Below are 72,089 nucleotides of genomic sequence, written 5' to 3' on the forward strand. Positions count from 1 at the left end.
TCGTTTACAAGTGTATGGCCCAACAACTCGGGCCCGGTGAACTGTTATGACCCGGCAGGCCTAAGGCCCAAATCACATGTACAGTAAAGTCCGGAACATGTATTCATAACAGTAACCTCATTTATTCGTATACATCAATTCCAGTTTCCCATTATTTATTGCACCCTCCATATTTACCCAAGCCGAGCCCTAATGTGACGCCGACATCTCATGCAACTTAACACATAATTACATTCGACAGTTGAGTGGTTATTCATATTTCTACATGCAACTTTCCTCATTACTACATAAGGTTGTATTCAAAACGACTCATGTAACCAAGGCATCTACATCATACACATTATTCACATGCACTGCTATCATACTAATAATTCACGAATGAACAGTCCTTACGTATCACACCTTAAATATCAGATAACTCAGCCACTAATTAAATGTTGATTGGGCCGTTTATTAAGTTGCCACATGGGCTTCTGTTTGCTTCATGTGAATGATATGATAACAATTAATGAATTTAAGTACAACTAACAACATCAACATCGAACAGTGCTAAAATAATAAGTTCATGTTGTTCCACTTAAGTTAACCCAGCCGCCCCATTGGGCCTTTGTTCGGTCCATTTATTGCGTGACAACACAGCCCCTATACAACCTTTATTAAATAAAATAATCTTATCTAGCTAGAGTGGCCGACATATATACACACATATCCCCTGCAAGAGTTTAATGATTACTGAAGAAATCACATGCAAAAGGGCTCACATCATTCAACCATTATGAGTTATTCTAAGATGCTATTGGACCACTTTATATAAAAATATATCACAAGTCTTGTTGCATATTTCAGCCGCCACTTTGTATAAGATCATGTTGATAAAACAAAACACATACAGCACTATCAAATACATCATCAAATATATTATCAAATATCAATCAAGCAAGAATTACTAACCAATATTGTATGGAGAATGTAATGAAGGTGATCAGATCACGAAGGGGGGGGGGGTATCTACTGTCTTCGCAAATCAAGAGAGGGAAGGTAGGGTTTGTTTCAACTAGCCAAGATGTATATATATATCATGTGCAAGGAATGATTTCCTAAACGTAATCAGAATCAAATAGGCCGAGCCCACTTGAACCATATTTTGTTTCATTGTCAATTGGGCTTTTAAGTTATTGGGCCCAGTTTAACAAATCAGACCATAACATGGTAGTGGGCCGAAGAAGTCACTTAATACATGAGGTGGGTTGGGCTTCAAGTGGTTCAGGTTTGTTAGTAGTGGGCCGAATCAAGCTATAAGGTGACCAAAGTGTATGTGCGGCCCAGCCTAACCATTGACGCCTAGGATAGCCATCATCTATATATCAAATAATTAATTGAAAGATAGAGTTTGTTGTGGTTTATGTTTTAAATTTACTTTAATCAGGAGCATATTACAAGTTACAAGTTCATAAATAACAAGGATTGATCTTTGATTGAACTATTACAATGAAAGGCAATTGGTTAACATAGTGGGCCGATCTTTAAACTAATTGAATTCTAATGGTGTGGCCCAATACAACTACAACCCAAAAACATAATTATACGGTTTCACATGAGCACGGAAAGGAAAATAAAACGCTCGAAAGAGGAATAACGGGGAGTTAAGATCACGAGGTTTAAGGTTCACACATTTTGAAAGTTCAGGTTGTCACATCATCCCCAACTTGAAAGAAATTTCGTCCCGAAATTTGACAAGTAAGCACAAATGAGTGAAGTGAGAAATCAGGATTGTTGCAGGTTTTCCTCAGGTGTCACAAAAAGTTTCCGTGTTTCAAGTCTGTGTTTAATCTAATAAGTATCAAGTATCAAAGTCTCTCGTTCCATAAAGAATCAAAGTTTCTCGTTCAATAAGTATCAAGTTTCTCGTTCAATACGTATCAAGTTTCTCGTTCAATAAGTATCAAGTTTCTCGTTCAATAAGTATCAAGTTTAACAAGTGTCAAGTTTCGAGAGTCGAGTTTCAAAGTATCACAAGAGTCTAGTATCATAAGAGTCAAGATTCATACTCGTTCATACATAAAGTATCACAAAAGCATCATAGAATAAAAGTTTCACATAGTTTAACATAATTAAGACTCGAATAAGTATCATTAAGTATTACAGGGACGAGACTTGCCAAAAGGTAAAAGTTTCGAAACGCATGGCGTTACATGATTGTTCGATATGAATTCCATTTACTTTACGTTTGATCCAATCACAATGCTTATACTAGTTACACTGAGTTCAACTGGATACGTCGAAATGTGTGTTTTCATATGGTTAATGCATCATATAACGTTTGGACGAATCCATTCAATATTTACGCACTGTGCGTCGTGTTAACTTGCAAATTTAGTATGAAACATAAAACGAAAATTTGCGAAAGATGAAAAATATAGGGGATCAAAGTTGAAAGTAAAAAAGTTGTGTGGTTAAACAACAAAATTTATTGACTGAATACTCACAACATGCTTCTTTGGTTTAACATTTTTACGTTTCGTTCTAAATTTTGCGAGTTAACACGACACAAGGTGCGTGTGTGGGTGAACGTTTTTACATCGTCTATTTTTTTCCTGTTTGACAGGTTTAACATAACGTGCGGGTTCTAGATCGACTTAGTTATAACTAAAGAATATCCGCCACATTGCGGCGGGTCTCAATTCTAGTTATTTTAATTATGGAAGATTTAATATCCTAAACAAATTAACGAGTTCTTTTAAGGAAACTGTATATCTTATTTAATTACAAAATCGACAGTTATCTTTTATATCATGATGATCGCTAATTCATATTCACATTCCATTATTTCTTGACGATGTGTTTTATCAGTTTTTGATTCTTCGCACTTTGTTATCTCAATTTTCAAAATTACACACCCTCACACGTTCTGAAACATAAAACAAATTCATGCTCGAGTTCTCTATTCTAAAATGAGCCTCACTTGAACCAATCAAGCTTGAACCTAACTCCTCTCATTCACATCCTTTAGCTCTACTGTACTCAAAAGTTGCCCTTAATTAAAAGTTGATTGTGCCCTTGATTATGGTGCATGTACATTATATTAAGATTGTTTTATTGTAAATCTGAGCAAATTACGATGAAAAGATGTTGAATAAGAAAATATAATGAAACCATGTACCATGCACTTTGTTTGATTAAAAGGCCTAAATCATATAAAAACAATATATGTTTTTTACCCTAATAAAAAGGGTTGCAACTTTCCGGCTTCTTGTTGTTATTCTAATATATCAATTATCATATACTAACATGCTATGCACGTTCTTATGCCAATTGTAATTCGTGATCATATTATTAATATAATAAGGGCTATTCTAACATCACTTAATTAATAATGATAAAATGGAATAATCCCGATTTTCGATAAAATATATTTTTATCAATATATGCTGTTTAAACCAGAAAATGATTTAATAGTTTTACTATTTTGGGTGGAGATACAATAGAAAGTTTATTTGGTTAGGAAGGCTAGGAAGTGATCTTGACCATCCATTAAGTTAATCAAGGGCTAAGATTAAATCAGGGAAATTGAAAGGAATAAAAGAGGCGTGTGAGTTTGTTCAAGGGCATTCTAGTCAATCCAAGCCAACAGTTTCTCTCTCCTCCAATTCCCCCCATTTTTTAAACGTTAATAACTCTTTCATACGACATTATTTTTTTATAAAAATTGCACCAAAAAAACGAGCGTTTTTTTTTATCTTTAAAACGAGTATACTATTGCTATATTTAAAAAAAAAAATTAAAACCCAGTTGCGTAAAACGCAATAGAAAAACCACCAGTTACGTAAAACGCAATGAAAAAAAAACCTAAATAATGACATTTTTCTAAAACGCAATGCACCAAAAACACAAAGAAATGACTTATTTGTAAAACGCAATGGCCAGAAAACACACATAAATGTCTTATTTGTAAAACGCAATGGCCAGAAAACACATAAAAATGTGTTTTACCTAAAACGTAATGCACAAAAAACACAAAGAAATGTCTTATTTGTAAAACGCAATGGCCAGAAAACACTTAAAATGTTTGTTTTCTAAAACGCAATGGACTGAAAACACATAAAAAAGTGTTTTACCTAAAACACAATGCGCCAAAAACACAAAGAAATGTCTTATATGTAAAACGCAATGGCCAGAAAACACTTAAAAATGACTCATTCTAAAACGCAATTGACTGAAAACACCTAAAAATGTGTTTTACCTAAAACGTAATGACTAAAAACACTTAAAAATGTGTTTTTTTCTAAAACGCAGTAGTCAGAAACCACATAAAACTCTCTTATTTCTAAAACGCAATGGACACATAAAACTGTCTGTCACTGTGAACTGTATGAATTGTCTATGAATTACTATCTTCGAAATGAGCCAATTTCTGGAAAATTAATTTTTCTGATGCGTTTTTAGCTCAACCCCAGCCAGGGGCTCTGCCCCTTGGACCCCGCCAGGGGCTGCCGCCCCTGGGACCCCGCTACCAGGGGCTGTCGCCCCCGGACCCCCACAAAGATCGTAAAACGCAATGACTGAATCAAAAACCCAGATCGTGAAAATGAAATTAAAGAATTTCTTACATGGATCGAAGCCGATTTCTTCATCAATTGACGAAATTTGAATGACAGAAACACTTATCAACGCTCGAATCGAACGAATTGAGTGATTATCTCCAAAATCACCGGAAAAAACGAGATTTTTTTATGAAATTAAACTGGGTTTTCTTCAAAAAAAGCTGAAGAACACGTTGATCGGGTTTTGAATCATTAATTGGTGATGAAAATCACACTATAATGTAGTAATTATTGAGATAGAAAGTGAAGAAATAGTTGAAGATGGTGGGTTTTGAAAATGGTGGGTTTTGAAGTTACTGGGTTTTGAAAAAGGAAGAAGAAACAGTTGGATTGACTAAAATATCCTTTCTCTTTATTTTAAAATTTGCCACATGTCATAATCCTATGGCTTCCTATCTTTCCTAGCGAAAATTAACTTCCTATTTGATCTTTTCCTTTACTATTTTTACGAATCAGTTTTTTATATATTTTATTTTAACATCAATGAAATCAGGAGGTCAAGTGGGTTGTTGACCGTAGTAACTCCCCATTCGGTTCAAAATCAAAATTGAACTGTTAATCTTATTAAGTTTTTTGAACTCATAACCATGTTAGGGGTAGGATCAAATACAAATTACATTTTTTATACAAACGGTAAGATCTATTTAAAAAGTGTTATGTGAAATCCAACCAATTATAGAGAATTGGTAAAATAATAACCTAAATAATATCATTGAATTTTATATATTTATGCTAACAAACAATTAACTCTTTATTTAGATCTTCATTGTATTTTCAATGTGCTGATAAAAAAAGTGCTGATAGCATTCAGTCATTCACATATGTGCTAAAATAAATTATCTTGATTAATTTTCATGAGCTAATATAATTCTAAAGTGATAGTTTTATGTATGTATTGTTTTAGTATGTGCTAATTTGACTTTTTTTAAGTGCTGAAATCTGTTCTCACGATTTGTGAAATAAATATGGTGTACCGTAACCAACCTCACCATGTTATATTAAATTTGTCAATTTAAAGAATAACATCTCAACAACACACTTTGACACACGTATAATCATTAACTCCTAGAGTTCTTGGTTTCGTAAGTTCCTTTTTCTAGTTATATCTCATTCTATACGGCAAAGAGAAACTCACACATTTTATGGAAGAGTGATTCTATTCACACCCAACCTTTTGTTATTTACATCATTTTTAATAAATCCAAATTAGTGTTTTTCTTTTATAACTTCGGATATATATTGTTTTTTTATTTAAAACAAATATGGTTTGTGATTTGCTTATTTTTATCTACGTTTTGACATAAAATTTATAAAAAACGGAATATAAAATTTTATAACGATTTATAAAACGTTATATTTGATACAACTCCGTTTTTATATTAATTTATATCAAAACGTTGATAAAAATAAGCACATCGCAAAATCATATTCGTTTTAAAAAACATTATGTATCAGAAGTTATAAAGGAAAAACATAAATTTGAATTTGTTAATCTCACATAAAAGTTATAAAGGAAAAACATTATGCAAATAGTAAAAAGTTAAGGTTTAAATATAAAAATTGAATACCCTTTTTTCTCATTCTAATTTCTAACCTCTCCGGCCTCTTTCTTTTTTAAGCGTTACACATCCTCACTCACATTCTTTCTCTAAATGGCCCAACTTCATTTTATTTTAAATCTATACTATAATACTATAAATTGCATGACATTACAACCAACACCATGTTAGCATACACTTTACGTCTTTCTGACCAAACCCTCCAAGTACAAAAGATCATACATTATCTTATATTGATCCAACTTTAAATATGTGTTTATGAAATGTATGAATAAATAAATTAAACAATGTATAGTAGTTTGATTCATGTGTTATTAGTTAAATTAAAACTGACTAAAATTAAAACTTAATTAACTAACTACAATGTCACAAAAATAATCTAATTTTGCTAATATCATAGCTGTTTTGTATTAGTATATAATAAAAAAAAGTTGGTTTGAATCGCTAAATTGCAAGTTTACTAACATAATTTTATGGGCGAAGCAAATATGAAGCCCAAATCAGAAACATGAGAAGATAAACAAAATAAGGGGGTGTTAGGTGTAAGAAACCGAAAAAACAAGGGCCATGAAATTCCATGCCCAGGCTCAGTTTCATGGGTCGGTGGGTCCCAACCTACTGAGCAGGCGTGCGATACCCAGGGTTTATATGTGGGGTCCATCTTTGTTTGTTTTATTTTTTATAATTATTTAATATTATGAAATTTTTAATTAACAATAACCGAGTTTAATGCGTATGCAAATTAGCTATTATAAAAAGTACATTTGTTTTCTTTAGAGTTAAAAATGATGATAAACGAATATCATTATCAGTCTCATGACGATCTGAACTGATCGATACCATTTAGACAACAACGTTGTCGGTACCGGTGTTCGTTTTTTCCGTTTTCAATTTATGTAAATCATGTGTTGATTTCTATACAGAGTGCCATACTATAACGAACCTAACCAATACCGATCGAATACCTGCGATAACATACCGCTAGAACGTGTGGGGAAACATCCTAGTTATAATTAAATTAACAATGAGCTAGTCATAAAAATTATTATAAATACAGTATAACTAAATAAACAATTTGCTAGTTATAAATACAGTATAATAAAATTAACAATATGCTTGTCATTGAAAGTGATTATAATGAATTTGGTAAACGCTAATTGAACTCATGGCCCAATTCGTTGTTTTGATCCAATAATCTATTTAATTGTAGCCCACTAGTTAGAACTAGCCCATGACCCAGGATAAAGGAGTTGTCATTCCGGAGCGTTAATAATCGCGCTAAGATTGAGGGTAGTGGTTGTGAGTTGTGACCCACCCCCTCTTCATTTGGAGGCTTCTCATTGGATGATCAATGGGGTCCACACGTAGATTTTCGTACTCAACCCTCGCGCCTTTTACTCACATGCGATCCCTTGGCGCCCATGCGTGGTGTTTAACTCTCCAAATCAGTGGCGAATCTTGAGATTTTCGACCAGAGGGTCGAAAACGTATATACCTAAAAAAATTATAAAACCCGGGGGTCGAAAACTACATACCAAACACTACTGAGCGAAAAGTTCGGGGGTCGGGCGCCCCCCTGACCCTTCTATCCTGCGCCCCTGCCCCAAATGCTGATTTGGCTGGTGGCTTGGCGCTCATTACACATAGTCTAAATAACCTGTGATCATAACTGGGCACAGGGTTTGATCTCTATACATATATTCTATATTACAATTGCAACTGGTGAACTTTCGCTAGACATAAAAGTGTTGACATGTTTTACTAGTGAATTGTCGCTAGAAATAAATGTGCTGATATTTTTTACTAGTGAATTGTTTGAATGTGTTCATGTGTTTTTTGATCACATATTTATATCATTTCCAGCACCAGTTAATTCGGTTAAGGAACAAGGTGTACTCGATTGTAGTATCATATGGTTGTCCGTCATTTACATATTGTTAAACAATACCATGTCTATGTAGTTGATTAGGTTGGTTATTCAACATGGATTATACGTAATATTATCAATACACAACTGTTAATCAATAGTCAGGATTCGATAATGAAAATACACTAGTGTATTTTACGATTTGATGATGTAAATCAATAGCAAGCATTTTTAACTCAGTTTACAAATACAACGGTGTTTATTGTAGAACTCTTAATGGTGAAAAACAATAAACAATACATATGAGTGGGTTGACATATAATGTAATGGATTAAAAAACAATAAACATTCATATTTATTCCGCTATCGAGCCGAGGGTCTCACTGGAAGCAACCTCTTTATTTCTACAGTGTAGAGGTAAGACTGTCTACATCTTACTATCCTCATACACTACCTCTACTTTGCTATTGATGAGATTTACTGAGCATGATGATGATGATTTATTTCACTTTCGAAGAATGGTAAGAATCACAAAGTGGAGCATTTGGGTGCGCGTTAGCTATTGGATTAAAACAAAGGGTTCATGTAACCATATGTGAAAATTTAATGTTTGTATTTCTAACACCTACAAAGAAGGATAGAAAAAACATCAAAACGTAGGGTTGTACAAACGCCAAGTCAGGCAGAGCACAAGCTCGACTTGAATTATATATCAAGCCAGTTTGGCTCAGCTTAGCTTTTAACTCAGCTAATTTAGTTTAGGTGGTTAAATTGTAGAAAGTTAGAAGAAGAAAATGTCTTAATGTTTAATGTAGACTGGCCAAGTAATGATGATGAGTTCCACTTCTAAAAGTGACTAAAAAAACACTATATAATTTTCAATAGCGAAATGTATAATTGCTTTCATATGGTTTCGCTTCAAAGATTTTACAAAATCATTTTATTTAATCGTTAAAATAGGCATCTTAAAGCCTTCACATCCTATTTTTTTCTCTCATTAAAATCATAAAATTAAAAACAAAACTATCTAAAAACACCATTCCATCCCATTTCTTATTCTTATGTCTTATCTATGTATTTTTAGGGACTAAAATGAATTCTTATATTTAAGAAAAACGAGTATAATCCATTTCTTATCCTTATGTATTATCCATATATTTTTAGGGAAACTAAATAAATTATTATATGTTTAAGAAAAACGATTACAATGCTTAAATCGTCCCTGAGATTTGATCATATTTGCTTGTTTCATAAAAAAAATGTAAGAGTAAAATGCCAAAAGCGTTCCTGAGGTTTGGTCATATTTACTTGTTTCATCTGAAAGAACAAAAATGCCCTTCACCTTAACAGAAAAAATAAATTACGTTAATGATTTGGATGTAAATGACAATAAACGCAAACATGAGGGACTCAAATACACCAAAAAAAATCATTTTGGATGGAACGAATAAATATAATCAAACCTCATGGACAATTTTGACATTTTATTCTAAGAAAAAACTAAAAGCAAAACCTTATATTTTTTATGGATAAGGAATTGGGGGGTTATAAAAAATGAGGGATAAAGTTATAAAATGTTGATTTTTAGTTATTATATGGATGACATAAAAAATGGATTGTGGATCCTCTTGACTCTTAGAAAGGACAGCATTGGTTATATCTTGCTTTTCACTTAAACAATGTTTAAAGTATGAATTTTACAGACAGATTTAGAATTAAAATATTGAATACCTTACATTTTCAATAGACTTTAATTTATGAGTAAATTGCCATTTTAGTTTCTGAGGTTTGTTCAAATTTATCATTTTAGTTCAATTTTTTTTTCTTTTTTGGGTCCCTGACTTTTCTCTTTTGTTGCCATTTTGATCACATACTCTAACTCCATCCAAAAACCCAATTTTAACCAGAGGTATTTTGGGGATTAACTTTGTAAATCTTTTCAGTTGCCTAATACTTTTGCATATATTTGGGAAGGATAAAGCTATCAAATGTAATTATTTTTTCTTTTCAGCCAAACAAGTAGCCAAGTAGGTCAATAAATAAAACTTCAAGAAAGTATATTAAATAATAAATTAAAAGCACTATAATGTGATCCTATTTATAAACACGGTAAATCAGGAATGAATTGTGTTTCCATTTCCACTTCCGTTCTAAATGGCGGGGTTAAAGTTGTCTTTTAATTTCGTGGTGGTGTTGTATCATGTGTTCATGGCTACATGTTTCTGTTACAGTGAGAATAACATGTTCCCAAGTTCTGATGAAATTCAGAAGCTTTTAAATAGCTTAAATAAACCTCCAGTTAAATCCATTAAGGTATCATGCTATCATTCTTTTCTTTCTTAATTTTATCATTCTTCTTGCTATACTATGTTAGTTCAATGATTTTGTGTATGCATTGCATTGCGTTGCATTGTGAATAGAGCCCTGATGGTGATATAATAGACTGTGTTCATATCTCTCATCAACCCGCTTTTGATCATCCCTTACTCAAAAATCACACTATTAAGGTTTGCTTCTTTATTTTTTTAACATAAGCATTTATGTGTATGTTGATTTAAAGAATTATAATTATAAACGATTATAGGTGAGACCAAATTATCATCCAACCTGGATAAACATGATGAATGCTTCAAAAGATAGGCGTTCATCGTCATCAGTCACTCAATTGTGGCACTCAAATGGAAAATGCCCTAAAAGAACTATCCCCATTAGAAGAACAAAGAAAGAGGACGTACTCAGAGCGGATTCTTTTAGAAGTTACGGGAAGAAGAAGAGTACTTCTGTTGCTCAACCAAGCTCCATTGATGTTGAGCTCGATGTGAGCAGGCGTTATGAGGTAAGCCTCTTTTGACATATGTAATTATTTAGCGTTTTCTCTAATTGGTTGACTTTTGAGTTTTGATATATGTCTGTTTTAAACGGTTAAAAGTCAATGCCTATTTTGTAAATTTCTTAGGTCCATGTGCCAATTTTGGTGATTTTATTTATTTATTTACCATGTTTGGTAATTACATTATGTTAATTTGAGTTTTTTTTTTAGTTTGCATATGCATATACTAGAGGGGAATTCTATGCAACTATAGCAACATTAAATCTTTGGAATCCAAGGATTCAAGAATCTAATGAATATAGTTTGGCTCAAATCTGGATAGTAGGAGGTGATTTAGATACCATTGAAGCTGGTTGGCAAGTGAGTTTCTTCTTCATTTAAGTACTTGTATCAGATAAACAAAACCCATAACAAATACTAAAAGAAAAAAAAAAGAAATTAAATGATTAAAAAGCCTTTGAAACAGGTTGATCCAGAATTGTATGGAGATACAAACACTAGGCTCTTTATCTACTGGACTGTAAGTTTATGTTAATATGCGTATACTATGTCTTAATTCAACTATAATAATAAGAACTTATATATCATGTGAACATGCATTGAAAGTTATTTTAAGATATTATCATATTTTGTAGAGTGATGGATTTCAAAGAAAAGGGTGTTTCAATCTGGAGTGTTCTGGTTTTATTCAAATCAGCAATAAGATTGCACTTGGGGCAACCATGTCTCCTACTTCAGTAATTTATGGTTCTCAACATGATATCACCATAATTATCCTAAAGGTATTTCTAAAGAAATCTAATCATAAATCATTTATCTCAAATAATTTTAAGTTACATCCTATACCGCAATGGCGGAATATGCATTCAAACAAAAGCTACTCGTAAAATAACAACTTAAAGATGTGCACACTTATTAGGCAGGCTACATAAACAACAAGTGTGATGTTTTTTATAGGACGTAGAAAGTGGGGATTGGCTGATGGTACTTAATGACGAAATAATAGGATATTGGCCATCCGAACTGTTTTCACAGTTAAGTGGTGATCAGAGTGCTTCATTGATAGAGTGGGGTGGAGCAGTGGCGAACTCAGAGGCACACGGGCATCATACAACTACCCAAATGGGCAGCGGTCGACTCCCTAACCAAGGGTATAAAAACGCCAGTTATATAAAAGATATTGAAATAGTGGACACCTCTTACACTTTAGGGACCCCAGATGTCAATCTTGTCATGGAGCGCGGTTGCTATGAAATTTTGACGGGCATCAATGATGATTGGGGTAGATACATTTACTTTGGTGGACCTGGTCTAAACTCAAACTGCCCGTGAATGAGATCTGGATTTTCGGTGTAATGTATTTGGAATTCTATATTCCATGTAATATGAATAAATTTAAAAACTACAAGTCCTAGTGTAATAGATTTGGAATGTTGTATTATAAGTAATTTAAAGGCCAATTGGATTTTAACACCTCTAACTTTGAAGAGTTGGCCGATAACACCCGCAACTAACACTTTGATCCGTGACACCCCAAACTTTTAATTTTGTTTGTCATTTCACCACTCAGTTAAAAAATGACTAACTGAGTTAGTCTTCCATCCTACATGGCATCATTAATCATACGTGGCACCGATGACGTGGCTAAGACATGTTATAAGAAGCAAAATGTGAGGGTAGCTGGCATTGTTCATCTGTTCGTTTTGAAGGGAACGATCAAGGGTGACAGTGACCTAGCTTCTCAAAATCAACAATCCATCAAGTTTAAACACCGATCAAGGTAAGATTTCACATGAACTAGTAGATTATGCAATGGGGGAAAACGATTGATGTTATGCTTTGGTATGGTGGTTACATTGAGTTAGGTTTTGGTGTACCGCAGTATGTTGGGGGTGAATCTAGGTTAATTAAAGTTGATGTAGACCACATTTCATACTTTGAGCTAGCAGATTATGCATTGGAAACGAAATGCTATAAATCAAGGAACTTTCATATGTATGGGTTGGATGCGGATGATGGTGAAATTAGGCATTTTCGTGATGATAGAAATGTGTTGGAGTTGGTTAAGAAGGTTTTTAATTGGAGTGAAACATTTATGGAAGTATTTGTTCAAGAACGTCAATTGAGTGCACCTGAAGCCCACTCCAGTTCTACGCCAACTAAACCTGATACCCAGTCCAACCCTGTTACCCAACCCAACCCTGTTACCCAGCCCAGTAAACCTGAAGCCCAATCCAGTAAACTAAAAGCCCAATCTTCTAGGGTTTCCCATGGATGCAGCTCTAACTCAATAGGTAAGCAAGCAGACAAGGACAATGAAGATAGTGAGTTCATCGTGCAAGATGAAGAGTCAAATTCTGATGATGAAGATTATGATGAACTAGTTGAGACCAGTGATGAAGAGGAAGCTGCAGATGATGTACTTGGATTAGAGTCAGACAAAGAGGATGTTGAGTGGATACAGTCACAACATGCAGTTAGAGAGGCAACCAAGATACATTTGGAAGCCAAAAAGAAAGTGCTTGATGAGGTAGTACATGAAAGACAAACAGAGGGTAATTTGCATGAAACAGAGGGTAATTTGCATGAAACTGAGGGTAATTTGCATGAAATTGAAGAGGCAAGGGTAGATGGAAACAGTAGTTACGAGGAATCTAACGGGGACATTTTAACACCTGGTGATAGTGAGGATGATGATATCAGGGGCAAGAAGTACAAGGAAGCAGTCCCATCTGTAGGTGAACATACAAATTGGAAGAAATTTATTTGGAAGGTGGGAATAAGGTTTGCATCAAGGGAGGCTTTTAAAGAGGCAGTGAGGCAGTACTCAGTAGCTAATGGTAGGAACTTGTACCTTGCAAAGAGCGAAAAGACTGCATGTGGCCATATTGTTGTCAATTGTGTTAAAAGGTGTTCATTCTTTATACATTGTTCACTTCATAAAGGGAAAGAGTGTTACTTGGTAAAGAGGCAATCTTAAAGCAGGATGAAATGAGGGCCATAAACCAGGATGCAGTAGAGGCAATCTTAAAGCAGGATCCCAAAGCATTTAACAGGTGCTACTTGAAAACTCACACTAAATGTGATGTCATAGTAAACAACATGGCAGAAACATTTAATGGTTATATCATAACTGCAAGGTCAAAGCATATTATATACATGCTAGAGAACATTAGGGTTCAAATCATGAGTAGGTTAGTCATAAAAAGAACTAAAATGGAAGCCAAAGATGTGCTCATTTGCCCCAATATCTAGGAGAAACTTGATTTCTCAAAAGATGCAGCCTTTAGGTGTGAGGTATACCCCTCATCTTATCAGGTTTTTCAAGTTAGAGATGTTGATGATGTTACAATTGACTTGGAAAATAAGACCTGCACATGTAGAAAGTGGCAATTAAGGGGGTATCCTTGTAAGCATGTGTGTGCTGTGGCTGGATGTTTGCATAAGAATGCTGAGGATTATGTTGACCCATGTTACCACAAAGAAACATACATGAGAACTTATGAGTACTCAATCCCACCATTGCCTAGTGAAAAGTTTTGGCCGAAGGTTGACTATCCAATGGATCCACCTCCAATAAAAAAGGCACCTGGTAGGCCTAAGAAAAACAGAAAGAGGGACCCTCATGAGGATCCCAAGAAACCAAGCAAACTGACTAAGCATGGGGTCGTAATGACATGTGGGATTTGTGGAGAAAGAGGTCACAACAAGAGAAAATGCACAGTTAAAGGTGAACTCAATATATTCAGTTGGTTTATTGATTATATGATTGTTTCCTAAATTTGTTTAATGTTAACAGATTCTCAAAATGCGGCAGAAATCGGAAGGAAAAAAGCAAGTAAAAGGGGAAGGACAACTAAAATAGGAAGGCCAAGTAAAAGGGGAAGACCAACGGAGAAGGCTGCAGTTAGTTAATATGTTATGAATGGTTAATCTTTTGTTGGTTGTGTAATAACTATGTAAACTTATGACTATGTAAACTTATGACTGCTGTGCTGAATCTTTTGAACGGTTAAACTAGTTAAACTCATTCTGCAGTTAACTTATGTCTGCACATGTATGGTCACAGGGCTAGAATGGTCACTTGTTTTGGTCTGCAGTGCTGAATCTTATGTCTGCAGTTAACTTAAACTCATTCTGCAGTTAACTTAAACTCATTCTGCAGTTAACTTATGTCTGCACACTTGTTTTGGTCTGCATATATGGTCACAGGGGTATAATGGTCATTCTGCATACTCTGCACAATTGTTTTGGTCTGCATATATGGTCACAGGGGTATAATGGTCATTCTGCATACTCTGCACAATTGTTTTGGTCTGCATATATGGTCACAGGGGTATATGGTCATTCTGCATATTCTGCATACTTGTTTTGGTTTGCACATGTGGTTTCAAATGGTCAAATGGTCTGCACACTTGTTTTAGTCTGCATATATAGTAGTTGTTTCAAACTGTGCTGTATTGTTTTGGTCTGCACATGTGGTTTCAAATGGTCAAATGGTCTGCACACTTGTTTTGGTAGTTGTTTACTTGTTTCAAAGTCGAAGTCTCTTGTGGTCTGCAAATGGTCTAATGGTCTGCACATATGGTACAAATAAAGACATCAAAGCCCAACTTCACTACATTCATTCATGTGTTCAAAGAACGTACAATCAAAAACAAGTTAAATTCGATACACTACGTAAAACAACATGGCAATGATAACAAACAAACTAAACACAAACTGTTGCTTCAACATGAATTCTTTCGCACAAATTTGTCGTTTCAACATATTGTTCTCTTGAGATAGCAAGTTGTTCCGCAATTGCAAATTATATTCATTCCCGGTCATAGCATCACTTCTTGTAACTGCACTTGAGCTGCAAGTTGAATGAACTTCGAATAATTTGTCGAAATCTTTTTTCCACATAAAGAACTTCTCGCTACAAACCAACATCATGTCGTCAGTTCAAAAACAAGTTAAATTCAATACATGGATACACAGGACTTACCGGCCATTGTGAGCAACCGTAAAATTCAGCACCACATCGAACACTTCTCCTTCCTGCTACGCGAATAACAGCTCTGATCTCGTGATGACAATACAACTTCCCATCCATGTCCACCTTGAATATTTTAGGGATTCGGTTGGTATTACATGAAGAGTTGGAAGAAGTAGACATGTCGATCAGCCAATAAGTTGAAGGTTTGCTCTGATCTCGTGATGAGCAAATTAGGGAGCAAATTAGGGTTTGGATTTGGGTCGATTCATGCGTATGAGCAATTTAGGGGTTCCCTTGTTTGTGCATGGTTAAAATCGAAGAAGAAGATGGGTTTTATACCATGAATGTGCCACATCTGCAATTATAGTCCACGTAGGATGCCATGTAGGATGGAATACTAATTCAGTTAGTCATTTTTAACTGAGTGGTGAAATGACAAACAAAATTAAAAGTTTGGGGTGTCACAGATCAAAGTGTTAGTTGCGGGTGTTATCGGCCAACTCTTCAAAGTTAGAGGTGTTAAAATCCAATTGGCCTAATTTAAATAAGTTCTTCGTTTGTGGCTTTCTGAAATTCGGAGACGTTTTAAGAAAGAAGTATTAAAGATACGAAAAAAAAAGAAAGTAGTGGGACTCGAACCCGCACAATTTTGATGGGATGAACACATGAGGTAAAATGTTCAATGTGTTTAGATCTTTGCAAAAAATGATTTTGATTAAAGACATTGTTTAAAGTAGAAGTTGAGTATTTGAGCTGATTTGATTAACTGTGATTTGACTCTTAAAAACTTCCGAAAAAAGCGAGTGCGATATCATAGGTGCTAGTTGTCACATGACCATTGATATCAGCTACACACATGATTATTTACGTAGCTATAAGTACAAGCACATTTTTGCTTGAAATTAACATCGAAAGAAAATAAGTAAGTTCGACTAAAGAAATGTTGAGCCGTAGCTGCAGCTGGACTCATGATGAGTCGAGTCTGGAAGGACCCTGAGCAGTGACTAAGGAGAAGGCGAAGGGAGGAAGCAGTCTGGATCCAAAATCGGAGTTGGGAAGACTGACAAAGTATGTGTCGCGACAATAAGCTTTGAGCCGTGGCTTGAGGTGTGGGGTCGCAGCTCGAGGATAGGACTAGAGTTGAGTAAACGCTAGGATGCGTCTGGAACAGGGGCGTAGTTTTCAAGGGCCCGGGGGGGGTGCCCGACCCCTAGAACTTTTCGCTCAGTAGTGTTATATATGTATGTTTCGTATAGAATTTTTTAGGTATATACTTTTTCGACCCCCGGTTTTATAAAAAATAAAATTTACTTATATAGAATTTTTAGTTTCGGTGACTTCCGACCCCCCCAGTGGAAATTTTCAAGCTTCACCACTGGTCTGGAAGTTATTGAGTCGAAGCTTGCACGCCAAGTTTCTTTAATTGACTAAGTATTCGAATCACAATCAATTTAGATTAGGATAAAATTTAATTATTGTTTATCTCCAAATCTTTAAGTGTTTGAGTCGGTTTTGGTTTACTTGTTTAGTATGATAGGAAAGTTGTACAAATACCCATGTTTGGGTTTAGGTGTTATGTATCCTTGTAATCGTTTGTTCGAGTTACTCGTTAATAAAAAGAGTCGCATGAAGGTATGCAACGACTTGAGTTCAGGATCTGAGTTTGTGGTTGGATTCCGGCGTCTCTGATTCAACAACTATATCTAATGGTTTTAAATAATAAAATACGTGAACGGTGGTCAGATAAATTTGTTAGCGTTTTCAAGTTATGGAAGCATGAATTCCTTATGCAAGTTCTCGTAACAATTTTATAAGATTATATGCTTGGAACAATGTGTGTATTTTTCGACGAGTCACAGTAGAGATTTAGGGCTGTTTGATAACTTCTGAATAGTTAAGTGTTGAACCAGTAAGAGGTCTGGATTATTAAGTGCTGAACCAGTAAGAGGTCTGAACCATTAAGATCCAGTATAATGTTTAACCGTTTAGAGACAAATGTCTGACCAACTTAGATTAGAGGTCTTAACCATTCAGACTCAATATAATACTTAACTATTCAGAGGCAAATGTCTGAACCATTCAGATATCTGCTCGCGAAATAAACAATCTGAACCATTAAATGCTGAACCAATAAGATGAACCATTAAGAGACTCATTAAGAACTAAACAATCAGTCCCTTAAACTAGAATATGCTCATATTTTGATCCAATTCCAATGAAAGGTAAAACACTAAAAATTTATAAACAAATATTTATTAGTGCTTTTATATCCGTTCCACCATAAAAAAATTCTTTTCGTATGTGTTCAATTTCCGGGTAAGCTAATGGATTGCTTCATAAAGTTCACATAACCAAGTATGCAAATAATATTTTATGTCAATATTTGTCCACTTCAAACGAAGGATAAAAACAATTAATGAGGAATTTGGGTGGGTGAGCTAATAATGGGTTAATTTTAATATTTTACAATATCTTCAAATGAATACATTCGTATTTGTTCCACTTCCTACAAAGACTTCCTACAAAGAAAATCAACGGATGATGGAACTGGGTGGGGTGAGTTAATGGGTTAATTGGAAGATTTTACATGATCATATATTCAAATTCAAATGAATATATTAGTAACATTTCCACTTTCAACTAATCGCAAATTAGGAACAAGGTAGGATGAGGTAATGGATTAATTTGACGATTTCACATAATTATATTTTCAAATGAATGCATTCCTATTTATTCCACTTCCAACGAATGGTAAGAATCACAAAGTGGAGGATTTGGGTGGGGGTGAGCTATTGGATTATTTCACAGAGTTCACGTAACCTTGTAACCAACAAAATATTTGTGTATTTATTACACTTACAAAGAAGGATTAAAAATATTAAAGACTTAGGTTGTCCACAAGCCGACTCAAGGAGAGCATGAGCCCGACTTAAATTTTAAACCAAGCCCGCTCGACTCAGCTAGAATTTATTACTTAGCTAAACGTTTGAATTTTGGGCTCAGCTTGGCTTTTAATAGAGCCAATTTGGCTAAGCTCGGTTAAATTGTTGAAACTTAGAAGAAGAAAAAGGTCTTGATGTACATTGGACCAAATATTGATCGAGATCGATTATGCTTAAGATATTAAAATTCTTTTACTTGCTCTATAAAATGTTAAATGTTACGCTTGATTTAAACAAGCAAATTAACAAGCTAGCCAACCTGATTAATTCAAAGACGCTATATAAATTTGTTTAAATTACAAAATATTGGTTAAAATGATGTTTAATTCACAACAAGTTTTTTTTACGTCGCGTGTTGTGGCGAAACCCAACAAATGATAATGTAAAAAAAACTTGATTTGAAAATAAAACATGTTGTTTAGAAAGCCAAACCGTTAGAGCGGTCAGTTTATCATCGAATTGTTTTATGATACCAAATAAATACTTTATTTTAAGTACAATTTTATTTTTAACAAAACTTATAACGGGATGTCAGGAAAAAAATCAAGCACAACTACGTTCTTTAGTTTTTAGAAAAAAAGTTATAAACGTAAATTATTAAAGAAGTATCAAATTAATCGATAAATTAATATATGTTTAAAAAATAAAAAATAAAATTATTAAAGACAATGGCAATGGAAATATATGGTTTAACAAAGAAAAAAAACTAAAAGTATTTTATTAAAAGTAAATATAATAATAAATTATTATAATATATTAAATAGAAAAAATAATTAAAAAAAACTATATATTATTATAAAAATAAAGTTACTATTAATCGTTTTTCGTCAATAATATAAATATAATATAATATAATATAATTAATGATTGTAACTTGAAGTTTAACTTTGATGTATATTTATAAATTTCTCTTTTTCATACACTTAAAATTTGACTTTAGGTCTTTATAATTAGAATAGAAGTTTAACTTACTTAAACCGTATCAAAATATAAAGTAATTGCTTTTGTTTAAATAGGTTAAGTTATTTTGAAAATTCTCATAAAAATAAGAAATGTATAAATACACAATAGATCCCATATGATGAAACAATGTCGAACAAAATATAACACAATGTCGAGGAAAAAGACAGAATGAGTCGCAAAAATGACACAATGACACAACGATAAATAAAAATCACAATGACAATAAACAAAAATTCTAAAATCTACAACCTATAAATCCAAAAGTTAAAACCTAAAATCTCACATCGTATAGTTTGATGAGACGGTTACAATGCCGCTTGAATGGAGTCAATCGGAGTCCGTTTGATACCCTTTATACGACTTCTTATTTTTAGGAGCTTTTGTATTTGATCCTAATATTGGTAAAGATGATTTTTTTTCATAAAAGCTTGACAAAGTGATTAAAACAAACAATTTCCTACAATTATTTTAGTTAATTATATAATTCCAGTTAAATAGGTAAATAAAAATGCATTAATGGTTAGTATCAAATTAAGTTATAACGTTGGTTACATACAAGCCTTAAAGAACTCTTGATAACCTACAATTAATCCTAAACATTAGAGTCTTTGTCAACTAAATATGACTTAAAGGAATTCCAACCAAGCTAAATTATATGAGTGTAGGTTTAGATGATTATATTAAAATGGACTTCTGCTTGTACTTGTTTTTGTGTGCTCATTGAAATTGTTGGTTTTGATATTCTTGATTTTGTTTCTTGACTTTTAGAATGCTTACAAGTGTGAGTTAATACTTTAGTAAGAAAAAGCTTTATAATTCTTGTATTAACCATTGCATGTTCGGCTAGACGATAATATTAATATCTGTGATATAACTTTAGTATAGCAGTACATGCTATGTAGCTGTATGTCCATTTTAACTTTAATGATTTATTGCAGCTCACTACTAAGGTACGTATTCTACTTTACTTTTTTTGTGTAGTTGTTACATGTTTAAGTAGCTATGCACAATGATTTTTTTTGTTTTGTATGCCACACTACCAACTCACCGACTGTGAGTCACAGTTGTACATAGACTTGCAATCTACATACTCATGTATTATATTTATTGTACGTGCTCACGGCAATCTATATGCTATATGATTTCACGTTAATCTATATGCTATATGATTTGCGTAATGTTAACACGATTATCATAATCGCTGCTTCTATTATACTGTTACATATGATTTTGTGTTACTTTTGATATCAATTGCAACTAATATTCTCAATGGGTCAAACTATCTGCACACCTTGGTTGGCTATCTACATACTTAGGGTTTATCTACGCTGCGTATAGGTCTATACGCAGCGTATAGGGTTACACCTATACGCTGCGTGTAGACCTATACTCAGCGTATATAAACCATGGATTTCAAAGCCTTATCAGCAATCATTGCACAGAAAACAAGGGTTTATATATGCTGCGTATAGACCTATACTCAGCGTATATAACGCATTAGTTTTTTTTTTTTTTTTGCTATTTTGATGTATTTGAGTTATGAATTCTCACCCGGTTCCAACGTTAAATCGCTTAAAATATATAACCGTTAATGTTATACCAATAATATTATATACCGTTAAATTGTTTTTGAAAACGTATATACGGTTCAAATATACTACACTATACTATACAATACGATACGATACTATACAATACGATATAACGCTCGTATAGGCCTATAGGTGTAGTATATGTCCCTTATAGGCCTATAGGTGTGGTTTAGGTCCCGTGTACGCCTATAGGCATATAAAAGGCCTACATGGAACCTATACGAGACTTATACTATACATTATACGATACGATGCAACACGATACGATACTATATGATACCATACAACACCCGTATAGGCCTATAGGTGTGGTTTAGGTCCCGTATAGGGCTATTGGTGTGGTTTAGGTCCCGTGTAGGCCTATAGGCATATACATGACCTATATGAGACTTATACGCGACTTATACGAGACTTATACTATACACTAGACGATACAATACGATGCAATACGATACGATACGACACTATAGTATAGGTCTCGTATAGGCCTATAGGCAGATACAAGACCTATATAAGACTTATACAAGTTTTATACGAGACTTATACTATACGATACGATACTTAAAAATGTTTTTTTTTTTTAAATTAACCCTTTATATACGCTGCGTATAGGCCTATACGCAGCGTATATAAAGGGTCAAAAAATATATTTTTACAACAGGTTTGGGGTTAAAATTAAAATTACCCTTTATATACGCTGCGTATAGGTCTATACGCAGCGTATATAAAGGGTCAAAAAGACAATTTTACCCTTGCATTACGATGCAATACGATACGATACGACACTATAGTATAGGTCTCGTATAGGCCTATAGGCAGATACAAGACCTATATAAGACTTATACAAGTTTCATACGAGACTTATACTATACGATACGATACTTAAAAATGTTTTTTTTTAAATTAACCCTTTATATACGCTGCGTATAGGCCTATACGCAGCGTATATAAAGGGTCAAAAAATATATTTTTACAACAGGTTTGGGGTTAAAATTATAATTACCCTTTATATACGCTGCGTATAGGTCTATACGCAGCGTATATAAAGGGTCAGAAAGACAATTTTACCCTTGCATATGGCTGCGTATAGCCCCAAATGCAGGGGTAAAATGGTCTTTCCCACTATACGTTGCGTATAGACTCATACGCAGCGTATATAAAGGGTCAAAAAGACAATTTTACCCTTACATTTGGCTTCGTATACCCCTAAATGAAGGGGTAAATCGTCTTTTTGACCCTTTTTATACGCTGCGTATGGGTCTATACGCTGCGTATGGGTCTATACGCAGCGTATATAAAGGTTTTTTTAATAAACATTTATACATTATTGGTTTTAGTAAATTTTATAAAAAAAAGTTATATGGAATCGCATAGGTGTAGTATAGGTCACGTATCGGCCTCGTATAGGCCTATACGGGTGTTATATTGTATCGTACAGTATTGGTTTTAGAACTACCTGTAGGTTTATACAGGACCAAAACCACACATATACGCCTATACGGGTGTTATATTGTATCGTATAGTAGCGTATCGTATTGTATCGTATAGTGTAGTATAAGGCTCGTATAGGTTTCCTATAGGTCTTGTATATGCCTATAAGCTTATACGGGACCTAAACCACACCTATAGGCCTATACGGGTGTTATATCGTATCGTATAGTATTGTATGGTATAATGTATAGTATAAGTCTCGTATAGGTTTCTTATAGGTCTTGTATACGCCTATAGGCTTATACGGGACCTAAACCACACCTATAGGCCTATACATGTGTTATATCGTATCGTATCGTATCGTATCGTATAGTATAGTGTAGTATAAGTCTCATATAGGTTTCTTATAGGTCTTGTATATGCATATAAGCCTATACGGGACCTAAACCACACATATAGGCCTATATGGGTGTAATTGTATCGTGTATAGTGTAGTATAAGTCTCGTATAGGTTTCCTATAGGTCTTGTATATGCATATAGGCCTATATGGGACCTAAACCACACCTATAGGCCTATACGGGACCTAAACCACACATATAGGCCTATACGGGTGTTATATTGTATCGTATCATATAGTGTAGTATAAGTCTCGTATAGGTTTCCTATAGATCTTTGTATATGCATATAGACGTATACGAGGTCAATACGTGACATATACTATGTTTTACGATACGATATAACACTTATAGGCTTATACGAGGTCAATACGTGACCTATACTACACTTATACGATACGATATCACCACACCTATACGATACGATATCACACTTGTAGGCTTATACGAGGTCAATATGGGACCTAAACCACACCTATATGCCTATACGGGTGTTATATCGTATCGTATAGTATCGTATCGTATAGTGTATAGTATAAGGATCGTATAGGTTCCCTGTAGGTCTTGTAATTCATAATATTTATTATTTTAAATTTTTATAATTCGTAATATTTGTATTATTTTTAATTTTTATAATTTATATTTGTATTATTTACCAATAATATTGTTTTTTTATAAATAAACATGGAAATACCCCAAAATACACACAATTAATTTTTTTATAAATAAAAAAAGGAATACACAAAAAAAAAATATAAAAATGGAGCTTTATATACGCTGCGTATAGATCCCTATGCAGCGTATGAAACAAAAATGACACAACTACCCTTGTATTTGGCTTCGTATAGCCTCAACACAAGAGTATAATGGATATTTTCTGACCTTTATATACGCTGCGTATAGCTCTATACGCAATGTATATAAACCTTGTGAAAAACTGATGCTTCAAGCCCAACAAAATGATTCCAAAAGTTCAAAGGGTTTATATACGCTACGTATAGAGCTATACGCAACGTATATAAACCCTTGTTTTCTGTGCAATGATTGCTGATCAGGCACTGAGATCCATGCTTTACCTACGCTGAGTATAGGTCTATACGCAGCGTAAAGGTGTAACCCTATACGCTGCGTATTGACCAATACGCTGCGTAGATAAACCCTAGTTTTGCTAGGGTTTGGTGTGCCAATAGGCACATTAGTGTGCCAATAGGCACACCCTTCTCAATATCTCATCCACGTTATGGATATTGGTTGTATTTCTTACTTGCATCAAGACTCATAAGATTGATATGATATCGGTTACATCCAGTCTGTTATCTTTTATCATGGCCGGCTCTGGGGGTGGACGGGGAGGACAACCGGCCAAGGCCTGATATTTCGAGGGGTAAGTTTTTTATGGAAAAAACCTGATATGTATATGTAAAATATTTTTTTAATAGGGTACAACCATGCAAATACCAACATAGGCTCCCTTATAAAACTATTCTTATGGTTTAGATTAGTTATTAACCCCTTTGGCATTAGGTTTTGACCTTTAGTGAGTTTAATACCCAATTTCGTTAAGGCATAAGGGTACATTTTTTCGAGCTCGAATAAGGTACACGAGTTTTTAGGGCCGGCCTTGTCTTTTATGATCCATCGTCATGTAGACTAACATTCTGTAGACTTCAATTTATTCTCTCTTTACAAAACTTTGACTTAATTTTTTTTTTTTTTTGTTTATCCGCTCATTATGCAATAAGCTCAGTCGTGCTTTTATTTATCTTATTCATGTTGGCAATGGAGAGAGATAGACTTAAGAGTAATTAATACGTAGGGGTGTTTACGGTCCGGTTTTTACAGTTTTTAGGTCAAACCGTTAGCAAAACCGTTAGTAACGGTATTTTATTTTGAAAACCGTGTAACCAAATCATTGAAATTTAAAACCGAACCAAACTGAAGCGTTACTAACCGGTTTGGGTTCACGGTTTGAGCTTTGTGGGACCTTTTATATAAATGCATAAGATAAAAAGAAAAGACTATAAAAAAATAACAAACAACTTATCCAAAATTGTATTGAACAAGATATCGAGGAAAGTTAAGCTATTCAAATACACCAAAAACAGTTCAACTACATTAAAATTATCAAAAGAAAGAAGTTATTGGTTGTTAAAGCACAACAAATAGAAACAACACTTCTCAACCTCGAAATAAAATAAAAAATACAATAGAGTAAACTGCCATTTTGGTCTCTGAGATTTGGTCAGTTTTGCCACTTTCCAAATCTCAAACTTTTTGTACCTGGGTCCCTGTGGTTTCATATTTGTTGTCATTTTGTTCCAAAACTGAAATCAGGTAAGATTCCCTAAATTAAACCCTCATGCTTTGTCCTTTTCCTCAGGGTAATTTTTTCGTTTTCGTTTTATTATAATTGATTATTAAATGAAAATAATAAAACTAAATAAATCAACATTGACCCTATAAAAGCGCATCATCTTCCCCAAATATACCCTAACACAAACCCTAATTCATCTGCAACTGTTGTACATGGGACATAGCCCTGTTCATCGCCATCATTCCGGTACCACGAGCAGAAAAACGATTGCTGGAGACGTTGAGACAACCATTGACGCTGCACAACCCCCGTGACCTGCATCTACACCATAAACCTCTGTCGTACAAACCCCACAACCACGACCTGCAACGAACACCCCACCACCTCCACCGACGCTGCACAACCCCCACGAACGCACCTCCAGCTCCGCTGCAAAATCCCCATCACCGCACCTCCAACTCCGCTGCAAAACCCCCATCACCGCAGCTACTCCCCCATTGCAAAACCCCCACCACCGCACATCCTCCCCCGCTGCACAACCCCCACCACACACCTCCACCACAGCTCCTAATGTCGCCGTCAAGTGAAACCCTAACACCCCACCACTGCACCTAACACCACCATCAACTAAAACCCTAATGCCGAACCATTGTACCTAACGTCACCGTCAATTGAAACCTTTCAACAGCCATTCAACCGAAACCCTAATCGATCCTGCAGTAGTATTTGATGTGGTGTTTGAATGTTGCTTAGAGATAGAGTGAAAGAGAGAGAGAGAGAGAGAGATAACTAACAGAGAGGAGAGAGGATGAGTAAGAGGATGAATGGTTGGATGTTCGCAATTGGGTAGTGGCTCTAGGGTTTGTTGTAGCGATGAATTAGGGTTTGAGTTAGGGTAGATTTGGGGAAGGAGATTGGCTTTTATAGGGTCAGGTTTTAGTAATTTAGTTTTATTAATTTTAATTGATAATCAGCGATAATAAAACGTAAATGACAAAATTACCCCTGTGGAAAAGGACAAAATTTGAGGGTTTAATTAGGGGAATCTGGCATGATTTCACTTTTGGACCAAAATGGCAATACAAATGAAACCACATGAACCCAGGTACAAAATGTTTGAGATTTAGACTAAAGTGACAAAATTGGCCAAACCTCAGGGATCAAAATGACAGTTTACTCAATACAATAGGTTAAAATGTAAAACATTCCATTAATATCATGAAACTATAAACAAAGCACATACATATATCATGGTGCTAAACATCTTAGAAATTAAGCCTAAATTGTTAAAATTATAACCACATATGACAAAAAGATCATACACTACAACCTATCACCTCACATTTCATTTCTGATTTTTGGGAAACTAAACATAGAATAAATAATGAAGATCTAATTTGTATGTACGATTAAATATCTACAACTTAAAGAAATCACACAGTACAAATTAAATCTTCATTAATTATATATTTTTTTCTACGGTTAGTTTCCTGGAAAGCATATGTGAAATGTGAGGAAAGGTTATTTAATTTACTGATAGGTTGTAGTGTATGATTTTTTTTGTCATATGTGGGCATAATTTTAACAACTTGGGCTTGATTTCTATGATGTTTAGCACCTTGATACATTTATGTGCTTTGTCTTGTAGGTTTCAGGAGATTAATGGATTGTTTTAAGTTTTAACCAATTGTATTTTTTTCGAGGTTGAGAAGTGTTTCTGTTTGTTGTGCTTTAACAACCAACAACTTCTTTCTTTTGACAATTTTTATGTAGTTGAATATTTTTTGGTGTATTTGAATGGCTTAACTATTCTCAACATCTTGTTCAATTCAATGCAATTTTGGATAACTTGTTTGTTATTATTATTATTTTCTTGATAGCCTTTTTTTTAATCTTATGCATTTATATAAAGGTCTCATAAACTAAAATCGTGAAACCAAACCGTTAGTAACAGTTCGGATTGGTTCGGTATTGGTTTTCAAAAATCAAAAACCGTCAAAAAAAATATATATACATAAACAGAACCGTGATCTTGCGACACCCCTACTTTATATGTACATAAACAGAATGTAATTGTTTTTTATTTTCAGCAAAGAAGTAGACTAATAGAAAAATATCTAAAAAGTATATTAATTAATAATAAACTACAAGTACAAACACAACAACGAGAGCCTATATAAACACGGTAAAATTGGATAATGAACCACACTCAATTCCATAATCACAACCTTTCTAAATGGACTTAAAACTTTCTTTTGGTTTTGTTGTAGTGTTGTATGTGTTCACGACTGCACGTATATGTTACACCGACAACAACATATCTCCAAGTTCCCATGAGAATGTTGAGGTTCAAAAGCTTTTAAATAGTTTAAACAAACCTGCGGTTAAATCCATTAAGGTATGTTACGTACCATTCTTTTCTTTCTTAATTTCGTCACTCTTATTCTTCTTCTCACATGTTAAGTAATTGATTTGTGTACGCATTAAGAGCCCTGATGGTGATATAATCGATTGTGTCAAAATCTCTCATCAACCCGCTTTTGATCATCCTTTACTCAAAAATCACACTATTAAGGTTTGCTTCTTTTTTTTTTTTTACAAATGTAGTTATTTGAATGTTGATCTAGAGAGTAACGATTTTGAATTACTATATAGATGAGGCCAAGTTATCATCCAAACCGGATAAACGTAGATGGTATAAAAGCGATGAATGCGTCAACACATGGACATGCATCGTCATTAGTTACCCAATTGTGGCATTCAAATGGAAAATGCCCAAACGGGACTATCCCCATTAGAAGAACAAAGAAAGAGGATGTGCTTAGAGCCAGTTCTGTCAGCAGTTATGGTAAGAAGACAAGTTCTATTGCTAAATCAAGCTTCGTTGATGTTGAACTTGATGTGCACTCACGACATGAGGTAAGCCTCTTTCAACACTTCTTGTTTGCCTCGTGTTGATTACATAATAATAATAGGAGTGTTTTTGGTTATTTTATAGTATGCAGTTGCATCTACTAGCAAAGGACAGTTCTATGGAACAAAAGCATCTTTGAATGTTTGGAACCCATATGTTCAGGAGAGCAATGAATTTAGTTTGGCTCAAACGTGGGTAGTAGGAGGTACTTATGATACGGGTCTCAATACCATTGAAGCTGGGTGGCAGGTGAGTTCCTTCTTCATTTAAACTCTTGCTTCAAATAAACAAAGACCCTAATAACCATATCTAGGCGTCAGGTGTCGCCCTAAGATTTTGGAGGGAAAGTATTTCAGGTTATTACGTGTTCTAAAAAAGTATCCCTAAAAATTGACTAGGCCACTGTTTAAATTATCGAATTCGGTTTCTTCTCCATCTTATCTTAGACCAACAACATGGATTATTTATTCATTTATTTATTTATTATTACTAGGTTAGAATCCAGTTGTCGTTGTTGTTGGTAATCGAACTTGCAAATCACAGGTTAGAATATAAAGAATTGAGAATCAAGAATAATAAACTTGCTTGTATTGAATGAAAAGTGATGATTACAATTGACATACATGAACCCTATATATAATATACGAATAGATGCGATGATAGAGACGTGTCTCTTCACGAACGGTTGCGACTCTTGAACTTGTGGTTGAGATTGATCTTGAAGAGGTGTGTCTCCTTGAAAAATCGTGTCTCTTGCTTCCTCTCTTGTTGGCGCTGATTCCGAACAGGTATGTCTCCAGGAGAGGCGTCCCTTGATTAAGTGTAGGTTACAATCTTTCACTTCGTCGCATCCGGTCCTCGCACTTACTAACTAATCTAATTATAACATAAAACTAACTTACTAATTACGGAACGACCCCTCTATTTAGTTTAAACATCAATACTCCCCCTTAAACTAAATATAGTTTAATGAAGGTCTTCAACTTGCTTGACTTGCAGTAGCATTGGTTCCTCTTCCAATGCGAGATTGGCTTCTTGTTGCCTGTCTTTCTCCTTTTCTTTCCACTTGGTGCAATCTCTTGCAAAATGACCAAGTTTTCCACAATCATAACATCTGAACTTGCTCTTGTCTTGGTTTCTTGGACCCATATCTTTTCCACGTCCTCTTCCTCCTTTGAAAGATCCTTGTCCTTGACTTCTGCCATAGTTTTGAACACTACAACCCTTTTCATGATGCAAACTTTCAAATTGGTTATCTGCACGTGCCATCATGAGTCCTCCTTGATTATTATCTTCTTGCTTGTCTTGACTTTTGAGACGTTCTTCAAAAGCTATTATTCTTCCCACTGTTTCTTCAAATGGCATTTTGTCTATTTCCGAATATTGTTCGATATTTGCCACGATGGGTAGAAACTTCTTTGGAACGGAGATAAGTAATTTCCTTACAAGCTTCTTGTCTTTAATAGTGGTACCGAGAGTTTTAAATTTGGCTTTTATACCACTCAACTTGCTTTCGAAACTACTTACTGTGTCGTTCTCATCCATCTTTAAAACTTCCAGTTCGCTCCTCAAAGTTTGTAGACGTGCTTTCTGAACCATATCTGCTCCGAGATAACGAACTTTGATTGCATCCCATACTTCCTTTGCTTTTTCGTATTGCGCAACTTGCATCAAAACATCTTCTGGTAACGTTTGGAAGATAAGTGCTTTCGTTGTGTGCGCCTTCTTTTCATTTATCCCTTCCGTTGAAACAACTGTTTCCCAAAGACTATATGCCTTCAAGATTGTTTCCATCATAACTGCCCATTGGGTGTAATTCGTCTCTTTCAATTTTGGGCATTGAAGAGATACATTCCCTTGCTCGTGGAGTGACGTTGACGCACTTCCTTCTTTTTCTGTCATGCCTCCTTTCTTTCTCGCCTTGCTTTTCTTGCCTATCTTGCTTGTGATCGGATGATCCTTTTCTTGACCGTGTAGATCAAATTTCTTACTTAGTACTTGCGTCTGGCCAACTTGCTAACCAGGTTCTTGCGTTTCTGACCGACTTGCTAATCAGATTTTTATGTACCCTGACCCACTTGCTAATCAGGTTCTGACCGACTTGCTGATCAGATTCTTGCTAACTTGCTGTTGCGAGTGATAAAAAAATATCCAACCAACTTGCTAATTGGACTTAATTTAATCGACCCGCTGTACTTGCTTTTTCTTGCTTTGACCAAGAATGGTCGTTTTCTTGCTAGACTGAATCGTGATGATTCAACGTGCTACTTGCTATTTTGAACTAAACGATCCGGAACTTGCTATTTGAACCAGGAATCGGTTTGACTTGCTAGAACCGATACGGGTTCGATTTCTTGCTATACGTATCGTTTATGATTCAAAAATTGACTTGCTTACTTTAAAAAACATGCTAATGATCCCCCTTTTCAACATACAAAAACTTGATTGTTTGAATTTTACTTAAAAAATTTGAGACGACAACCCTTTTTTTATGTTTGTGATTCCAATATGGCTTTGCAAAAAGTCAAATTTGCAATTAAGATAGACACTAGTGATCCTTGTTTATGATTCTTTAACGAATCAGTACAACAGATATGATGCATACAATTGGAATCAAAAATCAACTTTGACTTTTACAGAACACGAAAACCAAGATGACCCTATGGTTTCTTTCTTGTGGTTCGACTAAATCAAAATAAAAAACGTACTTACGAAATCGAAACACGGTTCTCTGATTCAAAAGGCAACCCCGATTATCGTTTCTTGCTCGTAATCTTGCACTGAGATCTTTCTTTCTTGCTTCCTGGATCGATTAACGTGGTGCTCTGATACCACTGTTGGTAATCGAACTTGCAAATCACAGGTTAGAATATAAAGAATTGAGAATCAAGAATAATAAACTTGCTTGTATTGAATGAAAAGTGATGATTACAATTGACATACATGAACCCTATATATACTATACGAATAGATGCGATGATAGAGACGTGTCTCTTCACGAACGGTTGCGACTCTTGAACTTGTGGTTGAGATTGATCTTGAAGAGGTGTGTCTCCTTGAAACATCGTGTCTCTTGCTTCCTCTCTTGTTGGCGCTGATTCCGAACAGGTATGTCTCCAGGAGAGGCGTCCCTTGATTAAGTGTAGGTTACAATCTTTCACTTCGTCGCATCCGGTCCTCGCACTTACTAACTAATCTAATTATAACATAAAACTAACTTACTAATTACGGAACGACCCCTCTATTTAGTTTAAACATCAATACTCCCCCTTAAACTAAATATAGTTTAATGAAGGTCTTCAACTTGCTTGACTTGCAGTAGCATTGGTTCCTCTTCCAATGCGAGATTGGCTTCTTGTTGCCTGTCTTTCTCCTTTTCTTTCCACTTGGTGCAATCTCTTGCAAAATGACCAAGTTTTCCACAATCATAACATCTGAACTTGCTCTTGTCTTGGTTTCTTGGACCCATATCTTTTCCACGTCCTCTTCCTCCTTTGAAAGATCCTTGTCCTTGACTTCTGCCATAGTTTTGAACACTACAACCCTTTTCATGATGCAAACTTTCAAATTGGTTATCTGCACGTGCCATCATGAGTCCTCCTTGATTATTATCTTCTTGCTTGTCTTGACTTTTGAGACGTTCTTCAAAAGCTATTATTCTTCCCACTGTTTCTTCAAATGGCATTTTGTCTATTTCCGAATATTGTTCGATATTTGCCACGATGGGTAGAAACTTCTTTGGAACGGAGATAAGTAATTTCCTTACAAGCTTCTTGTCTTTAATAGTGGTACCGAGAGTTTTAAATTTGGCTTTTATACCACTCAACTTTCTTTCGAAACTACTTACTGTGTCGTTCTCATCCATCTTTAAAACTTCCAGTTCGCTCCTCAAAGTTTGTAGACGTGCTTTCTGAACCATATCTGCTCCGAGATAACGAACTTTGATTGCATCCCATACTTCCTTTGCTTTTTCGTATTGCGCAACTTGCATCAAAACATCTTCTGGTAACGTTTGGAAGATAAGTGCTTTCGTTGTGTGCGCCTTCTTTTCATTTATCCCTTCCGTTGAAACAACTGTTTCCCAAAGACTATATGCCTTCAAGATTGTTTCCATCATAACTGCCCATTGGGTGTAATTCGTCTCTTTCAATTTTGGGCATTGAAGAGATACATTCCCTTGCTCGTGGAGTGACGTTGACGCACTTCCTTCTTTTTCTGTCATGCCTCCTTTCTTTCTCGCCTTGCTTTTCTTGCCTATCTTGCTTGTGATCGGATGATCCTTTTCTTGACCGTGTAGATCAAATTTCTTACTTAGTACTTGCGTCTGGCCAACTTGCTAACCAGGTTCTTGCGTTTCTGACCGACTTGCTAATCAGATTTTTATGTACCCTGACCCACTTGCTAATCAGGTTCTGACCGACTTGCTGATCAGATTCTTGCTAACTTGCTGTTGCGAGTGATAAAAAAATATCCAACCAACTTGCTAATTGGACTTAATTTAATCGACCCGCTGTACTTGCTTTTTCTTGCTTTGACCAAGAATGGTCGTTTTCTTGCTAGACTGAATCGTGATGATTCAACGTGCTACTTGCTATTTTGAACTAAACGATCCGGAACTTGCTATTTGAACCAGGAATCGGTTTGACTTGCTAGAACCGATACGGGTTCGATTTCTTGCTATACGTATCGTTTATGATTCAAAAATTGACTTGCTTACTTTAAAAAACATGCTAATGATCCCCCTTTTCAACATACAAAAACTTGATTGTTTGAATTTTACTTAAAAAATTTGAGACGACAACCCTTTTTTTATGTTTGTGATTCCAATATGGCTTTGCAAAAAGTCAAATTTGCAATTAAGATAGACACTAGTGATCCTTGTTTATGATTCTTTAACGAATCAGTACAACAGATATGATGCATACAATTGGAATCAAAAATCAACTTTGACTTTTACAGAACACGAAAACCAAGATGACCCTATGGTTTCTTTCTTGTGGTTCGACTAAATCAAAATAAAAAACGTACTTACGAAATCGAAACACGGTTCTCTGATTCAAAAGGCAACCCCGATTATCGTTTCTTGCTCGTAATCTTGCACTGAGATCTTTCTTTCTTGCTTCCTGGATCGATTAACGTGGTGCTCTGATACCACTGTTGGTAATCGAACTTGCAAATCACAGGTTAGAATATAAAGAATTGAGAATCAAGAATAATAAACTTGCTTGTATTGAATGAAAAGTGATGATTACAATTGACATACATGAACCCTATATATACTATACGAATAGATGCGATGATAGAGACGTGTCTCTTCACGAACGGTTGCGACTCTTGAACTTGTGGTTGAGATTGATCTTGAAGAGGTGTGTCTCCTTGAAACATCGTGTCTCTTGCTTCCTCTCTTGTTGGCGCTGATTCCGAACAGGTATGTCTCCAGGAGAGGCGTCCCTTGATTAAGTGTAGGTTACAATCTTTCACTTCGTCGCATCCGGTCCTCGCACTTACTAACTAATCTAATTATAACATAAAACTAACTTACTAATTACGGAACGACCCCTATATTTAGTTTAAACATCAATACTCCCCCTTAAACTAAATATAGTTTAATGAAGGTCTTCAACTTGCTTGACTTGCAGTAGCATTGGTTCCTCTTCCAATGCGAGATTGGCTTCTTGTTGCGTGTCTTTCTCCTTTTCTTTCCACTTGGTGCAATCTCTTGCAAAATGACCAAGTTTTCCACAATCATAACATCTGAACTTGCTCTTGTCTTGGTTTCTTGGACCCATATCTTTTCCACGTCCTCTTCCTCCTTTGAAAGATCCTTGTCCTTGACTTCTGCCATAGTTTTGAACACTACGACCCTTTTCATGATGCAAACTTTCAAATTGGTTATCTGCACGTGCCATCATGAGTCCTCCTTGATTATTATCTTCTTGCTTGTCTTGACTTTTGAGACGTTCTTCAAAAGCTATTATTCTTCCCACTGCTTCTTCAAATGGCATTTTGTCTATTTCCGAATATTGTTCGATATTTGCCACGATGGGTAGAAACTTCTTTGGAACGGAGATAAGTAATTTCCTTACAAGCTTCTTGTCTTTAATAGTGGTACCGAGAGTTTTAAATTTGGCTTTTATACCACTCAACTTGCTTGCGAAACTACTTACTGTGTCGTTCTCATCCATCTTTAAAACTTCCAGTTCGCTCCTCAAAGTTTGTAGACGTGCTTTCTGAACCATATCTGCTCCGAGATAACGAACTTTGATTGCATCCCATACTTCCTTTGCTTTTTCGTATTGCGCAACTTGCATCAAAACATCTTCTGGTAACGTTTGGAAGATAAGTGCTTTCGTTGTGTGCGCCTTCTTTTCATTTATCCCTTCCGTTGAAACAACTGTTTCCCAAAGACTATATGCCTTCAAGATTGTTTCCATCATAACTGCCCATTGGGTGTAATTCGTCTCTTTCAATTTTGGGCATTGAAGAGATACATTCCCTTGCTCGTGGAGTGACGTTGACGCACTTCCTTCTTTTTCTGTCATGCCTCCTTTCTTTCTCGCCTTGCTTTTCTTGCCTATCTTGCTTGTGATCGGATGATCCTTTTCATGACCGTGTAGATCAAATTTCTTACTTAGTACTTGCGTCTGGCCAACTTGCTAACCAGGTTCTTGCGTTTCTGACCGACTTGCTAATCAGATTTTTATGTACCCTGACCCACTTGCTAATCAGGTTCTGACCGACTTGCTGATCAGATTCTTGCTAACTTGCTGTTGCGAGTGATAAAAAAATATCCAACCAACTTGCTAATTGGACTTAATTTAATCGACCCGCTGTACTTGCTTTTTCTTGCTTTGACCAAGAATGGTCGTTTTCTTGCTAGACTGAATCGTGATGATTCAACGTGCTACTTGCTATTTTGAACTAAACGATCCGGAACTTGCTATTTGAACCAGGAATCGGTTTGACTTGCTAGAACCGATACGGGTTCGATTTCCTGCTATACGTATCGTTTATGATTCAAAAATTGACTTGCTTACTTTAAAAAACATGCTAATGATCCCCCTTTTCAACATACAAAAACTGGATTGTTTGAATTTTACTTAAAAAATTTGAGACGACAACCCTTTTTTTATGTTTGTGATTCCAATATGGCTTTGCAAAAAGTCAAATTTGCAATTAAGATAGACACTAGTGATCCTTGTTTATGATTCTTTAACGAATCAGTACAACAGATATGATGCATACAATTGGAATCAAAAATCAACTTTGACTTTTACAGAACTCGAAAACCAAGATGACCCTATGGTTTCTTTCTTGTGGTTCGACTAAATCAAAATAAAAAACGTACTTACGAAATCGAAACACGGTTCTCTGACTCAAACGGCAACCCCGATTATCGTTTCTTGCTCGTAATCTTGCACTGAGATCTTTCTTTCTTGCTTCCTGGATCGATTAACGTGGTGCTTTGATACCACTGTTGGTAATCGAACTTGCAAATCACAGGTTAGAATATAAAGAATTGAGAATCAAGAATAATAAACTTGCTTGTATTGAATGAAAAGTGATGATTACAATTGACATACATGAACCCTATATATACTATACGAATAGATGCGATGATAGAGACGTGTCTCTTCACGAACGGTTGCGACTCTTGAACTTGTGGTTGAGATTGATCTTGAAGAGGTGTGTCTCCTTGAAACATCGTGTCTCTTGCTTCCTCTCTTGTTGGCGCTGATTCCGAACAGGTATGTCTCCAGGAGAGGCGTCCCTTGATTAAGTGTAGGTTACAATCTTTCACTTCGTCGCATCCGGTCCTCGCACTTACTAACTAATCTAATTATAACATAAAACTAACTTACTAATTACGGAACGACCCCTATATTTAGTTTAAACATCAATACTCCCCCTTAAACTAAATATAGTTTAATGAAGGTCTTCAACTTGCTTGACTTGCAGTAGCATTGGTTCCTCTTCCAATGCGAGATTGGCTTCTTGTTGCGTGTCTTTCTCCTTTTCTTTCCACTTGGTGCAATCTCTTGCAAAATGACCAAGTTTTCCACAATCATAACATCTGAACTTGCTCTTGTCTTGGTTTCTTGGACCCATATCTTTTCCACGTCCTCTTCCTCCTTTGAAACATACTTGTCCTTGGCTTCTGCCATAGTTTTGAACACTACGACCCTTTTCATGATGCAAACTTTCAAATTGGTTATCTGCACGTGCCATCATGAGTCCTCCTTGATTATTATCTTCTTGCTTGTCTTGACTTTTGAGACGTTCTTCAAAAGCTATTATTCTTCCCACTGCTTCTTCAAATGGCATTTTGTCTATTTCCGAATATTGTTCGATATTTGCCACGATGGGTAGAAACTTCTTTGGAACGGAGATAAGTAATTTCCTTACAAGCTTCTTGTCTTTAATAGTGGTACCGAGAGTTTTAAATTTGGCTTTTATACCACTCAACTTGCTTTCGAAACTACTTACTGTGTCGTTCTCATCCATCTTTAAAACTTCCAGTTCGCTCCTCAAAGTTTGTAGACGTGCTTTCTGAACCATATCTGCTCCGAGATAACGAACTTTGATTGCATCCCATACTTCCTTTGCTTTTTCGTATTGCGCAACTTGCATCAAAACATCTTCTGGTAACGTTTGGAAGATAAGTGCTTTCGTTGTGTGCGCCTTCTTTTCATTTATCCCTTCCGTTGAAACAACTGTTTCCCAAAGACTATATGCCTTCAAGATTGTTTCCATCATAACTGCCCATTGGGTGTAATTCGTCTCTTTCAATTTTGGGCATTGAAGAGATACATTCCCTTGCTCGTGGAGTGACGTTGACGCACTTCTTTCTTTTTCTGTCATGCCTCCTTTCTTTCTCGCCTTGCTTTTCTTGCCTATCTTGCTTGTGATCGGATGATCCTTTTCTTGACCGTGTAGATCAAATTTCTTACTTAGTACTTGCGTCTGGCCAACTTGCTAACCAGGTTCTTGCGTTTCTGACCGACTTGCTAATCAGATTTTTATGTACCCTGACCCACTTGCTAATCAGGTTCTGACCGACTTGCTGATCAGATTCTTGCTAACTTGCTGTTGCGAGTGATAAAAAAATATCCATCCAACTTGCTAATTGGACTTAATTTAATCGACCCGCTGTACTTGCTTTTTCTTGCTTTGACCAAGAATGGTCGTTTTCTTGCTAGACTGAATCGTGATGATTCAACGTGCTACTTGCTATTTTGAACTAAACGATCCGGAACTTGCTATTTGAACCAGGAATCGGTTTGACTTGCTAGAACCGATACGGGTTCGATTTCTTGCTATACGTATCGTTTATGATTCAAAAATTGACTTGCTTACTTTAAAAAACATGCTAATGATCCCCCTTTTCAACATACAAAAACTTGATTGTTTGAATTTTACTTAAAAAATTTGAGATGACAACCCTTTTTTTTATGTTTGTGATTCCAATATGGCTTTGCAAAAAGTCAAATTTGCAATTAAGATAGACACTAGTGATCCTTGTTTATGATTCTTTAACGAATCAGTACAACAGATATGATGCATACAATTGGAATCAAAAATCAACTTTGACTTTTACAGAACACGAAAACCAAGATGACCCTATGGTTTCTTTCTTGTGGTTCGACTAAATCAAAATAAAAAACGTACTTACGAAATCGAAACACGGTTCTCTGATTCAAACGGCAACCCCGATTATCGTTTCTTGCTCGTAATCTTGCACTGAGATCTTTCTTTCTTGCTTCCTGGATCGATTAACGTGGTGCTCTGATACCACTGTTGGTAATCGAACTTGCAAATCACAGGTTAGAATATAAAGAATTGAGAATCAAGAATAATAAACTTGCTTGTATTGAATGAAAAGTGATGATTACAATTGACATACATGAACCCTATATATACTATACGAATAGATGCGATGATAGAGACGTGTCTCTTCACGAACGGTTGCGACTCTTGAACTTGTGGTTGAGATTGATCTTGAAGAGGTGTGTCTCCTTGAAACATCGTGTCTCTTGCTTCCTCTCTTGTTGGCGCTGATTCCGAACAGGTATGTCTCCAGGAGAGGCGTCCCTTGATTAAGTGTAGGTTACAATCTTTCACTTCGTCGCATCCGGTCCTCGCACTTACTAACTAATCTAATTATAACATAAAACTAACTTACTAATTACGGAACGACCTCTATATTTAGTTTAAACATCAATAGTTGTTGTTGTTGTTGTTGTTGTTGTTATTGTTGTTATTATTATCCCATATATTCAAAATTACAAAAATAAAACCAAGTTTTACTCATTCAACTCATGTAATGCATTGGGTTTTAACCTAGTAAAATTAATAAATGATTAAAACTCTTGGTGAAAATCATGATTCATCCCACAAGAAATGAATCCACTCAATTTAACAAGACATCAAAACAAATCACTATTTTAAAGCTTGCCAACTTAAAATTGGTCCAAATGAGTTAGTACCACTGCCTACCATTGGTTGTGGACGTCACTTACTTGACGTCATTTGTCGTTCATTGCCACCATCATTGCTTCACCAGCCACACACCACTCATTCCAACAACGCTTCATTGATACCATCTCCGCTGCTACCTCCACCATTGCCACTAACCGCAATAAAAACATTGCACGTGAACTTGTTTTGATACTTTTTTAAAACGTCCCATCTCAACTTTTCCCCACTTTGGCTCAAACTCGTTTTAATCAGGAATCAATTGATAACTTTTAAGTACGATCTGTTTTATCAGTGTTGGTGCACTTGTGTCTGTACTTTGTCTGTATTCGGTCTGTGTATAAACGATGTCCTAAGTTAGTCTTTAAGTTGACCAAGTCAACTATCCTCCTAGTTTGACTTGGCCAATATGCTGTAATGTAAAGTGTCTGAGTCGAAGGATAAGGGATCGAAGGATGATGTGGATCCTTCGATCCCCACGAAAGATATGCTTCGAACTATGGAACTCGAAAGATTACCTTTCGAGGTTCTTGCTGATCCTTCGATAGCTTTGTATTCGAAAGATGATCCTTCGGATCATCTATCGGATCCTTCGACCAGACCTGCTGTGTATGGGTATATATACCCATGCAGTGTGTTGTGTTAGAGAGTTCTGAGAGTTTACATAGGTGCACACACCGAAAGAGAGAGAGACTTCTTGAGAGCTTTCTGTCCAGAACTCACACACACACTTTGAGAGTTTACAAGTTAGGTTTGTAAACATTGTGCTTGTAACCGAAACCTTCATTTGCATTAATACAAGTTGTGTTAATCGGTGAACCCGTGTGTGTTGTGCTTGTACTTGCTTAATCTCGGTTTGCTTGCTAGCTTGGATTCCGCACTCGCTAGTGGGTTAGTATAACAAGGTTTGAGGTTCGTCATCCTCCGACAAAAGGGACCTACAAGTGGTATCAGAGCTTGGCTCTTTACCTTGTTTAAAACCGGGTTTTTCAAGTTCTTGGTGTGTGTTTGAACACTTGGTTTAACACCCGTTTTTGTTGGTTTTTCTACACTTTTAAACTGGAAAACGTGTTTTAAACTTACCGGGAGTGTTCATAAGTGGTTTGGGTAACTTGAAAACTTGTTTTAAGTGACTTTGTAATTCCGGTCATATCTCCGGTGTTATTCCGGTGACTGGTTCTGGATAAGAGTCTTCTATTTTGGGTATATCTTATTTCAAAATCAAGGTTGGTAAGGTAGTACAGTCTGACCATACCTTTTTGCCGAAAGTTGACCTTCACCAACCCATCACCTTTTCACCAACCTATCACATCAACGTCAGTTGTGTCAGAACCTCTCGAAAGATATCCTTCGACTTCGAAAGATCATCTTTCGATCAAGGAAGGCTCGAAAGATTATCATCCTTCGACCCATCCTTCGAAGTCTGAAACATATCCTTCGATAAAGGAATCTATTCGAAAGACAGTGTCCGAAAGATAGGGATTTAACTCGAAAGATAAGGATCTTTCAAAGGAGAATCCTTCGAGTTCTTGAATCTTTCGACATCATTGTTCGAGATTCAACAGTAATCTTTCGAGTACTGTTGATCCTTCGAACAAGTGTTGATCTTTCGATTGTGGTCAGGTTATTGTTAACAAGTTTCTGTGATTTCAGATCTTTCGGAACAGGATCCTTCGGCCGTGATATCTTTCGGATTACTCACTTAGCATTTATTTTGCTTATCTATCATGAATCCGAGTTGGTGGAATCCGGCTCCAGATAATGGTGAATATACAAGATCAAATGTCACTCCCTCATGGTGGGGTACACCGGCTCCAGACGATGGAAAATACACGAATACAAGGTCATCTCCTTTATGGGCCGAGTCGCTGGTATCGACATCTTCTCAGGGAAATCAATGGGCTTTGGTATCGAATCAAACTCCGAGCATTCAAAGTATTCTACTAAGTGAAAGTGAAACAGGAAGTCTGAATCGACCTCCAAAGTTGATGCATTTGAATGAATATCCAGGATGGGTTGAGAGGTTTAAAACATATGTTCTTGGTCAAAATACGGAACTGTGGATACGTTTCACCACAGATTTCGATCAAGCCATAGAGGTTGCTGCTTCAGATTCTGCTACGTTTGCTGATCTTCCAGAAGATAAAAAGAAAACCTATGATCTGGAAAAGAAGGCATACGCCATTCTCACTCAGGCGTTGAGCAAGGATATCTACCATCAGTTTGTCAGCTTCAAGACAACAAAGAAGTTGTGGGACGGATTGAAAAACAGAGGAGTGGGAAATGCAGCAACACGTCAAATGCGTCATGATCTTCTCAAGAAAGAATTCGAAGGTTTCACTTGTATGGATAAGGAGTCCTTGGGAGATATGACAAGCCGATTTTATCATCTGCTTACGGAATTGGATAATTATAGTGTAGTGACAACTCAAGCTGAAGTTGTGAAGAAGTTTGCTGATGCTTTGCCTCCTCAATGGAGTAGTTTCTTGGAAATCCTGAAGTACAACGGAGTGTTGAGAACCACTAATATCAACGAATTCGTGCAACTTTTGGAAAACAAGGATCAGGAGGAAACATTGAAGGCGAAGAGAGTTCCATTGCCACAGAATCCAGAAATGTACTGTGGAACTTCCAATTCTTCGTCTGCAAGAACCGGTCCACATGCTCCACTTCAAACAGCGTTTGTCACAAGCACAGATTGTTTTGGCAACCCAATACAAGTTCCTGTTAAGCCACCTCCCACCACAGACATGTATGGAAATCCAATCCAACCACCTCCACCTCCTCCTGCTCAACAACAACAACGTGCATGTTATGGAGGAACATCATCTGCTGGTCAACAATCAAAGTCAAGTACAGTGCAGCTCGACACGTCAAGCTTCTCTAAAATCAGTGTAGAAGTAGCTAAAGAACACATGGAGCTGCTTAACACTGTAGTGAGCGCGTACTGTGGGTTGATAGAAGGTCAGATTGGCAACATTAATCTGACACAAGAAGATTACAGGCAGATTGATAAAGAGGAGATGGACTTGATGGACATCAAGTGGGCCTTTGCGAGTGCTGTGAGAAGAGCAAAGGATTGGATGGAGAGTACTGGAAGAACCAGCTTGGAAAGTAAGCGAGACACCAAGTATGGGTTCGATAAGCAGGCCGTTAAATGCTTCAACTGTGGTGAAAGGGGTCACTTTAAACGGGAATGCACCAAGCCAGCCCAGCACGGAAATCAAAACCCCTTCAGAAACCAAGGCAACCGGCAGAACAGAAACAATGATCGTACCATGGTACCCGTCAACAACCAAACCAACCGGGCACTTGCGGTTCAGGTGGATGAAGGTTGTGACTGGTCAATCCAGTTGGGTGGTGATGCTCCTGATGGAACAGCATGTTTTGCTCAGATTGTGAAGGAGCTAGTTCACACCAGTGGTGGAGAATCTTCTGCCAGTGGTGGTGAATCGTCTGAAGATGAAGACTCTTCTGGGTACAGTAGAAGTGTTGATGAAGAATCATCCAATTCTGGTGATGATCATGTGGGTGAGACATCGAATGCAGCAATCGATGCAGATATTGATGAACTCTTGGAGGAAGCTGCAGCAGAAACTCAAAGAAGATCTATTCTGGTGGATCAAGCTGCCTATACTTCGTCTTCTCTCCATTCAGCCTTTATGGCTAATGTCGACGGTTCATCAAGTCAGGTATGTGTCGATGAACCCACTGCTGTTAATTGTGATGAATGTGCTAGGTTGCATGCTAGATGTGCTGAAATGGAGAAAAGTATGTCTGAGTTGCAAGGCAAACATGATGCTTTACAAGCTAGTTTGTTTGACTTGCAAGACAAACATACTACTGTGAATGAGAATTTGAGTAACTTGCAAAGTAAGCATGACGCTTTGCAAGAAAAGTATGATGTGACTTTCCTCCACAATCAGAAATTGACTGTGGACCTTTCCAAATGCACAGAAGCCAATATGTTTTATGAAAACCATGAAAAAGAATTTAAGTCAGTAATTGAAACATTAAAGAAAGATAAAACTGAACTGACTAAAATGGTTTCAAGAAAACAAACTGATATTAATTTGTATATATCTCGCCTTGAGATTATGCAAAAAGAGATGGCTTGTGTGAAAACCGAAAGTGATGCGATCCAACTCAAGCTAGACAGTTATTTGAGCTCTAGCTATGTGTTAGATCACATCATTGATGTTCAGAAGGAAAAGAGGGATGTCACATGCATAGGCTACAAGAAGTGTCCACCACCAGTGAGACATAATTATGACGCCATGCCTGATGAAGAGGACAGGGTATTCTTTGAACCTTCTGTGCCTCTAGATGTTAAGGAGTTTGCTGCAGGACTCGGATACCAAAAGGAAGTATCCTCAGATTCAGATGTGTCAGCAGATACATTTGTGAGTGCTGAACAGAATCAAGATCCTCCAGTTGTGATTGAGGATGCTGATTCGTCTGATGATGAATCTGACGATGCTGTCCCAGCAAAGTCTGATGCGGTAGTCAAAAATGAGGACATACCTCTTGAGAATCACATTCTATGTGATCCCCCTGTACAAACCGCTAAGACTGTTGCAACTGAGTCCTCATCTGCAGAAGAGCTGGAGAGTGTGAATTTGCTGTACACTCTAGTTGGTGATGATAAAATTTACTCAGACAAAGATTTTCCCATTAAGAATGTTAATCAATCCTTAATCTGCAAAGTCTTTGAAAATTCGACAAGTAAGTTTTTGGGAAAGACAGGACCACGTGTTACAGTTACACAGTGTCCTCCTATTCCAAAGGCTGAGATTCGAAAACAATTTGGCAACAAGAAATTACCAACAGTGCCAAAGCAGCAAAATCACACCAAACCCAAAGGTAAAACACCGGCTCAAGCTGACAAGAATCCGAATCAAAAGAAGAAGAAAAATGTTAACTTTGTGAAATCGACGGGAACAGACAAAATTGAAAAGTTTGAAAATCAATCTAACTTAGATTTTGTCAAGAAAGCTATTGTCGAGAAAAGAAATGAACCAAGTAGTTCAAAACCTAGTACCTCGGGTTCACAAAGTTCAACATCATCGGCTAGACGATCACATGATTCTTCGGGGTTTGTAGAACGAAGATCATGTTTTGAGTGTGGAACCATTGGACATATTATTCGTAATTGTCCATATCTTCATAAACAAAAAGGAAAGGTTGATGATCCCCGTGGCAAAACTGACCGTAAGCCAACTGTTTCCACAAAACAAGATCCCCGACTTGTAAAAGAAAGGGAAAAGAAACAGAAACGCCAACAGGTCAAGAAGATTGAAAAAGCAATTAAAACTGATGTGGTTCAAAAACAATCTGTTGCTGTAAAACCAGAAAATTCCAAAACTTCAAACAATCAAGAAGTTAAGGTATTAAAGAAAGACACTGGTAAAACAAAACAGACATGGAAACCTAAATCGGTTACTGAATCAGGGGGACCATCACAATTCACCAACCATCAAAGACAAGAAGTTATTGTCATTGATGAAAATGGAAGACCCAAGACCACAATGGCTTGGGTCCCCATCTCCAACTAATAATTTGAGTTCATGTGCAGGGTGCTTCAGGAGGAACTATCAGTAGTCATTGGATTGTTGATAGTGGGGCATCCAGGCACATGACAGGCGACATGAAGCTTCTCTACGACGTTAAATCTATTAGAGGAGGTTATGTTGCTTTTGCTGGAGATAAAGGTGGATATATAACGGGAGAAGGAATGATATCTAACGGGATTGTCAGCTTTGACAAGATCAATTTTGTGCAACAACTTGATCACAATCTTCTTAGTGTTTCTCAAATTTGTGACAAGAAATTTTCAGTACACTTTGATGCTAATGGATGTTATGTGCTGAAACCCGGCTTCAAAATTCCAAAAGAATGGATTCTCTTGTCGGCTCCAAGGATAAATGATTTGTACGTCCTTGATATGAGCCAAGCTATTACAACGTCTGCACAAGCAACTTGTTTCGTTTCCAAAGCCACAGAAAAAGACACTATCTCTTGGCACAGACGAATGGGTCACATTCACTTACGAAAAATGAATCATTTGGTTTCAAATGAATTGGTGAATGGTGTTCCCCTCAAAAATTTCCATCTTCAAGACGTCTGTGTTTCGTGCCAGAAAGGAAAGAAAACAAAGAAGAAGCACCCTACAAAGAAGATCAACACAGTGGCAGTTCCTCTTGAACGTTTGCACATGGATTTGTTCGGTCCTGTCAAGCACAAGAGTATTCGGGGTGATCAATACTGCCTCGTGGTTACTGATGATTATTCAAGATTTTCTTGGGTTGCGTTCATGGCACACAAGAGTGAAACCTTTGGTATTATCAAAAACTTGATCATTCAGATTGAGAATTTGTATAAGTTGAAGGTTAGGCGGATACGTAGCGACAATGGTACTGAATTTAAAAATCATTCCATGACGGAGTTCTGCACTTCAAAGGGTATTCTTCATGAGTTTAGTGCAGCTTATACTCCTCAACAGAATGGTGTCGCTGAGCGTAAGAACCGCACGTTGATCGAGACTGCTAGGACAATGTTGGTAGAGTCGCAGCTACCCATTCCATTCTGGACTGAAGTTGTGGCCTCTGCATGTTACACATTGAACCGAGTCCTTACAGTCAAAAGGCACAACAAGACCTGCTTTGAGCTTCTTCAAAAACGGAAACCAGATTTGTCTTATCTAGAACCGTTTGGAGCTCCATGCACAATCATCGATCCTGATGGAAAGTTTGGGGCAAGAGCAATTGATGGATACTTTCTTGGGTATGCCACCCCTAACTTACGAGTCTGGAATCTAGAGACTAAAAGGGTCGAGGAGTGGTCTGAGGTCAGAGTACAAAGGCACACCTTGCCAGTCAAAAATCCGGGTCAACCTTGGATGTTTGAGTACGATGACTTTTTCAATTCGATCAATGTTGAAGCCGTTGAAGAAAATGCTGCGGCTAGGATGTTTTTCGAGAGTGACAATGCAACAGTTTCACCGGTGGTTCGTCCAATTCTTGTTAATCAAGAACCATCTTCTTCGGTGAACAATAATACTCTCAACAATGAGGATTTTCATGATGCAAACGAATTGAACGAATCTTCAGAGGATGATGAATTTCTAGATGCAGATCAGGAAGCTCCAACAACAGCAGTTCATGGTACTTCAGAGGGTACTCCTCCAGTGGATGCCCATAGAACAGCTGAGGCTACTGCATCATCCTCTTCGTCAATTTCGGGCCTTGAATTGGTTGTTGATCTTAATCTCAACAACCTGGGTATAAATGTTCCAGTTCCAGATAATCCAGAAACAAGGATTCATAATACCCATCCTCAACAAAACATCATTGGAAATGTGCAAAGTGGCGTTCAAACAAGAAACATGTTGCGAAACAACAACAATGCAGGCTTGTATGCGGCTATTCGAGAATCCGGGCAACAAAACGACTGGTCTTTCGCGTGTTATGTCTCACAAGAAGAACCAAGAACGTGGAAAGAAGCCTTGAAGGATAACGCTTGGGTTGAAGCAATGCAGGAAGAACTGCAACAATTCCAGAAGCTGGGTGTCTGGAAACTTGTAGAGAAACCTGCTGGATACAAGAAGATTGGTACCCGTTGGGTTTTCAAATGCAAAAAGGATGACCGTGGAGTTGTTATCCGAAACAAAGCACGTTTAGTCGTTCAAGGTTTTCGTCAGATTGAAGGGATCGACTACAACGAAGTCTATGCACCAGTGGCACGTCTCGAAGCAATTCGAATCTTTCTAGCCTATGCATCCTTCAAAGGATTCAAGGTTTATCAGATGGACGTGAAAAGTGCATTCTTACATGGTGTGGTTGAAGAAGAGGTGTACGTCGAACAGCCTCCAGGTTTTGAAGATCCTATCCATCCCGATCGGGTTTGGTTGCTTAACAAAGCTCTTTATGGTCTTCATCAAGCACCGCGAGCTTGGTATGCAACCTTATCACACTATCTGCTGGAGAACGGTTTTCGTAGAGGTCTTATCGACTGTACTCTTTTCATCAAGGAACAAGATGGAGATCTTCTTCTGGTACAGGTATACGTTGATGACATTATTTTTGGTTCTACTAATGATGTCTTGTGTAGGGAATTCGAGCGCATTATGCAGGATAAATTCGAGATGAGTGCTATGGGGGAAATGACTTTCTTCTTGGGCCTACAAGTACAACAAACAGAGTCTGGGATATTCATCCATCAGACTAAATATGTTGGCGACATCTTGAGCCGGTTCCAGATGTCTGATGCAACGCCCATTGGTACCCCATTGCCAACTATCACGGAATTACTCCAGATTTGAAGGGAGAAGCTGTTAGTCCTTCAAACTACCGCGCCATGATCGGATCTCTTATGTACCTCACAGCATCAAGGCCAGACATAATGTACCCAACGTGCCTACTTGCCAGATATAAAGTTAACCCGAAGGCCTCACATCTTGCTGCTGTTAAAAGGATTTTTCGTTATTTGAAGGCGTACCCTGACACCGGTCTGTGGTACCCTAGGGATAATAACTTTGAATTGGTAGCTTTCAGTGATTCTGATTTTGGCGGATGCAAAATCGACGGTAAATCCACAACGGCTGGATGTCAGTTCTTAGGAAATCGCCTAGTCACATGGCAGTGCAAGAAGCAGACGTGTGTAGCTACATCAACATGCGAAGCTGAATACATTGCTGCCTCAAGTTGTTGCTCCCAAGTTCTTTGGATTCAACAACAAATGCGGGACTACGGTTTTGAATTCCTAACTACTCCTATTTACGTTGATAATTCTGCTGCTTTAGATATCACTAGAAATCCTGTGCAGCATTCAAAGACCAAACACATCGAAATCAAATATCACTTCATACGTGATTGCTTTGAGAAAAGGCTAATCGATGTTGTTAAGGTCCACACCGATGACCAACGTGTCGACTTATTTACCAAAGCATTTGACAAATCAAGATTTGACTTTTTATTATTGGTAAACGGCATTAAGGTCAAGCAAGAGTAAACCAACATCGGAAAATCATTTTTGTAAATATCTTTGTGTGTTTTTAAATTTCTCTTAGTTTATTGATTTTAGGGGGAGTAAATCCAAAAATCTGAAAATCCAAAAACATCGAAAAATTTCAAAAACACAAAAACAATAGAAAATCAAAAATGAGTTTCCTGGCGAGCAAAAGAGAAAATGATAGTACATCAGTGGTCTATCCAGCCTCTTTAAACCTTAAATGAAAAACGATAAGCAGCTCTATATAAGATGTATCGGTAGGCTCACAATCATTTTAAAGTGTGCAGGGTGATATAAATCTTAATCGACTGAAGACCAGGTGGGAACCATTCATTGGCATATGGTCTTAGTACCGAAATTTCGTTTGATAGATTGCCGAGGTTCTGAGATATTCGGTCTTTATGCTGCTTATCATCTGGGTATCATGGTTGTATCTTTTACCGAAAAATAACGGGGACGCAAGTCTAGATCTTCCATGATACTATACATACGTGTACATATTACATACTGCATTCGACCTCAATAAGTGATAAACAATCACATGTCCAAACAAATAAGTGATAAAAATATCACATCTATCCGGGTGTCAAGTTCGTCTCTCTGCTGTACGGAAGTACTGACATGTTCACGGACTTGCACCTGTGCCCTCATGCATACGAAAATCAAGTTCCTCATCAATAAGTGATTATATCACATAGGACTTGTTTTCAATTCAAAATAAGTGAGTATCTCACATTTTATACGGTCAAACAGATGATAATCGGTATACTCACCGGTAAGATGAACTCTCGTGCATACCTTGATACGGGAATGTGTCGTGATGTGGATGAACACCGGTCGGTAAGTATAAATCATACCTTAACGTATCCCCTCGCCATGATTACATCTGATAAGTTGAGCTTAAGTGGACAACAATACCGATAATTGTTATAGGATGCTTATCTTAATGATAACTAACTGAACAACAAGAGTGTTTTGGCATGACCGTACACTGATATGATTCTCTTACCCTCGAAACTCGCAAAAAGAATGTCTGTATATATTTATTTACTGCTTAACTTTTATTGTCTTCTTTTAAACAGTTTCGTCGTTTGGTGCATATCAGCACGACATTAGCGGTGATGTCGTTTGATAACACTCAAAGGATTTTAAATTGTTGTCTTTTAATTTCAAAAATACCAAAAAGATTTTAGGTGTGTTTTAATAAAAACTTTATAAAAGCCAAAAAGATTTTCTTTCTACTTTATTTTCGATCGTACGATGTTGGAGCTCGAGTCTTCGTTACCTGAAACCTGACTGAAAACCGAACTGACTAAATCTTCATAAACGGTCGAAATTTGCATGTTTGAAAGTTAAAACTAAAATTGGCAAATTTATTAAACTTTCAAACTGTCGGATGGTGTTTGATTATGACATGGTCATTCGTGTGTCATTTGTTTATACTATTCCAAGCAGTTGTTCTCATTACGTGTTTAGATTTTTTGCATGTGCAGATTCTAAAGGCTAGGAGAACATGGTCGATGACAAGCGTTGGAATGAAGACACGACGAGAAGGCGCTCAAAAGATGAAAATGATCGAGTTGCCGCTGGCCATCATCAACACCACAAGGATCTCACTTCATAAAGATAAAGTCTTTTCACGAGCATAACTCAAGGGGGAGCTTATGTTAAGGGGGAGTTTGTCAACACACTTCCTACATGATACGGGTAGTTTGTTGATACACTTTCTGCTTTCAAGACGTGAAGACTTTGAAGATCCTCCGACTTTGAAGACTTGAAAGGACATCAGAGTTTTGAGAACTCGAAGACCCAAGACCGTCGAAGTTCGAGACGAGTCTACAACTATAGAAGATAAAGACAAAGCTACAGCCAAGGGGGAGTTTGTTGGTGCACTTGTGTCTGTACTTTGTCTGTATTCGGTCTGTGTATAAACGATGTCCTAAGTTAGTCTTTAAGTTGACCAAGTCAACTATCCTCCTAGTTTGACTTGGCCAATATGCTGTAATGTAAAGTGTCTGAGTCGAAGGATAAGGGATCGAAGGATGATGTGGATCCTTCGATCCCCACGAAAGATATGCTTCGAACTATGGAACTCGAAAGATTACCTTTCGAGGTTCTTGCTGATCCTTCGATAGCTTTGTATTCGAAAGATGATCCTTCGGATCATCTATCGGATCCTTCGACCAGACCTGCTGTGTATGGGTATATATACCCATGCAGTGTGTTGTGTTAGAGAGTTCTGAGAGTTTACATAGGTGCACACACCGAAAGAGAGAGAGACTTCTTGAGAGCTTTCTGTCCAGAACTCACACACACACTTTGAGAGTTTACAAGTTAGGTTTGTAAACATTGTGCTTGTAACCGAAACTTTCATTTGCATTAATACAAGTTGTGTTAATCGGTGAACCCGTGTGTGTTGTGCTTGTACTTGCTTAATCTCGGTTTGCTTGCTAGCTTGGATTCCGCACTCGCTAGTGGGTTAGTATAACAAGGTTTGAGGTTCGTCATCCTCCGACAAAAGGGACCTACAATCAGAACCTGTTTAACTTGTTAACTGACAAAACCTACCCATTTTCATCATAGAACTAGAACAAATGGAGTATTTTAAGTTATAGAGTTCCTGAAACGTCTTTGAAACAGGTGTGCCAAGTGCTATATGGAGATACTAACACGAGATTTTTCATCTATTGGACTGTAAGTTTATATTTGTAACATTTGTCTTAATTCAACAATATGACTAAATATAATATTGGAACATTATATAAACGGCCTACACGTGTATTGAAAATATTTTATGGGTTTATTATATTTTGGACAGAGTGATGCATATCAAAAAACAGGATGCTACAATCTTTGCTCCGGGTTTATTCAAACCAACAATAAGTATGCAATTGGAGGCAGTTTTTCTCCTACTTCACAAATGGATGGTACTCAATATGAATTCACAATACTTATATGGAAGGTATTGCAATTCGTCTAATTATATGATTACATTCAAAATCTTACATGCGACAATTATATATTAAAATATAATATCTTATAAAATTCTATATCTATCGTTGTGAAATGCTTATTTTTATCAGCGTTTGAACATAATTTTTTTTCGCGTGGTTAATACTAATGTACAAATCATTGAAATCGAGCATTACAAATTTTGAAACCCCTGGCGCGTGTTTGATCCACTAGTTCTTAATTATTTATCAAGTTACATACATCATCAAGGCGTGTATATATATAAATGCTTACCGAAAGGTTTAAGGTTTCATGTGTGCAACATATTACACAAGTTGCAAAAGCTGGAAGTATGATGTTTTTAATTTGTACTATTTTGATAGGACCCAAGGGGTGGGGACTGGTGGATGCAACTTAATGGAGAACTAATAGGATATTGGCCATCCGTGTTATTTACACACTTAAGAAGGAGTGCGTCAGAGATACAATGGGGTGGAGAGATAGTGAATAGAGGCACACACGGGCAACATACTACTACCCAAATGGGTAGTGGTCGGTTCTCTCGAGAATGGTTTGGTAAAGCTAGCTATATAAGGAAAATTGAAACGGTGGATGCGCACAACACTTTAAGGACTCCGGATATATATACTGGCTATCAGCAAAACTGCTATGATATCTTGTCGGATCTTGATAATGGTGGCTGGGGTAGATACTTTTTCTTTGGTGGACCTGGTCGAAACAAAGATTGCCAGTGAAAAGGTTCTTACATCCTGGATTTTCAGTGCAATATGAATAAATTCGAAAACTGCCCATGGGAAGGTTATAACATACTAAACTATATCAATGTAATATATTTGGAATACTTTATTCCATGTACGAAAATAACCCATGGGTAGGTTATAACATACTAAACTATCAATGTAATATATTTGGAAGAACTTATTCCATGTAATATAAATATCAATGTATGTGACATGTTGGCGTAAGTTCGTTTTTATGATTATGTAATAGGAATTAAATTATAGGGTCTAAAGTGTAAGTCAAAATATTTGTGTCCAAAGTCCAACTAAGTAGAGACTTGAAAGGTAATTTTAAACATCCTCAAACTTAACTTATTAGATAGAAATTGATTAGTAGCCACTTTAAATTAGAAAATAAACTTGATACATGTTTAAGGGTCCTTGTGTGAGATAAAGAGAGAGCGCGCTCTTGAAGAAAACCGAACCATGGAAAGGGAAAATTAGTTCCAAGTGAAAACGAGGTTCATTCAGCAAACCTTCTTCAAACATCATGAAGTGATTAATTTTATTACATATCGATTTGAATGTCAACAGACTTAGGATATGATCATACAACTATCAGGCTTAGACAATAAAGATGACTACATATTATTCCCAAATGAAAAGTATTCATGTTAATTCCGTTTAAAGGATAATACGGAATAAAGCTACCATGTTAGTATTTTACAATATAACTAGCTAGATTCAACATGCGTGTGAGGGTGCGGCTGAAATTCAGTTAGTATCAGTTTGATTTGTTATGGTACCGGAACATGCTACTCGCGCTCAGCGATGGGCGAACTAATTTTATGTTAAAAACAACACTTCGGTCGAGAAATTTGAAAGGATCGGATCAGATCTGAATAAAACTTATGTGGAAACTTAGGGAGTTAGTTATTGTTTTCGTCCCTGTGGTTTGTCAAAAATCACCATTTTAGTCCATTAGTTTAAAAATTGCGATTTCAGTCCCTGTGATTTCAGTTTCGTAACCATTTCAGTCCCTGTGGTTTCACTTTCGTAACCATTTCAATCCATTTATTCTGTTAGTACAGGGACTGAAATGGTTACGAGGTGGACTGAAATGGTTACGAAAGTGAAACCACAGGGACTGAAATCGTAATTTTTAAACTAATGGACTGAAATAGTGATTTTTGACAAACCGGAGGGACGAAAACAGTAATTAACTCAAACTTAGGTAAAGATATAAGCACGTCGTAACGATTTATCTACAATTCTATTAAATGAGAAAGGAAACGTCAGCACTTTATTTAAAGAAGAAAAAGAAATCGTGAAATAGGTTTGATGATTTATACTTCTGGTTTTGCGCCATGGACCTACTTAATCGATTCCAAAAAGTCATGCATAGTAATGTTATGACCCCGAGATCTACGGATATATTTTTAAAAAGACTTGATTTTGCTATTAAAAAGGGGTAGTAGCGCATGTTGTTGGTTGTTTACCTTTTATTTCGATGTAATTTTCATTTTGAAGAGTTAATGAAAAATATTTGTAAAAAAATTATACATTTGTTTTGTGTTTATTACTTGTACATGTAAAAAACAAAACTTTAAGTAGCTTTAATTAGTATTGTTCATAATTCGTTTCGAATTCGAAAAATTCGAAATTCGTTTAAATTCGATTTGATTATCAAGAATTCGTTTCGACTGTAAGAATTCGAATTTTTAATCGAATACGGATTGAGTTTTTTATTCGAATACGAATTCGAATTGAATTCAGCAAGTTTTAATCGAATTCGAATCGAATACAGATATATAGTATAAACTATTGCTTATTCTAATATATAGTATAACGTGTCGCATTGGGTTGTTTTAACCATATACAGTGAAAACATAAGCGCCAGACGATTTAGAAAAACCAAACGGTTTAAAAACGTTTAAAAAACGAGTCGTTATAAAAGTAATGTTACAAAATTAGTTTCGAAACGTAAATAAAAATAACTAATGTGCACTGTTAATATTATTTGAAACTATATATAAAAAGATAAAACATGTAAAAAAAATCATGACATCGTTATGGAAAATCTATTTAAAACTTAAAGCCGTATCTTTATTAGAGTTTGGGGGTTGTAGTGTAAAACGGTTTAAAATGGGTAAAAATAACTTTATTAGCGTTGAGGGACGCTTGATAAATTTGTTAGAATTCAATGGGTAAGAATTTAAATTGGTTAAAGAAAACCTAACAAAATTTGAGGGGGCAAAAGTGTAAGTGTCAAAACTTTTGTTGTAAAAACATAAAAAAAAGAATAACTTATCTTATGTAATACTTATACTTGCCACTAAAAAATGAATAAATTCACTAATTCCATTAAAACAAAAGTTAATCATTTGAGATTTGAGTGTGAATGACATTTTTTGTAATTGAGAACAAAATGAGGGTTATTGTGTATTGTGTGTATTGAAGCACAATGATGTTATTTAATATATAGTATAATATAATAGTGGCGCAAGAATGCGTTGGTGTCAGTTCGGTTCCTTATGATATCGACACTCAGTATCAAAGAGAAAACTAAAAAAATAAAGTTGAGATATGAGAAAAGGAAATAACATTTGTTTTAAATCGACTGAAAACTATAAAAAAAAATATTGGTACCGATACCAATAATAACCATATCACTACCGATATTGTTCGGTCGGAATTGATTCAGCTCGTCACGCTACTGACACTCGATATAACTTACGATACAAAGAGAAAAAATTCTTTATTTTAAATACAAATTTATACGCAAATGTCAAAATGTTGAGGAAAAGAGTTAAACGCATCTAGATTATACAGTTTTAACCACCAAGTGTAGCATATAAATTTGGTAGACTCTTCAACGTTAGCATAACTCTTCAGCGTTACCATTTGGTACCTAAGTGCATGGTTGTAAAACAAGGTTTCCAAGGCCGAGTACTCTCCGAGTAGTCGCTACAAGGTAAGCTGCCGAGGCGACTTTCTTCAATTCCGCCTAATTACTCGGAATAGATCAAACGCGATCAATCTCAGCCAAAATCGGATCTAGTAGGTCAACTCGGGATGTGTTTGACTTAAAAAATAATAAAACATAATTTTTATGCCTATTAAATTAAAGAATTAATTATAATTTTCATGTGTTTTGTTATAAATATTAGTAAATTTATGTTATTTGACATATATTTAAATTTTGAAAACTAATTTTTTTATAATTTAACATGTCCGAGTACACCCCGAGTACTCTTCGCCTAGGCCGAGTACTCTCAACTCCCCGATCGACCGACTAGGGAGCGCCTAGCGACTTTTGCAACCATGCCTAAGTGTATAAAGAAAACAACACAAAGTGGAATAAAGAGATGCCCATGAAATAACTAAAGTCTCCCGTACAACACTAATAATGCAGAGAGTTGTTGCAAATGATACTATATAAATATAAATATAACTATAAATATAAATATAAATATAAATATAAATATAAATTTGAAAACATATTATTACGACATTTTTACCCTTGTACGCATAATTATTATCCTTGAATATATAGTGGTATTTTGGTAATAAAATTAGAAATTAAGGTTCCTTTATCTATTGTAGCTTATGATGTTCTTTAAAGGTAAAAAACCACACCACGACGGTAATTCGAATGTCACAAAAAGTTATGGGTTAGTCCATGATGGTATCGATATTCGTTATAACCATAAAAAAGAATACTTGCGACAGGTTAGAAACGTGAATAAAATAACCTACTTATGACGGTACATACGAAAGTTAAAAAGACTTTACCTTGAATAAAACTAAAAACAAACGACAATAAATAAGTAAAAGGAAAAAAACTAAAAGTTTAACGTCTAAATAGTAAGTACAATATAGTGTAAAGGGAAAAAGTAGTTGAGTGTCAAATAGTGATTGTAATAAATTGTAAGAGTTGAAAATGAAAAACAGTTATTAAGATTAAGGGCCTAAACATGTTATTACTAAAGTAGAGGGGTTGTATGATAAACTTATTTAAAATTAGAGGGTGTAAATGAATTTTTTTATTATAATGGTATTTTGGTAATTAAACCTAAAAGTAAGGACTTTTTGTTTACTGTAGTTAATATGATTATAAAAATCTAAAGCAGAAAATATTTCATGCTACAGTAAAACCTCTATAAATTAATACTCGATAAATTAATAACCTTCATAAAATTAATAATTTTTCTGGTCCCAACCTGAGACCGGTACAAAATTGGACCTCAATCTACGAATATAATTATATGACGTTTATTAATAGGAAACATACCAAAGATGTTGGTATAATATCAGTGATAAAATAAAAAAAAGTAAAAAAAGTTTGTGTCTAAGAAAATAAAATATAAAAGCTCTTGTAGCTAACATGATGTAGTAAAAAAGTAAAAATTTATGTGGCTAAAAGGATAAATTTAAAAAAGGTCTTGTAGCTAACATGATGATTTTTAATATATACTAGGATTCCTCCACCGCATGTTGCGACGAAAAATCCATGTGTAAAAATCAGTTTTTAAAGCAGTTATATTACATTACAGTATATATGCAAAGCCAACTTGTTCTAATTATTAATGACCGTTCAAAACATCAATTCTAGATAACGTAAAAGTAAGTATATAAATTTTTCCGGTGGGTACCGGATTGGTATATTTTCTAAAAATATTTTATTGCGAATTAAGTTGTAAAAAATAATGAACGAAAGTTATAAGAGGAAAATAAACTACTGCGTTAAAGGCCTACATTATTTAAAGTGTAAGAGATAGAAACTTAAAAAAAATATTGTAGCACTATATGTAAAAGGGGTAATAATAACTTTATTAATGTTCAGGGGACACTTAAGAAATTTAGTTAAAATTCAAGGGGTCGGAATGTAAGTTGTTTTAAAAAAACTAACAAAAGTTGAGAGGACACTAAAAATTTAGTTAAAAATCAAAGGGTAGGAATGTAAGTTGTTTAAAACAAACTAACAAAATTTGAGGGGACACTTAATAAATTAGTTAAAATTTAAGGAGTAGGAATGTACGTTGTTTAAAAAAACTAACAAAAGTTTAGGGGGTACTTAATAAATTAGTTAAAATTTAAGGGATAGGAATGTAAGTTATTTAAAAAAACTAACAAAATTGGGTGGGTAAAAATTGTAAGAACCAAATCCTAGGTGGTTAAAACATAAAAATAAAAAGAAATAGATGATTACAAATGCCACTCAAAGAGGAGTTAATTACAAAAATGTCATGAAGAAGGAAAAGCTAAGTATGTGAGTCGATGACAATCTTGTAATTAAAAGAAAAAGAAAGGGGACAATAAGTACTCTAGCTAAGGATGTAATTTACTATGAGTTAATTATTGTTTTCGTCCCTGTGTTTTGTCAAAATCACTATTTCAATCCATTAGTTTAAAAATTGTGATTTCAGTCCCTGCGGTTTCACTTTCGTAACCATTTCAGTCCCTGTGGTTTCACTTTCGTAACCATTCAATCCATTATTCTGTTAAGTACAGGGACTGAAATGGTTACGGGGTGGACTGAAATGGTTACGAAAGTGAAACCACAGGGACTGAAATCGCAATTTTTAAACTAATGGACTGAAATAGAGATTTTTGACAAACCAGAGGGACGAAAACATTAATTAACTCATTTAATATACAGTAGGACTAGTGGGATTCGTCGCACGTTACAGCGAGCATTCGGTCTGTATCGTTTTGGTTTGTTACAGCAACACCCATTGTACGATATCAACACTCAGTATAACAACCGAAAAATATACACTCAAGATGATATCTACACATGTTTTTTAACAATCGAAAATCATAAAAACGAATAATGATGCCAAATCGGATAATACCAATACCGAACTGATATTTGAACGTTTGTGATGGCACCGAACATTATTGATTTGGTTCATATAGCATTTAACTATATCATTAAAACAACGAAAAGAGTAAACTGCGCCAATTTATATAAAAATCAACTTTTATCAAAACGTAAATAAAAGTTAGCACGTCACAACGGTATATTAATTAGGAAAATTTTAAAGCATTTAACTATATAATTAAAAGAACAAAAAGAAGTCAAGCGCATCTATTTATATATAAAAATACAAAATCATGATACAATTTTGGGACATATATATTTATGTTTCGATCACTTGTATTTTACTATTCATAAATTGGTTTTAAATAAAATTTATATTGCAACGTAGACAAAAATAAGAACACTTTAACTACGTAGTTAAATATTCAGGAAACATCGTATTTTAAAAAAGTTATAAAAAATAAAATATGTAAATATTAATAATAATAATAATAATAATAAAATTAAATTAAATATTGATATCGTTAGCTTGTTAATATAAAATATACCATTATATATTAAGTTAAGTTTTAGTTTTAAATTTACAAAGCATACAAATTAAATAAGGGACTCTTGTTAAGATCAAAACCTACAAAAATTGTGGTAAATAATTAAATATTAAAAGTATGTGATAGAAAATAAAAAATAAATCAAAACTTTCCTATAGAATGGAGATGTGATTTGATATATATATATATATATATATATATATATATATATATATATATATATATATATATATATATATATATATATATATATATATATATATATATAGGGGAAGGTTCATTGGGGAACACTAAAAAAGTGGGGAACAGCGGGGAACCGGCTCAAACGAACTCCGATTGGACTCATTCCAGCGGCGTTGGAACCGGCTCGTCGAACCCTAACTAAGATCTCTTAACCCTAAACCCTAAATCATAACTCCTAAACTCTAAACCCTAAAGCTAAAAATAAGGCTAAAACCTAAGCTAAACCGTAAAATCTAAACTATAAACCCTAAAAGCTAAACCCTAAAGGCTAAACCTAAAGCTAAACCCTATAGCTAAACCCTAAAGCTAAACCCTAAACCCTAAAGCTAAACTCTAAACCCTAACGCTAAACCCTAAAGCTAAACCCTAAGGCTAAACCCTAAAGCTAAACCCTAAAAGCCAAACCCTAACATATTTAGGGTTTAGGGGTTACGATTTAGGGTTTAGGGTTAAGAGATCCTAGTTAGGGTTCGACGAGACGGTTCCAACGCCGCTGGAATGAGTCCAATCGGAGTTCGTTTGAGTCGGTTCCCCACTGTTCCCCACTTTTTTAGTGTTCCCCAATGAACCTCACACTATATATATATATATATATATATATATATATATATATATATATATATATATATATATATAAAGGATAGTGTAAAAAGTGCTCAAAGTGTGAGAAGTCTATTATAACACTATATATAATACTATATAACATCATATAAACACCGTATAACAATATGTAACACCATATAATACCATATAACACTATGTAACACTATATATCATTATATAACAAATATAACACTATACATCTATCATAGACATGCTACCAGACAACCTATAGTGTTATATTTGTTACATAATGATATATAGTGTTACATAGTGTTATATGGTATTATATGGTGTTACATATTGTTATACGGTGTTTATATGGTGTTATATAGTATTATATATAGTGTTATAGTACACTTCTCACACTTTGAGCACTTTTTACAGGATCCTCTACCTATATATATATATATATATATATATATATATATATATATATATATATAGCAGGGTTCATGCGAGAACCACCTTTATTTCGAAAATCACGAGAACCAACGTGATAACAAAAAAATAAACCCAATACACAATCACCCAAATCCTAAAATAAACCTACCCCCTACCCCCTAAAAACCTAAAAAAACCTAACCCCCCCCCCTTCTCAGCCAAGCTAAATGCTAAAATCAAAACAATAAAGCTAAACCCCCCAAAAGCCTAAACAATCTAAAAACACACACAATTTTTTTATATTTTTCTTATAAAAAATCGTTACTTTTCGTAATAATAAAATAAAATAAAATAAATAACTTTTCGTAATAATAGATTTTTTTTAGATATTTTTTGTTGTGTTCACATTGGTTCTCGCAATAAAGGGTGGTTCCTAACGGATTCCGCTCCTATATATATATATATATATATATATATATATATATAGACACACACACATATAGGGGAGAGTTCATTGGGGAACACTTGAAAAGTAGGGAACCGGTAAACTCTTAAAAATTATATTTAATATGTTAAAAATTATTTTTTTTTCTAAATTTGTTTCGACACTTTTTCTTATAAATACATGTAGAAACATTTTTAATAAAAAAAAGCAAAAACTAAAAATATCAAAAAATGTTTAAAAAATATATATCTTGTAAAATTAACTTAACATGTTAAAAATCACCTTTTTAGCGTTTTTCCTTCTAAAAATGAGTAGAAACTATTCGAAGTAAAAAAATAATTTTTAAAAAAGAATTTAGCCTTTTTTAACTGTTTTTTTTTAACTTTTAGGTTTTTTTTATTAAAAATGCTTCCAAAAGTATTTATAAGGAGAAGCGTCGAAATTAAAATAAATGATTTTTAACATGTTAAGTTAAAATTTTAAAAGTGTTCCCCGGTTCCCCACTTTTTTAGTGTTCACAGTGAACCTCACACACACACACTATATATATATATATATATGTGTGTGTATATATATATATAGGGTAGGGTTCCAGCGTGAACAACCTCCCAAGAGTGAACTGTGTGAACGGATATGGACCATTGATTTCCTTTTTAGTTGTTAAGGGTAGGATTGTAATTATATAAAAAATTAGATTTAAATCATTATTTTAATAATTGAATTAAGTTACATCTTTCCTAATTTAAATTCATTATCCACATTATGTTTATTTATTAATAAGATAATTATAAAAACAAACAACAAATCACCAGATTTCAATTTTAATTTTTATTTCAGATTTCATCACCAGAATTCAAATTTTGATTTTTAAGATCCACGTAACTTTCATATTTCAACGGTATACAAATGTGTACTTGGATATAAATAGAACGGTACACTTGTGTACTCAACATCGTACATATGTGTGATTCACAGGTGTACATCAACATTCAATACAAAAAAAATTCTGAGATATCACAAAAACAGAAGATATACACATGTGTACATCGCATTAAAAAGAGTGCAAAATCAGAATACACATGTGTACATCGCATTTAAACAAATAATTATTTTAATAATTGAATTAACTTACATCTTTCCTAATCCTTGATTTGATTTGTGAGAGATTTATGCAATCAATTTAAGATTGAAATTACACATATACCCTTTTTATATTTAATTAAATGAAAAAAATTAACCAAATAATTACCATCATGACACTCACTTTAATCTCAAGATCATAAAAATCAAGGGTCCAGATCAGTTCACGCAGTTCACTCTTGGGATTTTGTTCACGTTTGAACCTAATCCTATATATATATATATATATATATATATATATATATATATATATATGGTCAGGATTTAGAGAAAACGGAGAAATTGTGAGAACGGTGAGAACGCTTATGGATCGTCCGATCAAAACAATCTATGGACTAGATTGGCGCGGTGGCATTTTCGTAAATAACACGAATTCTATTAAGTGGATGCGCTTCATTAAGGGTAAAAAGGTCTTTACACTTCTATACCAAAACGCCAAACTAATGAATAAAACGTCATTACGGACAGAAACACATCCCTATATAAACAAAAACATCACAGACAGAAAAACACATCGCCCAGAACCTGAAACGCCATATTTTCTACTATATACCATTCATCTTACAAAATCCCCAAAACATCAAAAACACCTACTCAAAAAACGCCATCTTTTACTATATAACAATCATCTTAGAACACGCCAAAATACTCAAACATCAAAGATTCCAAAAAATCGACGTTTCTTTCAGATACACTTTTTCCTTAATAAAATGCCAAAAATGGAATATATCGTTTCTTGTATATTGAATATTGTTCTACGCCAAAGTTTTGGAGAATGCATTCTTCCCTGAGGTGCTGTGACTCAAATAACATTTTGGTGCATGAGATGGACAAATCATAAATAAAAAGATGCTGATGTCAGACTTATGTCATTTTTTGTGTTTTGTTATTCATGAATATTATAATGGCATGAAAAGATGAATGACACTGATGAGTTGTTTGAAGATACATATTCAAACAAAAAACTCATGTCATTTTGTCTTTCCAAACAGCCATAAAAACACAGGCATGACAAAGCTAAACAGCCAGTGAACATGATTCAAAGAAAAAAGAGATTGATGACAGTGAAGATTTGGAAGATGAATTGTTTCTATTTTTATTTTTTTTAATTTTCTTTTTCTGTTGTTTGTTATGTATTTTTCAACTTAGAATAAAAAAATACATTATATTAATAAAACGCAAACAGTTATAATGCATGTGAAACGCCATAATGCAGTAAAAACGCCAAAAACTCCCAACTATAATGAAAGTAATTTGCAGAAGTATTAATAAAAGCTAAAAATGGAAAAAAAACGGCAAAAACTACTTAAAGCCATCAAAAACGCCAAACTTGGGAGATGGGAAGTCTATGACCCTAAAAACTCATAAAAAGCTGAACAAAAATAGTAAAAATACACAGTAACTGAAAAGACGCTACTTTATTAATATCATTTATTATAAATAAAATCCCGCCTAAACTACGCGCCAAAAACATCCTATAAGAGAGACGTCTCTGCACAATCAACTGATCACAAACCAAAAACGTCATATTTCCTCGAAACCATTCACTTTAAAAATGACAAAATAATAGTTAAAAAAGCCACAAATGCGGAACCTCGTTTCTTCTATATTGAGTATTGTTCTGAATGAGTTTTACTAAATGGATTCTTCTCTGAGTTGGGGATCTCTATTATCTTTTGCTGAATGAGATGGACAAATTTCAGGAAAAAGAGACTGATGACACTGATATGTCATCATGTCACTTTGTTCTTGATTGATATAATGATGGCATGAAGGGATCAATACATTAGAGCATGCGTTGGTCTTCAACATGTCATCAAACAAGTATATATAGGAAAAATAAGCATCTTCTAAAGACGGGCGTTATATAGCAAAATAAGGATCTACATAAGGTATTCAAAAACAGGTTTAAAACGCCAAAAAGGTTAAAGTAGAAGAGGCTGATGACAGTGAAGATTTGGATGAGAAATTAGGTTATAATTTTTAATTTTTTTTTCATTTTCTGTTGTTTGTTATCTAATTCTCTGTTGTTTATTATCTAATTCTCTACTAATTTAAAAAATTGAGTATAAAACGCCAAAAACTACAAACACCAAAACGCCTGATAGTGTGAAAAACTGTGAGAACAGATGCTAGCAAAGCACGATGTTGCTACCTAAAACGCCAAACAAAGTATTACTGGAAAAATCAACACTAATTGACAGATGAAATTGAACGAAATAATAATTGCTAAACAGTAAAATGAAGTGACGGTAACATTATTGCCAAACATTTATTATATTAAAAGTCACTACATGGAAAATTGAATTTATTTATCTTTTCAAAACGCCATAATTGCCTGTTACATTATAGGCCTGTATCCTATATGGGACAACACTAGATATAATAAATATCAAGAAAATTACTGACGTTTTTTACATTATAGGTCTGCATCCTGATCTAAAAACAATAAAAACGCCAAAACATACTTAAAACGCCAAAATATTTACGATGATCCTGATCTAAAAACACTAAAAACGCCGCGTATTAATTAAACGCCAAAAAAATGAAAAGATGATGTGACACACGTTTAAAAAAGATATTTGAAAGGACAAAAAAGCCCCTCCGCCCTTCTATATGTCGCGTGACACGTGTTGGGCCAGGATGCGTTCTCACCGTTCTCACAATTTTGAGTGTTTTCTCCTGATCCCGTTTCTATATATATATATATATATATATATATATATATATATAGGGGTCCGCTAAAATGAGAACCACCTCGAGTTGTAAGAACCGTGAGAACTACACCGTACGGGGCGAGTTGGACCAAATTTTTTTTTTCACAAACGTAGATGCGTGTATTATAAACACATTTGTAAAAAAAAATTCAAAAAAAATAAGTTTTTGAGCACCACAAGTGTATGTTTACGGGTACCGTAAATTTTCCGGTAGGATTTATGGTACCCGTAAACACAAACTTGTGGTGCTCAAAACTACACACGCGACTTTTTTTTTTTTGAATTTTTTTTACAAATGTGTTTATAATACACGCATCTACGTTTATGAAAAAAAAAATTTTGGTCCACCTCGCCCCGTACGGTGTAGTTCTCACGGTTCTTACAACTCGAGGTGGTTCTCATTTTAGCGGTCCCCTATATATATATATATGTGTGTGTGTGTGTGTGTGTGTAATGTGTGCTTACTCTTCGGCTGGAGGGTGTGGTATAAAGCTCCTAGGGCTTTTTCACGCCACATCAGTGCCATGTCACATAGTGGCTTTAAAGGCACTCCCTTTAACTTGCATGAAATGGTTTAAAGCCTCCTATTGAACAAAATTAAAAAAAAAAGTAAAGAGAAAAGATTTTATTGGTTGATATCATATTGGCCCACCAGCTTTTCCCTTTAAGACTCGTTAGCACGCTAGCGGAGATGCCATAGCACCCCCTTGTTAACGATGTGGTGTGATTGATGGCGTCCCGAGACGCTAAAATGGCTGACATGGCGGGGTGGCGTTAAGACACACCATCACGTGACCTTAAGAAAATTGTACCAACTTCAAATTGAAAGGTAAAATCAATGTGGAGTTATCAAGAACTTGATGAAATAAAGTAGAGTTGAAAGTTAAACGTTTAAAATCCAAGTAAATCAACTTTAAAGTGAGTTTTGGAGACATTGGTCTTCGACTTTAGATAATCGATGAGTCTCAATTGCGTATTGAAGTTGAAAACGTTAATATTCGAGGTCATTGCTCTTTGCACTCATATCAATCGTGACCCCAAACGCCACTGGTGTACCCAAAAAAAATTCATAAGTGTCAGAAATTTAATAAGTCAGTTAGACTATCTCTATACGATAATTTTGTTTTTTTGGTTAGTTAGTCAATAAAAAAGATAACTAAACTAATAAAGAAACATGCAACTAATTTTAGGGTTAATTAGTTTGATTTATGTTTCAAACATGTGGGTTAATCTTCTTAAACTTTCCTGAACTTCGATTTGATCGTCCTTCCTGCAAAACAACAACAAAGTTAGCTCGTTAAGAGGGGAATATGGGGGGTTTCCCTCTTAACCAGACTCTGACGTGAGAATAAGTAACTATTTTAAGAAAATAAGTGTCTGTTAAGAGTGAGAGAAGAGAGTGTGGAGTCTTTAACCTGTGCATGGAGGTCTCTATTTATAGCCGGGGAGGAGCAAGAGGAAGATGGGCTGATGGGCCTTGGGCCGGAAGGCGACAACAAGGAATATCCTCCTTGTCTTACTGGTGTGTCGACCGTTAACGGTTTCTAGAAGCTCTTCGGTGCTGGCGCACCTTGATTGGAGCCACGTGTTGCAGCTGTCAGCCTTGCTGTCCCTCTGCCATCAGCAGGTAAGTGGAGATCATGGGGCAGTTGTCGCCGCCCCCTGATTGGTGCCACGTAGGCGTCCTTGTGTACTCTCGGTCTCCTGCACGTCAGTCGATCGTGGAGCACGATAGAGCACAGCCTGGTGGATGCTGGTTGGCTCATTCTTCTGTCACTTGTACCTTGTGTACTTTCTGTAGTGGCCTTGCGCCGTAACTCCTGCGCGACCTTTGTTGTGCACGTAGCTGGCTCGCGCAAGGTTGTAGGAGCTGAAGGCTCTTATCCAGAACACCAAGTGTGAAAACTGATGTTATCTCTTGTTTGCACCTCGCGCGAGGCTAGGCTCTGCTAAAGTAACCCGCGTGGGTCTAAAGATTGATCGACTTGCTGAGTAAGGAGTATGGTCCAGCGCGCGACTTACAATGGTATGCGCGGCTTTTTGGGACCATACCCCTTCAAGTCCCCCCAGTCCAGTGCTAAAGCACACTTTTAGTGACTTTTTATTTCGAAGTATTTCTCCAAACAAGCTTTTGTTTTAAAAGCTTTCTTTGTTTATTTCTAACTTCATCATTTTTTTGTCACACGAAAAACCGAGCTTGTTACTAAAATAAAGGGTGAAAAATAAAAGGGTTTTTGGTGGGTAAAAAGGGTTTAGGGTAAAGAAATGAAAGGTTTAGGCTCAAAGGGGTTAACTAGGGGGATTTTTAGGTAGGTGGTAAAAAAAATTGAAAAATAATGGTGTAGAAAGAAAAAATGGTTAGTCCTAATGCCTCCATCATTTACTTACTTGGGTTTAAGTTGGTAAGGACCGGGAATGAATCGTCGTGGCAAGTTCTAGAGTCGTAAGAACCAAGCGGCCATTCACACAAGAAACGAAAAATGAGCATTTAGTCTAAAGATGTAAATTTGTATGCTCAATAAAGGCTCAAAACTCACTTTTGTGGGAATGAGTTTTTTATGTGATCAAGTATATATAATCAAATTTTAACTAAACTTGTCATGCTGTTTCATAATTTTCTTATGTTGGTTCTTGTTATCACGACGCTCTCGGTTGTAAATTTGTAAAAATATAACTTTATTAATCTTAGGATTCCTAACTTAAACTTTGGACAAGTAAAGAAAAATGAAAATTTTTGAAAAAAAATTGGGGTGTTTAGCGGTTCCAATAGAGTTTTGTGTAAGGCTTGTTATTAGGACTTGCAAAATTTCAAGGTTTTAGCTTCCCCCACCCCCCCCCCCCCACACTTAAATTACACATTGTCCTCAATGTGTCCCAAAAATAAATTTTTAGGTTGGTTGGATGTGTAATGTGGTGTTAAAAAGCAAAGATTTATGTTACTGGTAGTCTGGACACGGCCCCGTGTCCGCTGGACACGACCCCGTGGTGAACTGCCAGTAACGAAAACTTACAGAAGGTGAACACGGGGGCGTGTTGGTTAGACACGGCCCCGTGTCTGGCAAAAATTTGCAGGACAGTAACCAAACAGCAGGTCTGGGAGGTGAACACGGGGCTGGACACGTCCCCGTGTGGATAGTCTGTAAGCCTGAAAAACAGGTTTCTTCCCCCGGTTTCTCCATTTTGGGCCTATAAGTGCTAAGGTTTAGCACTCCAAGCCTTGGTTTGTACCTGTTTCATCACTTAATACCACATCAAGCAACATAAACATCCTACATTACCATAGTTAATTGTCTTCAAGCATAAAGTAAAAGAAAAATAAAACGGAAATTAAAAGTAGTCAAGGAAAGTAAATTGTTCAACATTTGGCACGCAGGCCATAAACTGTTCGATAGAAAAAGGGACTTAAACCTGTGGGCTCGCCATCAACCCGCCTCTGTTCCTTCAAACCTCCTACTCCATGTCTTCATCGCTATCATCACCTCCATCCCCATGCCCCGCCATATACTCCCGGATGCTACCGATATCGTCTTGTATATCGTTGATGTTGCGTTCAATAGCTCCGACCCGGTGGTATGTGTTGTTGGCGAGATTGTAGGCGTTCTTGGTACACATGAGGTTTTCCTGCAAAAGATCATGTAAACTTTGAAAGTTAGGAAAACCACCTCCTTGTGAGGAGGATTGACCCGGATCACCATGGGGTTGGTACTGGTAGTGGGGAGGTGGTGCGTGAAGAACTAGGGCCTCCTGTGGATTCCATGCATAGCCTTGTGCTCTTTGGAAGCTCACCGTCCCGTCTTCCGCCTCATAAAGTAAGTTCATGGCTCGGCAAATGTGGTAGTCAACTCGTCCCGACCATGGACTTCTTTCAAAGGACCCCAGAATTCTCGTGAAATGCTTAAAAAGACGGTACACCCACCCCCCGAAGAAGATAGGTGTTGGAGCGCGAGCAAGGCGATTGAGATGCATGTTTCGTAACAGGAGATATGGAACATCGAGAGGCTTCCGGTTGTGGATGCAGTAAAGGACAACCAAATCTTTCAACCCTACAACGCCACTACTGTCGTGACGTTGGTTAAGAGAGTAGGTGAGGAGCCTGTGAATGTAGCGGTAGAGCGGGTCCCTCAGCTTGGTACTCTTGGTGCTGCTAGGGTTGTAGATTCCTTCACCGATTTGAGCCCATGCGGCTTGACGTTCATTTTCATCCAAGTCTCGTAATCCCCCGGTATTTTCCTCATTTCCCGATTCCTCTTCCCCGTACAGTCCTATGATAGCTCCAAACTGTGCCATGGAGATCGAGTACTTTGTCCCGCCACACCGGAATGCAACCCCTTCATTGTCGAACGGGTCACACCTCGAAGTGAAAGTGAAAGTACTGTAGAACTCCATGGTGCATTGATGCACCGACCGAAGCCGAGTGTTCAATGCAACTGCTAGTGGTCCCCTAACGATGTTGTTGAATCGGTCCAGCTGGTTCACCATGGTTAACAGGTTCATGCATGCTCGCCTAGGGTACTCCTCGGGTCTTGTTTGAAGTATTTCATATCTTGCCCTAGCGTCGAGTTCGCTTGCATTGAAGCTTGTGAACTTTGCCATTTGAAAGAATACACCAAAAGTTAGTACGAAACAATGAGATTTTTAAAGAAACTGCAAACAGTAGGCTGGACACGGCCCCGTGTTCAGCGGGCACGGCCCCGTGTCCAGGCGTCTGTAACCTAAAAACTTCATTTTTCGTCCCGGGGTCCCGAAAATCTGAAAATTTTTAGCCAAGTAGTTGCGGTTTCCCCCGAAAATGAAACCCTAAGTGTCGTTTTTCCCAAAGCAACCCGTTTACCCTTCCAATTTCATCTTTTTCGGTTCAAAAACAAGGGTTTGAGGTTTTAGTGAGAAATCGGACAAATCTATCAACAATACAAGTGTATTTACTTCCTATTATACTAATCTAAACTAATACTAACAGATTGCATCAAAAATTTGAAGTTCGATCCGGATGAACTTGAAGAACCCTATATTTTTCCCCAAAATTTTGATGTTTAACTACATGCAAGTAACTAATCTAACTACTAATGATGATAGAATCATACCTTGATGTTGTTAAACGTAGAGGTAACGTCGAAAATCTGCGGAAAATCGCCTGGAACCAGAGCGTTTTCGGCAAAACGGGGCGTGTGGAATGAGGTAACTGTTATGAAAAGAGGGTTTTATCCCGACAGTTGCCTCGACACGGCCCCGTGTCCAGCGGACACGGCCTCGTGCCAAGCAAAAGTTTTAAATATTTTTTTGTGCTCGTGTGCATGCCCCTTTTTCCGAAAAATGGTTCGAAGACTTACCTGTTTTTGATGTACACTCGCTTGTTTGCAACATGTCGGGTATGATGTGAATGCTTTTCATTCGTCAACCGTTTGAAGTGAGATCTCCTCTTCTTCATCCTCAATGGATCCTCGGTAGAGTTTTAGCCGTTGGCCATTGACTTTGAATGGTATCCCATTTCGAGCTTTAATTTCTACTACACCGTGAGGAAAAACATGGGTGACGGAAAAAGGTCCTGACCACCTAGATTTTAGTTTACCAGGAAATAATCGAAGTCGTGAATTAAACAATAGAACTTGATCTCCTACCCAAAGTTCATTAGACTTAATATATTTATCATGTAAATTTTTCATTCTTTCCTTATAAATTTCGGAGTTAGAATATGCGTAGTTCCTTAATTCGTCTAATTCATTCATTTGACAAAATCGATTTTTACCGGCAGTTTCTAAGTCTAAGTTTACATTTTTTATTGCCCAGTAGGCTCTGTGAGCTATTTCTACCGGCAAGTGACAGCTTTTTCCATAGACGAGCTTATACGGGGTTGTGCCTATAGTGGTTTTATAAGCAGTTCGAAAGGCCCATAAAGCATCGTCCAATTTGTCAGCCCATTCCTTTTTATTTAAACCTACGGTTTTTTCAAGTATTCGTTTTAAACCTCGGTTAGTCACTTCGGCTTGCCCATTTGTTTGAGGGTGATACGCTGTTGAGACCCGGTGATAGACCCCATACCTTGTTAATATTTTCTCGAGTTGATGATTGCAAAAATGGGTACCTCTATCACTTATCAAAGCTTTTGGTGTTCCAAAACGAGAAAATAATTTTTTCAGAAATTTTACCACTACTCTTCCATCATTTGTTGGAAGAGCTTCGGCCTCCGCCCATTTAGACAAGTAATTGACTGCCACAAGTATATATTTGTTTCCTTTTGACGGTGGGAAAGGTCCCATAAAATCGAGTCCCCACACATCAAAAATTTCACAAACGAGAATGCCGTTTTGAGGTATTTCGTTTTTGGAAGAAATATTACCTGATCTTTGGCAAGCATCACATGCCTTTACAAGGTTTTGTGCATCCTTGTAAATGGTTGGCCAATAAAATCCTGAATCCAATACCTTTCGTGCGGTACTAGCGGCACCATGATGTCCTCTGTATGGACCCTCATGACAATGACGGAGAATTCTTCGCGCTTCATTACCATGGACGCACCTTCGGATGAGCTGGTCGGCACACATTTTGAAAAGATAAGGGTCTTCCCAAAAGTAATGCTTTACATCCGCAAAGAATTTCTTTCTTTGGTGATGCGGCCATCCTTTGGTGACTATACCGCTAGCTAAATAATTAGCATATTTGGCATACCATGGTTCTTGTCTACTCTCCATCATCTCCAAGGACTCTGTGGGAAATTTCTCGTTGATTTGCTCGTCCCTGGTCGCCTCCAAAGCTGGGTCTTCTAGGCGTGAAAGATGATCTGCAGCAGTGTTTTCTGCTCCTCTTTTGTCCTTGATTTCGATGTCGAACTCTTGGAGGAGTAGAATCCATCTGATCAAACGGGGTTTTGCGTCTTGTTTCTTGAAGAGGTATCTGATAGCTGCATGATCTGTATAGACTACAGTTTTAGAAAGGACAAGGTAAGAACGAAATTTATCAAAAGCAAATACCACAGCTAGTAATTCTTTTTCTGTAGTTGTGTAATTTTCTTGTGCATCATTAAGCGTTTTACTAGCGTAATAAATTGGGTGGAAATGCCTTTCTTTTCTTTGTCCCAAGACTGCTCCAACGGCAAAGTCACTTGCATCACACATGATTTCGAAAGGAAGTTTCCAATCGGCTGCTATCATGATAGGTGCATTGACTAGCATTTCCTTGAGGGTTAGAAATGCTTGATTGCATTCCTTGTCAAAGATGAAAGGTGCATCTTTTTCAAGTAATTTTGTTAGAGGTCTTGAAATTTTTGAAAAGTCTTTGATAAATCTTCTATAAAATCCGGCATGCCCTAAGAAACTTCTGATTGCTCTAACGGAGGATGGTAGAGGTAATCGAGAAATAGTTTCTATTTTTGCTCGATCAACTTCCATTCCTTCGCTTGAGATTTTGTGACCGAGTACTATTCCCTCTGTTACCATGAAATGGCATTTTTCCCAGTTAAGGGCGAGGTTAGTTTCCTCACATCGGGATAGCATTCGTTCGAGGTTATCGAGGCATTGGTCATATGAGTCTCCAAAGATAGAAAAGTCGTCCATGAAGACTTCCATTGTCTTTTCTATCATATCATGGAAAATGGCTACCATACAACGTTGGAATGTTGCAGGTGCATTACATAGACCGAATGGCATGCGTTGATAGGCGAAAGTTCCGTAGGGGCATGTGAAAGTTGTTTTCTCTTGGTCTTCTGGTGCTATCGGTATTTGAAAGTAACCTGAAAAACCATCTAAGAAACAATAAAATTTATGACCGGATAGTCATTTTAACATTTGATCAATGAAGGGTAAAGGAAAGTGGTCTTTCCTTGTTGCTTCATTTAATCGTCTATAGTCTATACAAACTCTCCATCCTGTGACGGTCCTTGTTGGTATTAGTTCATTTTTTTCGTTAGTTATTACCGTCATACCTCCTTTCTTTGGGACTACTTGGACGGGACTTACCCATGGACTATCGGAGATAGGATAGATTAGTCCGGCGTCAAGTAGCTTGATGACTTCATTTTTAACCACTTCTTGTACATTGGGATTTACTCTTCGTTGTGGTTGAATTACTGTTTTGTAATCATCATTCATTAAAATTTTGTGCGTGCACATGGAAGGACTTATTCCCTTAATATCTACAAGCTTTCAAGCGATCGCGTTTTTGTGTTATTTAAGAATATTAACTAATTTCTCTTTTTCTATGCTACTTAATTTAGAAGAAATAATTACAGGTAAACTACCATCTTTGTCTAGAAAAGCATATTCCAAACCTTTAGGAATTTCTTTGAGCTCAATGGGTGGGTCTTTAGAAGACACCTTATTTTGCGGCTCATTTAGATCAAGAACCTTAAAGGTTTGTTCTATGGCGATCTCTTCTTCAACAAAGTGGTCATCCTCTTCAATCGTATCGGGTGGTTCATCTTCATCTTCAATTAGGGGGTCATTATTGCTAAAAGGATATTTCATTGAACGCTCAAGATCTATGCTCCTTTTGAATGCCCCTAACTGAAGAGGTAGATTGTTGAATTTCTGGTTTTTCAAACCTTTATGAGTTTGCACAAAAGGTTTTCCCAACACTAGATGTAACACCTCGAAATTTTGTGTCCAATAATGTGTTGACACGTGTCA

At 36.0% G+C, this 72,089-nt stretch overlaps 2 protein-coding genes across 2 annotated transcripts; both read left to right on the top strand.

The window, feature by feature from the left end:
- Window positions 1–10,170: 10,170 nt before the first annotated feature.
- On the top strand, window positions 10,171–12,337 carry LOC110894293. The gene is made up of 7 exons (XM_022141497.2): window positions 10,171–10,340; window positions 10,448–10,534; window positions 10,612–10,863; window positions 11,068–11,217; window positions 11,324–11,377; window positions 11,493–11,639; window positions 11,815–12,337. The coding sequence occupies exons 1-7, from the start codon at window positions 10,182–10,184 to the stop codon at window positions 12,187–12,189; spliced, it is 1,224 nt and encodes a 407-aa protein (XP_021997189.1). The 5' UTR covers window positions 10,171–10,181; the 3' UTR covers window positions 12,190–12,337.
- A 2,012-nt stretch (window positions 12,338–14,349) lies between these two features.
- On the top strand, window positions 14,350–51,582 carry LOC110892536. Its single transcript, XM_022139692.2, has 9 exons — window positions 14,350–14,587; window positions 14,657–14,731; window positions 27,747–27,874; window positions 27,965–28,051; window positions 28,132–28,395; window positions 28,475–28,639; window positions 50,516–50,569; window positions 50,694–50,837; window positions 51,211–51,582. The coding sequence occupies exons 1-9, from the start codon at window positions 14,350–14,352 to the stop codon at window positions 51,580–51,582; spliced, it is 1,527 nt and encodes a 508-aa protein (XP_021995384.1).
- The last annotated feature ends 20,507 nt before the right edge of the window (window positions 51,583–72,089 follow it).

This window comes from Helianthus annuus, chromosome 12 (genome assembly GCF_002127325.2).
Source record: "Helianthus annuus cultivar XRQ/B chromosome 12, HanXRQr2.0-SUNRISE, whole genome shotgun sequence".
Lineage (NCBI taxonomy): Eukaryota > Viridiplantae > Streptophyta > Magnoliopsida > Asterales > Asteraceae > Helianthus > Helianthus annuus.

Bases quoted from the DNA above. Each gene is read 5' to 3' on its own strand.
- LOC110894293 (XM_022141497.2), top strand. From the start codon at position 10,182: ATGGCGGGGTTAAAGTTGTCTTTTAATTTCGTGGTGGTGTTGTATCAT. The intron at 11,218-11,323 runs GTGAGTTTCTTC...CCTTTGAAACAG, and splicing joins CCATTGAAGCTGGTTGGCAA to GTTGATCCAGAATTGTATGG. The intron at 11,378-11,492 runs GTAAGTTTATGT...CATATTTTGTAG, and splicing joins GGCTCTTTATCTACTGGACT to AGTGATGGATTTCAAAGAAA.
- LOC110892536 (XM_022139692.2), top strand. From the start codon at position 14,350: ATGAGAACTTATGAGTACTCAATCCCACCATTGCCTAGTGAAAAGTTT. The intron at 14,588-14,656 runs GTGAACTCAATA...TAATGTTAACAG, and splicing joins GAGAAAATGCACAGTTAAAG to ATTCTCAAAATGCGGCAGAA. The intron at 28,396-28,474 runs GTAAGCCTCTTT...GTTATTTTATAG, and splicing joins ATGTGCACTCACGACATGAG to TATGCAGTTGCATCTACTAG.